Raw genomic sequence first — 72,089 nt, forward strand, 5'->3', positions numbered from 1 at the left:
AATGAGCCAAATTCTTTTATCATCACAACTTTTTTTATCCTGGTTAACTATCATGGAAACATAAAAATTTTCTTAACCAAATAGGAAAACCCCTAATAGATTAGAAAATTATTATTATCTTAAATCGATTAGGTTCAATGAACGATCACTAAAAGGATAAGTAGATTAGCTAGCGATTATCTCTTATAAGCAAGTTTGCTTAAAATATTTAAGGAAAAGTACATCCATTGATTTTTTTTTTGTCAAATATATATACTCAGTCATCAAAAAAATAGATCTCTATAAAAATAAGTAGGTGTACAAATTAAAAGAGGAACTTGATGAATCTAAGAGATACAAAATTAGATTTGTCTTGAAATGCTACCAATAGAAGACAAGTATTAATATCACCAAAATTATCTATTGTCATGACTTTGCTTTGTTAGTAGTGGATATTGCTTTGATGTGGGTCCCACATCAAGTGAGATTTATTTGAGAAATCTATGTACATATTATTTGTTAGTTGAATAATATTTCTGCTTTGTAGACTTGCATATTTGTAGATTTAAGTCTCTAGATTGTTAGATTTTTGTAATTGATATGCTCAAGTTTTGTAGACTTTTGTTCCAAGTTTTGTTTGACGTTTTTGGTTGAGATGCTTAACATTTTGGTTTTGATAACGTGATATAAAGGCACTGAACGTTTTTTCACTTCTAAATTATACATTTAGGAGACACTGAAAGTTTCAACATATATAAAGACTATATAACTTATACATTTAGTAGTTTAATAGTTTTACTACTTTTATGGGATGCTTAAAATTTTCATTACTTAGAACTGGAGACACTAAAAATTTCAACATATATAAGAGTGAAATGGAGGGAGAGATATCTAAAAGTGTAAATAGTTTGCAACTATTATTAAATATATAAGATATATATATTTATTGAAATAAATTAGAAAAAAGTTATAGATTGACGCCTAAACGTTAAAATACTAATTCCATATATCATAATAATTAAAGCCAATTAAGAATTTTATTATACCACCCCATTTCTGATATCTTATGGCCCCTAAGTAAAGTTAGTTTGTATAATAATCACAAGTGCAAGAAGTCAAAACACAACTATGAATAATAACTATATTATAATAATATTTTCTTTTTCCAGCCTTAGAGTCTACTCCTTACGTCACGACTGGAAGAATCAAATAACAAAAAAAGGCCTTTTTCATCATACATCACTCATGATGTCACTAGAGTAAGCAAGATTAAGTGAATGTGACCAAATTCTTTATTTGCATAGGAGATTTTCTTTGACTAAACTAATCCTGTCTCAAATTACTTTTGCCGAGCGGACTTCTCATCAGACTTGATACTAAAATGATCTATTTTACAATAGCTATCACTAATTAACCAATCGATAGTAGAATCAGAGACCTGTACAATCTGGCTATTTTTTTAGTGAACAAGCAATGCCAACTATTTTTGCAAGTCACCTAACTATTCTTAATTTTTAATTATTTTATTCTTTATTCTAAGAGTATATTAGTCCTAAAATTTTAAAAAGATTTAGTCAATAACATATTTATTTTTTAAAATTAGTTTTGGGGCATATATCTTTAAAAATCCTTATATTTATAAGGTACCTCTTAGAGTAAACTACAAAAATTTGAACAATTTTAATATAAAATGATAGAAATATGCTTATTTTAATTTTTAAGTATTTTTCTTAGTTCGCATATTTTTATCTTTTTCTATTGAATGTTTAACAAATAATATCTGTTTTCAAATGAGTACATACAATTAAAATATTTTTATATATTTTTTTCACAATTATTTTAGAACTATCTATATATATTTAATTTTTTTAAAAAATTAGCTATCCAACTCACCGGCTTAAATCAATAACCCAATCTCTGACCGTGTCAACATTTGTTACCCATTTCTAATTTTTTTTTAAATAATTATATTTTTGAAAGGAACTAAATATATTAATCAAGAATTGGAGACTAAAAATTGCATAAGTTCTGAAGAAAAACTTCTCATCCTAAATACACCTAAAACTAAGACTCCTTTCATTTTTTGCAAGCTAATTAGTAGCAAGATTAGCTTGATAACTTTAGGATTGTTAAAATTACTAATTAACTTTTTAATATCATCGATGCTATATTTTAAAATGGCGGTCATAATAGTTGAGTTAGACTCAGAGCCGACATTTATGGAGAGTATTTTATTAGGTGTGTGAGTTTTTGTTTTTAAAACTAATGAAATATTATCTTTAAAATTAATTACATGGTAGGGTTTAAATTATAAATTTCCTAAAGACAAGCTCTTGACTGACTGTGCAAATAGCTGACCACTGGTGTCTCATCCTTGGATTATTGTGATACTTTCTCAGCCTCTCCTGTAGACTTGAATAATCGTTTAATCTATTTTAGGCTACAAAAGCAAGACAAAAGCTTATTCCCTCTGATTCGGACGTCCAGGTTCAATGCACCCACACAAAAACGAATATAATATATTACCCACTGGGCCCCACCTAGCACTTGGGGGATTGATACTACCACTTCCCCCATCCTCTCATCCGCCATCCATTTGGACATTTGGTCTTTTTCGACCATCCAAAAAGAAAAGAGAGACGTGTGGTATAGACACTCCGATGTAAAAATATCACCTTCTAAGTCCCACTCCGGTAAAAGTTCCTCCTATACTTTTTACCTGGAGAACCCTCTAAAGTTCCTTATTCATATAAAGACGCTTTTTATACGATAAAAATAGAGGGTCTTTACACTAATAAAGGAGTTGAAAGGGGGTAATATAAAAAACAAATTTATCCCCGGCCCTAACGACTCCTGTCGCCGCCTCCGGGCTCCTCAAACGCAACTCCTTCCCTTTAAATTTGCTTCGATCACCGCTTCGCTATCTTCGAGCCTCTCTTTCTACTTCTGATCCACGGAAAATGGCTGCGGCGGCTGCGAATGGTGCCATACTGGGAGATCGAAAGATTTGCTTGAGTGGATTCGATGGGCTTAGATCTTATGGAAGGGACCTATTTGGAAGATCGCTGCGAACTCGGGTAGTAGTGCCTTCGGGGAGCTCGAGTCACGTTATTCGCGCTGTTTCGACGGTAAGTTTTGTTATCTCCTCGTTTTTGGGCAGTTGTGATTCTTTTAGTCCGTGGATTATGTTGCTGGTTTAGTTCATGGGTAGAGTTTCCAATTTCGATTTACTTAGTTGCTCAAATATTGTATAAAATGGAAAATATTGGTCGAAAAGATATGGTGCCTTTTATTGAGTAGCATTTTAATGTTTCATAAGGTTCCTCAGAAACTAGAATGGATTATCCTTTTGTTGTTAGAGCTTTGATCTGTGGAAAGTTTCCATTTTGGATTGATTCAATTTGTCTTTCCGTTGGGCGGAACCCAAAAAGGGGACGGGGAAAGCTTTACATGTTCTCTTTTTTTTTTTGGGGAGGGGGGGGGGGTATTACTGGTGGAGCTATGTCAGAGTGGTGTTAGGTTAAGCAGCCAGTTAGAATTTTAACTACCGTTATAGGATTATAACTTCTGAATTAGAAATTTGAAAACGTTTCTGTTCATATTTGGCTAGAAATTATGGAGAACCTAGTTTTTTTTTTTTTTTTTTTTTTTGACAAAAAGGAGAACCTAGTTATTTTATCTAAAGTTGTGACATATATTAATCACTCTGTGGTTTGAGAATGAAGAACTTGGGTAGGTGGGCATGTATGTTAATCCTTTCTACATGTGCCATTTACCCCATTATTTTGTACTAATGAGTGGCTGACCTTTGATTTCCTTTACATGCACATATCATATCTCTCTTGAATTCCTTGTCAATTTCTTTAATAAGTTTGATCTACTCCTTTTCCTTCCTTTTGAAGTTCAACTTAGTGTGGATTAACTTTTGTAGATAAATATTCTGTTTCTCAAGAGGCCATTTATCATCATTTGATAATCCTTTAATCCTTGCAGATTTTTTCCTAGAGTTGCCATATCTTTGTCCTTAGTTACTCAAGAATAATATAATTGTTATAGACAATTTGTATTATTTAGATATGATAATTTCTTGATTCCCCTTATGTTGCGATGTCTTAGTAATGCTTCTAGTGATGATATTATGTTGTTATCTAATGAAATAAAAGATGCATTATTAATTGTTAGCATTATTTTGATCACTTGGAAATTTCCAGCTACCAGTTCATAATAGTAGATGAACGTTTCTATAAGAACTCATTCTGGTTTCTTTAATCATGTTGGTCGGCATGAACTAATTAGATCATATTACACTAATTTTCTCTTTCCATATTGACTTCCAACAAATGCCATGCATTTGTTCTGACTGGTGTCAGAGGATTTTCTCCTTTTTCCCTATATTTATGTTGGTTTTGCCTTATCCAGAGAGTTGATAGGTCTTCCATGCATTCACTTATTTGTGTTCATATGTAAAGTTCTCTTTTGAGTATACATATGCAAATTTTATTTGTATGCAATTTTGGATATATTTTGTGCAGTTATATATTATATACTTGAATCTTACTCTTCATAATTTCTTTTTCCATACATCTGTTAATCATAATCTTGCACACTGAGTAGTTAATAATTTGGTTTCTGAAAATATAAAATTTATGTGCAGCCTTCAAAGACGGATGCTTCTGAAGTTAAACGAAGCAAGGTTGAAATATTTAAGGAGAAAAGTGATTTTCTTAGATATCCTCTAAATGAGGAATTGCTAACTGAGGCTCCAAATATAAATGAGGCAGCAACACAACTTATTAAGTTTCATGGGAGCTATCAACAGACCAACAGGGAAGAACGGGGTAAAAAGTCTTACCAGTTTATGCTTCGAACAAAGAATCCTTGCGGAAAAGTACCAAATAAGCTCTACCTAGCGATGGATAGTCTTGCTGATGAGTTTGGGATCGGTACTCTGCGGTTGACAACCAGGCAGACATTTCAGCTGCATGGCATACTGAAGAAGAACCTAAAAACTGTTCTTAGTACTATAATAAAAAACATGGGCTCGACTCTTGGTGCATGTGGTGACTTGAACAGAAATGTGCTCGCACCTGCAGCACCATACACCAAAAAGGAATACATTTTTGCCCAGGAGACTGCAGAGAACATTGCGGCACTTCTTACACCTCAGTCTGGTGCTTATTATGATTTGTGGGTGGATGGAGAAAAAATCATGTCCGCAGAGCCCCCAGAAGTAGTAAAAGCCCGCAATGACAATTCACATGGAACAAACTTTCCTGATTCACCAGAGCCTATATATGGCACGCAATATCTGCCTCGGAAGTTCAAGATTGTTGTCACTGTGCCTACAGATAACTCTGTTGATATTCTGACAAATGACATCGGTGTTGTTGTAGTTTCAGATAGTCAGGGAGAACCTCAGGGGTTTAATCTTTATGTAGGATAACATATTCTTCTTACTTGTGCTTTCTTACATGTCTAACCAGACTTTTATACATATTGATGAGTTTCTTTGTTTGTAGGTTGGAGGTGGCATGGGAAGAACGCACCGAGTGGATGCTACATTCCCTCGTTTGGCTGAGCCTCTGGGTTATGTGCCAAAGGAGGATATATTATATGCTATTAAAGCAATAGTTGTTACACAAAGAGAAAATGGAAGAAGGGATGACCGGAAGTATAGTAGGATGAAGTATTTGATCAATGAATGGGGAATTGATAAGTTTCGGGGTGTTGTTGAGCAGTATTATGGAAAGAAGTTTGAGCCCTTCCGCGAGTTGCCAGAGTGGAAGTTCATGGATTATCTGGGCTGGCACGAACAGGTATCATTTTGAAATCCAACATATAAACATCTCACATCCAGCCAAATGATTCATCTTGAATTTTTATGAAGTGTGCAGGTTAACATGTTAAAAATTAATTATCTCGCTTCTGTAAAGGGCAATTGATCTTGTACACAGACTGAAGATAGAAACATTTAAAATAAATTTTGATTCTAAATAGACGGAGTCAAGTTTTTCTAACTGGCTTTGCTCTCAAATCTTCACTCACCATTATAAATCATTAAATTTTCTACTAAGTTTCTTAACTATTTTACTCACTATAACCTATAGGACCTCATGAGGAGGACACCCTTCTTCAGTATACTCTATATTCTTTGTTGTTATACTTTAAAGTTATATAAACTCCTTCACACTTATTCTTGCAGGGTGATGGTGCTATGTTTTGCGGACTGCATGTTGACAGTGGTCGTATTGGAGGGAAAATGAAGAAAATTTTAAGGGAGATAATTGAAAAGTACAACATTGATGTTCGTCTTACACCAAACCAGAACATTATCTTGTGCGACATTGACAAATCATGGATACCGGCCATTGATGCAGCTCTTGCCCAAGCTGGTATACAGGTAAAATGTACTTGCTCTTCTGAGCTTTCTGGACATGATAATATATTAATATTCTAATTAAACTGAGATCAAGAATTCAAGATATACTGATTAATTCTTAAGAGTTCTTGTCAAAGCCCGTCTCCTTTCGACTGTCATGCATAAGTTTATTAGTGTTACACTGTCTATTACTACAACAAATGGAAATATCCCAATCACTAGGTTATGTAACAACTAGTAAGATAGCGAGTATTGAATTTTTTTGGATATTTCTATTTAGTATCAATTTACTCTTAATCATTGTCACTTTAATAGTTTAATGGAAAAAAATATTACTTCTTTATATCAAAGTTAGAACTTATGATGAATATTAACTTGAAGTAGGTCTTAAGAGAAGAATGCCAAATTATCAATTTGCTTGGGTTTCATTTTTAAGTGATTGTGAGATGGAAAATATTTGATCTTATAATGACTCTCTATGTCTACAGCATCCTGAGTATGTGGATCCTCTCAACATAACCGCAATGGCATGTCCTGCTCTACCACTCTGCCCTCTAGCAATAACAGAAGCTGAAAGAGGGATCCCTGGAATTCTAAAGCGGGTCAGAGCTGTTTTTGATAAGGTACCTCATGATCATTTTCTCTCTTTTTATTCTGTTATGTTTGGTATGATAGAAAACTAATTATAGATGCAAATCAGGGTTTTTGAAGTGTAGCTATTATCCTATTTCAGGTTGGTATCAAGAATAGTGAGTCAGTAGTAGTAAGAATAACTGGCTGTCCTAATGGCTGTGCAAGACCATATATGGCTGAGCTGGGCTTTGTAGGAGATGGCCCAAACTGTTACCAGGTATGAGGAAAAAATGTTTTATTGAAGTAATATAGAAGACATATTCTCGAAAAAACTTGTTTAGACTTTAGAGGTCAGAGAGATGTCAATATTCAATCTTGTTTTGTACATAGTTACTCTAGCAGGCTTAATAGTTGTATCTAATGACACCAAATGTCTTGCAACCTATATTTGCAGCTTCAAGCTTTGGTCATTCAATGGAAATTAATTTGATTAGAATATTTATTTGTATTGTTGCAACAGATTTGGCTTGGGGGAACACCAAACCAGACTAGTCTGGCGAAATGCTTTATGAATAAAGTGAAAATACAAGATCTAGAGAAGGTCTTGGAACCATTATTTTACAATTGGAAACGAGAATGCCTGGAAGGTGAATCATTTGGTGATTTCTCCATCAGGATGGTGAGTATAAGATACATATTTGCTTGCTTATATTGTCCAAATTTGTGCTTTAACTACCAATTTCAGCAAAATAATCTTCTAACCAGTCAACACTACTGAGCTTTAGGATTGAGAATATATTTTAGTCTGTATATATGAATCATACTATGTTTGGTCTGAGTGTCGACAACTAGACAACTATCAATAACAATATAGACTGATTCATTTTTTTTAGGTTGAACCAATATTTCATTGGATTACACTGTGTACCTTAGGTGCCCTAGTGTTTTAGATGACTAACTTTCATCCAATTTGAATGGTCATGAACAACTAAGACCTGGTCCTACTGATTGGTTGAACTTGTCTTATTTCAACTAAGGGCCTACCTGACTTGTGTTTGACTATGCTTATATCAGATCTCTATGACGTCTATCTTGAATCTTAGAGCATTCTGGTTTAGCTTGAGTACACCAGAATTTCCCCTTGCCATTGATATTAATTTTCTAAATTTCTTTTTGCTATATGGCATAATCCATGGCCTGATATCTTGGCAGGGCTTTGACAAATTGCAAGAGGTGGTAAACAAATGGGAAGGTGTTTTGGAGTCGCCATCAGTTTAATTCCAAACTTCTGCAGTCAGTCAATCGTGAATCCATGGATGAGCTTGTATGTCTACCCAATAGGAACATGCAACAGTTGACTGAAGCGGTTTCTAGTTACATTGCCTTAAAGCAGAATTAGAGAAGAATAATTTGTACTGTCTTCTTTTTCTTGTTTTGGCAGTAAAAATGGGACTATTTTTTGGCTTTTGATTTCCTTCATGCTGGCTGTCTAGGAGTACGAGAGTTCGAAGCTAGTTATCTTGTGTCATGTTGATTTCAATTATTTTGTGAGTTGCTCTCTTCAATGGATGACATGTTATGGGAACAAGTCGGATCTTGGAGAGATTTAAGAGCACAATCTTTCTGAGTCTCTTAGTTCAGTGCTCTTTTCGACTGCTCCTGTGACAATATTTTAGACTCCTATATATTGTTTTACGCCAACAATTTTGGTTGATAACTAATTTGACCTGTCTTTTTTCTTCTTTTAAAATGATGTGCTGCTTGGTGGTGTGTTTTTTATGCTTCTGTTTGGTATACTCTTTATTTTTCTTGGAGTTATGATTGATTTTTCTCGAGTTTGATTGGAGCTGTTAGATATGTGCAATTTTTTCTCATTGGAGATGATAGATAAGTGCAATTTTTTTGTGTATTAATGAGATGGACCCAAACATTAGAACCATCCGTTCTAGTTAATGGTAGTAAATCTATGATAAAAGGTTAAGATACAATCAATCACAATCCAATTTTCTCATCTAGTTTGAATATACCACAATTGGATTATTAATTTTTACACGCTTGTAGACCTACCTTTCCATACACGCTGAAGTTGACGTGGAAATTAATCACATCAAGGATTCTTTGATGATCTTAATCGAGATACCACAATTAAGTAAGGGAAACAAAGAAAATTCTTTCTATATCCAACATCAACACTTACGTCCGAACCGAATCGACTTAGACTTCGTTCTTTCCCTCATTGGCCTTCCCTTACACCTATAAATCTCTCTCTATCTACTCAAGAAATCAGCGAGAATAAGAGGGCTTACTCAAAGTTCGTCTCATGGGTTTCATAGAGGAGCTTGCTAAGAGCCCGGAGAATTCTACTGCTGTTTCTAATGTCGTTTCTAGTACTACTACAAGTTCATCCTCACTATTTGTGCCGCCGGTTGACTGGGCCACCCAAGCGTACGCCGACGTGCCACGTGGTTTGTATTCATTGGCCCCTGCGGCTCTGCAACCCTATTTATGTCCCAACGAGGTATCAATCTGCATGCTAGCTACCATGAAAAATATTCATGCTTTTAAGTTAACTAGTTATCTCGCACGGAATAAAAGCCAATTTTCTAGTAATCATTAATTCATATACAGTGGCTTTAATAACAAAAAACATAGATATTTATAAAATCTATTATTTGTATGTATACTTACTCATCCAGAGTTAGATACTAAGATGCATGTTTACTTTTCAAGACATTTTGTTTTTACGTAGATATTACTTCATCTCGCTTATGATGCAATAAACCCACTAATCATCACATGATTAGCATTTCAAATAGTATTGTTTGGTTTTTGATAATTTGACGGCGGTGATTAAATTTGACGTGGATGTTCTCCAGCATATGATGATTTCGTACTCGCCGATGTATCATCATCACTCCTCAATGGCTTTCGTAGGTGTCTCAAAACCTTCTAATTAACTGCACTTATTTTTACGTGATTTAGTTTAATTAATTTGGTGATGTATAATCACTGTTTACTAATTAGGGCATGGCGAATCTAACTGCTGAGGTTGGAGGGTGGCAGTCATCAGACGGTGGGGGTGGGAGCAATGGCTTCAGGAGGTGATAATAGCTAGCTAATTGTTTTTAGATTCGGGTTGTTGTTTAATTGAATCTCCTTTTTTTTTCTAATTAATAAATATTTGTTACAATTTGTTTTAATTTGTTTGGATTATAAGCAGTGATGGTAGCAGGAACGAGGGTTCGTCTGATTTAAGAGATGATGACAACAAGCAAAAGGTAACTAGATAGAACAAAATAAATAATCCTACAGATTCAAAAATTATTTTAGTTTTTTGTGCAAAATTGATCAAGATATATGCAGATGGTAGAGAAAAATAACTTCGAAGTTCCAAATTAATATACTCATTTTTTTTTTCTTAAACCCTTTACCATCATTTACAGTACAACCTTTAAAATCACAAGGCTCTTAAATTTGCAACTTATATATCTTTTGAATTCATATAGCATTTACGCTACAATTTAATTTCTTTTCCTTTTTCTCTCCAGGATCCATCTGAAACTAGAAAGAGAAAGTTTGGTGACATATTAGCAGAGAGTAAAATAATTCACATATGCAACTTGTTTACTACCTCAATTAACTTTTTATATCTTCTCATTGATGTGAGTTTCTTCTTGTTCTTGATCAGGGAAGGCCACCCAGGATGCTGCTACTGCTCCATGTAATAGAGCTACTGCTGAATCAAATGCAACTGATCTGAAGATAGGTCTGAATGATTGGAATTCTTCAAATGCTGCATCTCAGTCCATGAATGCAGCATTGGTAGAAAGGAATGAGGTCATAAATGAAGAGCAAATGGTAACTTTCCTGGTAGTGCATTAGTTTCTTAAACTTAGCACTTTGCCTTTAACCTCTTTACATGACTAGATTATGAATCATTGGAAAGATACTTCTATTCTATGCACTTGATGTTCAGAAAAATATATATATATATATAGATGTATATTGCTACAAATTATCACTGACTTAATAGGATGAGGAAATGAGGAGGGAGAGAAGAAAACAATGTAACAGAGAGTCCGCGAGGAGGTCAAGGATACGGAAGCAGGTATTTTGAAGTTTTTTTTATCTCCCCTTTTGTAGATAATAAACAAGCTATATGTTCTTCCTTTGCATGGGAAGGCCAACAGAGAATATCAAAGCTTTCAGCATTTCTTTTCTTCTCAAACATAATGGTTATAGGAAATAACTTAGGCTTAGTATAGAATAACTGATGGCAGAGAGTTTCTGACTTGTGACTGAACAAACTGGTGCACTTGCATCTGTAGACATGGCTTCATTAAATTTTTTTTAGAAGTTTACTTATGAATTTTTTTCTAATTTCAAGAAAAATTGGTATTTGAGATCATTCTATTTCAATGAGTATTGCATTTAACCAGTGGACTTCTTCCCTTTCAATCTCCCCCTTTCCATCTCTTTAAGTAAATTTTTAGCTTCTCTTTACAACATTTGTACGTAAAATTATGTTTTTCCGACGTAAATGCAATACTTTGATCTTTCTAACATACTTTCTCTGTCTTCTTTTTTTGCTTGTTTTGGGGGCCAGAAAGCACTTGAGGAAATGGAAAGAAAGGTGGCTCAGCTGAACTCCCACATTAGTGTACTCAATGTAGAGATAGAGAGGCTTAAGTTGAAACATTCGCAACTTCTGGTGAGCTACCTCACTTTTGATCTTCTTTATCATCTTCTATCGACATTTTTAGAGTACAAAGAACTTTACGTCGTTATATCTACCTAACAAAAATTGAGTTATTGTAATTGCAAGTCCTCTTTAAGGGATTACTCATAGCCTATTCTACTCAATTTTGCAATTTCTTGGCCATTTCTTATGCTTATGGAATAACTTGACCTTTTACTTAAACAGGAAGAAAAAAATGTGCAGTAATCCTGGGATTATTACCTTCATCAGACATCAACAGGGAGATGAATTAATGTAGTTTATTTTAGCTGTTTAGGTTTATTAGTTTTTCCAGAGACTTTGTGAGAATATTTAGATGTTGACAGTGTGATTTCTAACACCTGGATATTTAGATGAATTTGTTATATGGAACTTGATGTTAGAAAAGAAGTTCCTTTTGTATTCACATCTTTCTCAAGATTCTATTATATTTTCCTCCTATTTAGTTCTTTATTGTAAACTCAATATTGCATCACTAGAGAAGGAATTGCAGATGATAATGCCAATGTATTTATTATCTTATTGAATCAGCCAATGTGGACTGTCCAATAAGAACTTGACAAATGATTAATACTAACCACTAAATTCTCTCCTAATTTAATTGTTAAAATTGTATAAGTTTTTTAAAAAATTAATGGGAAGCACCTGTTAATATGTCCTAAAGTACAGGTCACCTAAACTAGTCCTTTTCTATCTTTCTCTATGAGATGACTAATTTTTTGGTTAAACACAGGCTTAATTTTTAAATATTGAAACAAATCAAATCAGAAAAGAAACTCTTCATATATTTAAGGTATAAAATAGAATCCTAAAGTACAAAAGCTGGTAGAGTGTGGATTGGTATATTTCTTTTTTTTATAAAAAATGAAGGACTTTATTTATAGATAATAAAAGAAAGGAATTTATTTATAATATACTCAAAATATAAGGTGTTATTTATATTCTTCTCTTAAATATATTATAAATGGATGGAGATGTGAATCCACATCCCCACATATCGAATTATCTGTTATACCTTTTAATTTATCAATATTTATATTTCTATAAAACACTCTCTTTACAATATAGTGTCAACTAACTCTATAATTGGAATATCCATGAACTAACTCTACAATTGGAATATCCATGAACTAACTCTACAATAGGCGTATTCTACTAGTTGCTATTCTCATACCTTTAGGAAAATCTTCTCAACTCTAGAGAAATCTTAATGATGATAGCATTACCTTTTAAACTCACAAAATAATCTTTTCAACATCCTAACTTATAAATTACTTGCAAACAAACACAAAAGCATATCTACAGTAGAGTGTGTCTTCAGTTCGTCACCTTTTTATCATTTTCTTCTTATATTCTTTTTCTTAAGAGTTAATGAGCAAAGCGTAGTTATGAATTAAGAGAAGAATTTTGTAAAGTTAAAAATTACAAAGAGAGGAGAAGGAGAAGGACATGCTACGAGAAGATGGACAAAATGGCTCCCATTTCCTCTAAAGACTTGCTAACTTTAGGAGGAAACTATCTTAGATAAGAGCTTTAAAGTTGAAGATTTTGTTGTTGCGCTTATGCTAGATTTTCACCAAATAATAGAAATTAAAGGATCACAAGTCTTGCAAAACAAATGAGGGAAAAGAAAGATCTCACCTATCTAACCAATAGTCGTATCCCCAGTGGTAATGCTAAGTGAATCCAAGCTTCATGCTGAAGTCGTTGATTATCCTCATAGAGTAGGGGCATTGGAAGTAAATATGTTTCCCTATGTAACTTTCTTTAGCAAGGTTAGATCTAGTAGGGGAGGAGAGCGTCATATCCTAATGTGATGTAGTAGCAAATATCAAAATCTGAGAAGTTAAGAAAATGGTAGTAAAATTTTACTAAGAATGTCCTATTGATATTAAATCTCCAGACAATCTAATAAGAAGATTGCACACAAAATAACTCTCTAGATTAATTTTTAATTACTAGCATCTCTTGAGATATAAGATCTTCGGGTACAACTGTCACTCTCTTATCTTGCTTATATGACATTCTTAAGTATCCTTAACATTACTAACATTACACAAAGTTATAAACTTTCTCTATTCATTCATATAGAATATTTTCATTACATTCTATTTTTATTAAAAAAAACTAAAAGTAATGTCTAAAATATGTTCCCCTCACTCCTTTTAATAATAGTATGTAATATAGTCTTAACATTCTCTATTAAAACTATATTACATACTATTATTAATATTCTCTATTAAGACTATATTATATACTATTATTAACATTCTCTATTCATTCATACAGAATATTTTCATTACATTCTATTTTTGTTAAAAAAAACTAAAAGTAATGTTTTTAAAATATGTTCCCCTTACTCCTTTTAATAATAGTATATAATCTAGTCTTATGTTCCCCTTACTCCTTTTAATAATAGTATATAATCTAGTCTTAACATTCTCTATTAAGAGATATGATATAAATATCCATACAATGTTAATTAGAATTAGGAATGACTCATGCGATCCACTTAGTAGAGAACTAACTCCACGTCGGCATACGTCGCTGTGAAGCCTAGCTATTGGGCATTCGTCGACGATGAAAATAACTTTCTACCTAGAAATATATTAACTGAAATAGCTCGCTCAGCAAAACCCAATTCGCAAGATCCTTCGTCTTAGTAACCCTTAACCCCTCCACTCCTCTTGATCTCATCCGACACATCTCTCTTATCCTCTATCAATGTGTAATAGTTCACCTCCTCCAAAGAGGTTGACGATGGCAGCAACCCAAATTTCAAGGCGAGAGCTGACAACACCTCCTTCCACGTGAAAGAGGTGGTATTGATAGTGTTGAAAGTCACCACAACCCCAAAAAAACATTGTGACGACACCCACCATACGTGTGGCAAGCGATATAGAGATCCTTTTAGTAGTGTTGAGTGCCTCAAAAGAGAAAGTTGGGAGGTAGAAGAATTAGAATTTTATAGATTTGAGTTTTTTTATTAATTGGTTTAAATTTGGGTTTAAAAAATTTAGGTTAAACAAAATTGATCTTGATATATATATTCTCAACTGATATTCTTAAGTGACTTATTATTTTCTAATGAGGTTAGGCAGCCAAGTGTAGGCCTTATTAATTTTTTGGTACTTTAATATTAATTTTATGTCACATCAATTATGATTATTATATACTATACTAGTATACAATTAAAAGCTAGAATAGCTTATATCAGTATAAGTTTTCTTTTTCTAGTATAAGAAATTAAAATAACTATTCTAATATTGACTTTATCTCACGAGTGAATGGAACCTTATGTTGTATAAGAGAATTGTGATTTTTATATTTTTCATATTATGACAAATAACAATATTCTAATTAGAATTCTAGGGCTACATAAGCACCTTCTAACATATAATGATGAAAAGGTGGGACATCTCAAGATGGGAGAGAAATACGTAGGATGTCGTATTTTATTGCCTCAGTCAAAATAGAAAGCTACAATATAATGGTGGAGAAGGTTTAAGAAAAACTTGCACTTATCATATATTCACATGCTGACTTGCACTAATTAAGTCTATTCTGAGCTCTATTCTCATTTATTTGCATAATTGTCTATTATCTTTTAAAAAATATACTAAGAAAACTTAAACTAACATAAAATTAGAATTCTAGCTCTTCTAAAATGGTATCTCACTAATGGCTCCCCCACCTCCACTCCTTACCACTACTGCGCAAAAAGAGCTCTATGAGAGATTTCTGGTGGGGGATAAAATTAGGCTCCCATCACTTATATCTTCGTATTTGGGGTCTTTTATGTAAATCAATGCATCGTGATAAGCTCAGTATTCGTAACCCTAAGATTGTCAATAAAAGTTTAGTTTTTAAAACTAGCATAGTACTTAATTTTAGACCCAGATAGTATATGGACCAACATTCTAAAGGCGAAGTATTATTTACACTAAAAAACTTAAGGCAACTTGGACCTAGTCTTCTATCTTGAATGTAAAGAAGACGTTAATGATAAACTATACTTGGTGTGTAGGCAACGGTGCAAATACAAAACTTCACAAAGACCATTGGCGTCCAATTTATTATATAAAAGACGTTTCCTTGCAGGGTATTCACATAGTTAAAGAACTTATGTTAGGGGTTGAATGGCCAAGCTCACCTTTTTAAAACCCACATAAGCTCGACTTCTATCGAGGCCGAACAATGACTCTCAACTAGAAACTTGCTCCCTTTTGGAAATTCTCTTCAAAATATTCTTAATGCACCTTCTCCAACGGTAGTTGGCTGAATGACGACTCTTTGGAAGCAAGTAAACACCTTTAAAGCATGATTGAGGTCTTGATAATATGCCTACCTCTTTTAAAGATTCGCTTGAATCTGACCAGATAGCTTAAGTTTTTGCAGTTCATTGGAACATTTGAAAAATTTACAATGAGCTGGCCTTCCGAGGTATTAAGTTCTCATCTAAAATTGTTATCAAGTTTGTGGATCATATGTCTAGTCTCAAACTGGGTTAGCCCACAAAGTGTGATACTGAGGTTCTAATATCTCTTTAAATAAGGCCTTTTGATTAGTCACTCCCTATGCATGGCGATTACGTGAGGTGGACCAACATGGCTTGGAAAGGTGAATGCATGGGTAAAAGTTGGCTTAGTTTTATGCAAATATTCAAACCAAAATTTCTTATTTAAAGCTGAGTTTCTTGAAACTATGCTAACTATTTTCACAGTGAAACCCAAGCATTACTCACTAGATTGAAGATTTTAGTAAACATGCTTTAAAGTCGGTCAAGATTATTAATGAAAAAACATACGATTTTGATTAGATAGCTTTCTCCATTAATTCTTCGAGATTGTAACCAATGGGTTGCTACTCACCTCCGCATTAGAATTTGTTTTACTAGGAGTAACAACACGACTGCGAACAACTTAACAAGGTTTGCCTTGCTTGGGAAGGTCAATATAGAGTGGACTATACCATCCTACAAAAATTGATTGTAACTTTCTCCTTTCTTCTGAAATGAATCAAATGCAATGGCTTAGCACGACATATTGATTGGCTTTGTGAAGTTTTCTCCTTGATTTAACAATTGTATATATTAATTATTGTTAGAATATAAATAATAAAAAAACCATATTTTTTTACCTACTTAAGATTTTAGAGTAGCCGATGAATTATTAATTATGTCGTATAATATCGATTACCTAGACGGGCATGCATTGCATTGCGACATATGTCCAACCTACTACCTTGGTGGGGGCATCCCCCATTCTGCAACCCAAGGGGTTCAAAAGGTCTATGGACATTACGTTTTAGGAAGCTCGGCTAGAGGGCCAAAAAATGAGCCCATGGGTTAGTCTTTTTCTGCACAGAACTCACGTTCACATGATAGGCGCTCACTACAATGTAGTATAAGACGCTCGGCCAAGGGATCAAATACTGCCCTAGATTTTCCAGCATAGACCCCATGCCAAAGCCATTGTATTATGAGCGATCATTCCATCTTCGAATGATCGTCGTCGCTATATTGTAATATATTGGGGAGCTTGGCCATGGGGCGAAAAAATGAGCCTATAGGCTAGTTTTTTCTTTTCCACACAAACCCATGTTATGTCCCGCACAACACACGCCACTGCAATGCAGTCACTGGATGCTTGACCAAGGGGTCAAAATACTACCCCTGGCATGGTATTTTACCCTTATAGGCCTATGCCAAAGCCTTTATACTCTAAGCATTTATAGTCATTGGACAATAGTTGACACTTCATTGCAATTTTTTTGGGAGGCTTAGAGATTTGGCAAGGGGTCAAAAAAGAGACCAATACTTTGTATTTTTCTCGCAGAGGCTCATGTGAGCTTAAATCTCCATCCAAACAGTGAAAGAAAAATATGCAAACGCACTATCACTGTCATGCAACTTGCGGAGGTGATTTTAAGAGACCAATCAATTTGTTTTCTTAATTAGCTACTCTCTTAAATTAAGACGGCTTTCTTAATTTCTTTTTTTTTTTGGGATTTCTTAAATTATTTTACTACATCTTTTAATCTCTTATGAAGTGTTTGCCGTAACTCCGGTACTATGTTAAAAGCATGATAGAAAATCATGATTTCTGATACTATGTTAAAAGCATTATAGAGAATGGTGATTTCTAGTACTATTGTTAAAATCATGATAGAAAACGGTGATTCTATTTTGCTATACCCTATCGAAGCCGACCTTGTCTGATTTGGTTAAGATTACGAAGTATTTGGAGATAGTTAATTTAAGTATTTCTCAAACTCATTGGGCATATGTGGGCATAAATTGGTTTATAGATTTGAACTTATAATCTTCTGTCGTGAATCATATGTTTGGCTACAATGCATACATGATAAACTTTACGTTTTAGAGCATCAATTTTTCTTAGATTTATGCGTTTGTTGATCTTTTTATAAACTGCTACTTGTGTTGAAAAGTTGCAGTAGCAAGTAAGGTATTATCTGATTGCATCAGCCAATGTGTCCTATCAACTCCCCGCTTAAAATAGTACATATATAAATGACTGAGGAACATAAAAAGAAAAGAAAAAGAAAAACTTTGGGCAAATATATATGATTCTATTTCAACAAGACTTTTACGATAGGCTGCAAAACAACTCCACAATTGGAAGATGTACACAAGGAATAACCCTGTTCTACTAGTTGGTATTCTGATACCTTGAAAAATCTTCTCAGCTCTGGAGATACTTTGATGATGATAGCATTATCTTTTAGCACACAAGATAATCTTTCCATACATCCTAATTTGTAAGTTGGTTACAAACAAACGCAAGCACATCGATTGCGGAATGTATCTGCCTTCCCTTAAGGATCCATAATTTTGAAAATGCAAGGAGGCTTACACCACAATTATTTTCAATCAAGCAGAATTTATGAAACCCCATCTAAGAAGGCTCTTTAGTACCAAGGCTTTCCAGCAACTTCGGATAAAGTGCTTCAAGACATCCCTAGATTCATCGCTGCACTGCATGAAATTTAATTGGTTTGACAACAGAAACTGCAGAAAAGGAACAGCATTGTGCATATCAAGCATTTGAGTTGGCAGTGATATAAGACACCACCACAGTAATGTCATCAAGTTTGCCGCCATAATATCGATATCCAGCATCTTGAGCAGCAGTTGAGAAAGGTGTCTGCCGATTCCTGTCCACAGCTCTTTGCCGAGCAAGTGCTGCAATCTTCTGTGCTGTAACTTGAGGCCCCAGACCAGCTCTGATGGCATGGACGACGACGGCTGTAACTTCATTACTATAAAGATTATCAAAGAGTCCATCTGTGCCAGCAATGATGACATCACCAGATGCAACAGGAAAGTTAAACACCTGTTCAGAAGGAAATGTAGGATGTGAATCAATCTCAGACAGCAAGATTAGTAGATTACTAATTAATATCAAACTGCTCCAAGATTATTCAGATGACTAAGACCCAACAAGTTAGAACATGGAAGTACTCCTTCATTCAAGTTTGGTTTACAATGTGCCGAACCATGCTTGTTCATATTGTGCTGATGATCACCTAATTAGATGCTTACAAGCTATTCTCTTTCTTGATGGGTTAGATATTACAAGATTAGGCCCTTGTCCAACACAATTTATAGAAAGCCCAGAATGGTTCTTACATCCTAGAAAAGCATTCTTTAGGTTGGGATATCCTGATCCAATCTGGCTAGACTATACTGCATCTAACACCTACAGATTTGGACCAGCTCCCGTCCATCCTAATTTTTATCTCCCTTTAGTATTTCATTTGTTTCTCCATAAGACCAAACCTACACTTCATTCAGACCAACTTGGATCAATACCCACAAACAGGAGAATATTAACAGTTTAAGAAATGTCCTTATCACTAACCATTTAGAACTTTTCGGCTACATTCAAGAAAGGCAAACCAACCAAGATGTAAAAATTTAATCTTAAAAAAGTAAATGAATTTCAAACTGAAAAACTTCATATTTAAAGGTTTACTAAAGCCAAGAAACAGGCATACATGTAGGACTCTATTTGGCTTAGATTTATCTTTCACCTAGTGATACACTTAGTTAAGATCTTTTCTTATTATATTAGTTGTTTATTTTTATTTAAATAAATTTCATGTATGTCGCGTTCAAACACGAAAGGGGTCGCGTTCGAACGGCTTTACGAATGCCTGCATCAGGTTCACAAATACAGAGAACGCGAAATACGCATTCAAACGCCTGCATCATGTTCGCATTGACAGAAAACATATTTTGTGCGTTCGAACGCGATCGAAGAGAATCTTCTAAAATTATGGTTAATAATTATATTTTAGGTTATTGGCTAGCTTTTATAAAGGTGTAGATGGCAGCCAAAATCATTATGCTATTAGATTATTGGTTTCTTGCCTCCTATCTTCTCTCTATTCTCTCTATCATAATCTCTCTTTTCCCTTTTTACCAATCTACCACCTCTATTGTTGGCAAAGTCTCTCCTACCTTCTAATCTCCCTCGTCTGTCAAGTCCTCCCTCTTCCTTAGAATCTTGACCACTTCTTCCCTTTCGTCTTTATCCTTTTAGCAACATCCACCATCCACCCTCATCTCCATTTTCATCTATAACCTTAACATCCACTCCATCCGTCATCACCACTGTCATCCGTACTAAATCGTAATTTTGTCTCTATTGCAGTTCGAATCTGCGAAGGGTGTAAATACGAAAATCGTAGATTAGGGAGCTATGGATCGATTTCACTTGGTTTTGTATTTTTCTGACTACGGGAAAATATTTGGGAAAATATTTAGTAAATATTTTTCCTCGGTTGCACGGATTGCTTCCTACGATAAATCCAGATCTTAAAAGAATCGTTTCGTAGCCTATCACCTAGCCCAACCAGCCAAAGTTTCCAGTCAAACATGATAAGAAATTGTCTTCTTCAGCTCTTCAAAGCAATCTCATCATTCCGCCATATTATCATAGCCTAGAGTTATTGGATCTGTACTCTATTTGTATGTAGTAATAAGAGGCAATGAGCATGATGACCAATATGGTGTACTACAGCCAAGAAGTACTCAAGTTTGGCAATCACCTGTGGCGATGGCCAGCAGACATCATTATAGTATTACTGGAAAGTTGACAGATACATCACCCTATTTATTAGTTATTACAAAATAAGCACCAGAAGACAACATATACTATGTACCTTCGAGGTGAACTTTTCTTTCCCAGTACCATGCACACAAATAATAACATGGTTTAGTAACTAACTCATTAGACAATGAAAAGTCACTATGTGATTTTATAAAGCAACAAATGCAATAACTAAGATTAGTAGAATAAGGAAGCAAAAGTAACAAGAAGTGTCATAAAATAAATGCTGACCTGGGCAGAGCTAGGGAGATCACTTCCATTGCCACTCTCAAGCTGATAAGTGAAATTGAAATCATGTTGCTGTACAGGTGATCTAAAAATGGTGCAGCCTTCTCTAACAACTATGAAACCACTGTCCCCTAGGTTGACAGCATGAATGCCCTGCAAATAAAAAGAAAGCAAATTAAATGGGGCAGCAAGATTAAGCATCATGTCCATTAGCCACCAGCAAATTTAGATCAGAAAATTAATTCAATCTAAAAAAGGAATGTATCAATGTAGCATGAACAATAATATTTTACAGATGCAAGAAGAGATCAAGAGAAACATCTAAAGATACATAATCTTTTTGCTCCCATTTTTGAATTGATCTTGCTGCTAATTCTAAGAAATAAATACACAAGGGATACAAAAAATGGTTTGAGGCCGAAGAAAATGCGTTTAGAATAAGGTTCGAAAAATCACGATCAGCCTCTCGAAAAAATGATACGTATTAGCTACATCGGCCGCTCGGACCAGATTGGGCTATTTTTAATTACATAAAATTCTAAATATTATTTAAAACTATAAAAAAATTTCTAACTTTTAAAAAAAATAAGAAAAATAATAAAATAATAATTACTCACATATGAAGCCTAAAAATTAAAAGAATATATTAACTTACTTAAAACTACTGCAAGAATGAGAGAGAGAGAGTGGAAGAAACAAAAAGAAAAAAAAAAGAACTCTGCCATAGTAAAGGAGAAGAAAAAAACTATAGTGAAGTAAAGAGTGAAGAGAGAGAGAAAGAAATAAAATTAAAAAAATCACATAATTGAGGTCGTCAAAGTTGGATCTGCATCGGTCGAGTTTGCCCGAGTTAGATTTCTACGTCAGACAAGCAATAGATATGGTAGGAGAGAGAAATAGTGAAAGAGAACGAGAGAGAGAGAGAGAAATGGCAAAATAGTGAGAGAGAGAGAGAGAGAGGATCAATCGACCCTTCAAACCATGGTTTAGGTTTAGAATCAAAGTTCACACTCATACAGTAAGAATGTAAGATTAAATCCTATTATAATTATTTGCCATATCCAAAGTATATGCATGACATAACTAAAAAATTGAAGGCAAGAGAAGGCAAGTTAGGATAAAAAATGTAATCATGCACTTTAAGCCCACTTATTCAGGGAAAAGATCCAAATATCCACCTAGAGTTACAAACTAATCTTCACAAAAGTGAGGATGATATGTTTAAATCTCTTATGTAAGGAATTTATTAGGTGAGGACAAATTATAGGTGGAAGAGGTAGACTAAGAGCAACAAACTTACATAGCTTCCATGTCTAAAATATATATGTGCACATATGTATCTAAGGACTACAATAAAAGCCTAAGTTATTAGATAACAGTAATTTTTATCTTTCATATCCTAGCACTCCTCATGTCTCAGCTTGAGACATCTTGATAGGCCCAAGAAGTAGACTTCACATAAATGGGTAGAAGTTTTTTTTATTTAATTGATAAGGTAGGCCTAACAGGAGAGAGACTAGAAACTCTATCTTAAAATCTCAAAGAAAGGAAGTTCCATTAATTTTTCTACCCATCGAGTGCACCTTGCGATTCCCAAATCCTCATGCCAAGGTGAGCAAAGATGATAGTACCTTATTAACCTTGAAAATGCATTGTATGAACAAAAGTTTGAACAATTCCCTGCAACACCAAATAACTTAAGAGTACAGTACTGTGAGTGCACGCTGTTGGTACATTACTGACAACTACATTGATACCGTCAGTGATTCAATGGACTTGTCATATAAGCAATAAAAAGAAAAAAAAAAGGATATCTAATACAAATAATACAAACATAATTATAGATGCATCCAAAAGATGAGTTACTTATCAAGAAAATTCTGAAGCATAACAATTATAAGATCACGAAACCTGATCTGTGAGGGCAATGATGCATGCTGTTGAAGATCCCCTAGCCTTGGTGCTTGAGTAAGCCTTTTCTAACACCCTTGCAGGATCAACAAACCCCTTTGGTTCCTTTTGTATCGCAGACACTGAATTGGACATTAGTTCTCTAGCATATTGTCCCGCATCAACACCAAGGTCTGCCCAGCCACCAACACCATCTGCTACACCAATAGCTTGCTCTTCAACACATATGAAATGAGCATCCTCCCCTCCAGTCTCCTCCTTATCTGGGTGTGGCAGGTAACAGGATCCAGATAGCAGCTTCAAGGATTTAGTATCCAGTGGCTTTCTGTAAGAGTTAGAACATAAATTTCAGAAGCAACAGAATCAAAGTAACATAGAATGACCAGTACCAGTTCAAATTTACTGAAACTGTTATAAACTACAAAAATAGAAAACAAAAATTTCATTCTGCAGATATCCAAAATTGCATGATGAAAAAGCCATCATAGTATGATAACTTTGCTCCAACTTAATTATACTTTGAGAACCTTCCAATCAACTGTGTGGAACTGAATCTCAAGCAGATAACAAATACACATGAATAGGCACCTTTCTCCAATCCTTCTTCCAGATATATCAGTGAAGAGGAAAAACAATAATCAGGCAAAAAGCACAATATTTGACAATTAATACTACTTTTAAAACATAAAAATGAACATAGATGTAGGATATGGGTATGACATGATACAAATATACCCATACAACCTATGATATGTTGAAATACAAACATGCCTCAAAAAATAAAATATAATTTTGTCTACCTGTATTTCATTTCATTAAGAACTTGCTATTATAATACGTGATAGTACATAACCAAGCACATTTCAAACTCATTCATCAGCAAAGCAACCATTTATAAGAAACAGAGTTCATTTTTTTTTTCAGGAACAGTCCATAGACAATTTATAAGAAACAGTTAGTCACTAGTATCAAGAGTGACTGTAACATTCTGATTTGTGTTCCTGCAAGTTCATCTATCATATCTGTAAGATAACATCCAGAGTTGATGTTTATTATGTATAGAACCCTTCGACCCAACAGGAAATCTTCAACTTGATTTTTCTTCGGACTCTTGAAAGTATCCACTTGTATTTTTATATCAAACTATAAAATGCATCAAGGAAGTATCTAAGACAAATCATGAAGAATCCAACAAGTATAAAGTATCTAAAATTTAGACCATTTGAGTATCTATGTGATTTGTAAATAACAAAGAGCTAGTAAAGAAGCAAACAAAATAGTAGATGAGGTAATATTGTAATAGATTTGTAAAGCATGTGATAAAAGATGACCAATTCAAAATTTCCAAAAAGATTTGAATATTTCTCGATTTAGGCCTTTTATCAAGCAGAGGAACTCCTTTCAAGTATCTCAAAACAAATGGTTCCAATAAGAAATGAACCATCTCATATGCCTGCAATGGTTGTAGTTAACAACATAACTTGCAGCAAACAAATGGCCTTGGAAATCTCATTTTCCAGTGGGTTTGTTTCATATATTTAGTGTATCCTGGAGAATAATTATCACGACTATAGATAACTTCCTTTGCATGGTTCAAGAAATTACACAGAAAACAACACTATTAGTCCTTGATTTCATGGTTCCTAGTTTCGGTTGATATTGAGTGGGATCGGCCATATAGCCGATTACAACCAATCCTGATCCCAGGTGATTGGTTTCGGCTGGGTATCGACTGAGAGGTCAAGACAGGTACAGGTAAGAGAGAAAGAGGGGGGAAAGAGAGAGAAGAAAGAGAGAAAGAGAGGGAGCAAGAGAGAGAGGAAAAGAGAGGGAGGAAGAGAGACAGAAAGAGAAAGAAGAGAGGGAGGAAGAGAGGGAGTTTGTAGGTTGTGGTAGTAAGAGGGAGAGGGAAGAAGGGAGATATGTGGAGAAAAAAATAAAAAACTATGTTGGATAAGGAGAGAGATGATAGTCGGTGAAGATGAGAGAGAGGAAGAGGATAAGATAAAGTTTTTTTTAAGGGAGAGAGTTAGTGGGAAAGAATGGTAGTGGGAGAGAAAGTTACTAGGGAGAAAAGTTTGATAAGAGAGAGTATATAAGAGATAATTTGTGGAAGAGAAGAAAAGAAATTTTTTTTATTTATGTTGGGGAGAGAGTGAGCGGTAGAAAGGGGAAAGATGGAGATTGAGAAAATAGTATTTATTTTTAGTTTTTAAGGAATGAAGTAGAAAAATGCAACCAGATCGGGTTCAGTATCTATTCATCTATCATATACAGATATAGACATTTATACACTATTAACAGCCCATCTTTGTGTTCAATTAGGACTCTTATAAGTTATAAGAAGATAACGATACTAGTACTCAACTGATTAAAACTCCATCTTAACTAATTAATACCGATGGATTCCAAAAGACTCCATCTTAACTAATTAATACAGAATTCTGAAATATTTAAGCTCTTGAAATATGAGAAATGACAGAGCCCAGTAGTTTCTCAGGCACAGCAATAGTGTCAAGAAGAGTTCATGAATTTACTTCCTCTATTGTAGCCTAAAAGGAATCTGAAACATAAATATGAACAAACTTATACCAACATGCCAATATCTATGTTGAATGTCAGCAATAATTATTCATCATTTGCATGCCATAAAGTAGAGAATGAAAGAATTTACTTTTCTCTTCCACAAAGCTACCAGTTTCAAACATTCAACCTCCATTTATTGACCTTGCACTTTTTCCTTCTCTTAACCTCGTCTCCACCTTTGATAGTAATGTATTCCAACCTCACTATAGATAATAATGGTACTGTGGCAGTTGAAGTTTCTTTATCCTAAGATAATCTGGCAGGACTAATCTATGGAATCTTGAGTATCTTAGAGGGACTCTGCTGAAATATCTTAGATTCAACAGTCTACAAATGTTGAAAGTAATAATTTCTTACACTATTTCTGAAAAAATGGAACTTGATATTGAAGATGAACTTTTACTGACGGAAGATGAAGAAGAACCACGATATAGTCCAAAAATAAAAAAGATCACAGATAATCGCTTTTTGATGGTCTTTCTACATCCAATGAAAAGTAAGTTTCAGAACATTAATGGTTGCCTTTTACAATAGTTTGATTTGATCCGATAACTCAAAACATTATAACAAGTTATAGACAGTGAAACTTCTTCAATGGCTATTACGAGATCCTTAACATATTAAATTAACTGCATCTTACTCAAAATGTAATTCCTGAAAGAGCAAGAATGTAATCCCTGTCTTGTTTGTGGGCAGGCAAAACCCACTCAGCAAGAAAAATCAATTGATATCATCCTAACTTCTGTACCTGTAATATTGTAGTATGCTTTACGTGGACCACAAACAAATTCTAGATAATAGGCGGCATTCCTTAGTGCGACTCAAGACTCTCTTAAGAAGTAACCAACGTTTGTAACACCTGCAAAGAGAGGATCAAAGATATTCCATTGAAGGAAGTCTTTAAGACCTAAGCAACAACTGGTACTTGGGATTTGGTACTTGGTAGGGACCACTATAGGCTGAAGGACAAATTACTAGGCCTCATTTGAACTATTTGGGGTCAGTTATATGGATCCATTTCTTCCGTTCAGGCTTATTTGATGTATCTTTAAATTAAGAGTCATTGCCTTCCCTTATTTTGGTACACTAGGTCAGAAGTAGTAGACTAGCCTAGCTGACAAGCACCTCTACCAAGGATGGCATGTCTACCATCAATACAATTAAAGATAGTTATATTTTGTAGAACTACCAAGAAGAGGAACAAAAAGAAATCCAAAGCACCAATACCTGAATCATCATATACTGTGCAGAAATCCTTTTATATCATTCCTTTGTCATCGTAGGCATCAAATTACAGGTCAATCATGCTTCCTGTTACTATCACATCTACTGCACTTAAAAGTACATTTACAGACATGTATACAGATGTATAGAGAAGCACAGAGTTGAGCTAGACACCATGAGACAATATACTTTTACCCTCTTTCTGAGAAGAGGCACCAGAGCAAAAACTATATTTCAGTAAGAATTTTTGCCTCCAACCAATAAGCAGTAAGAATTTTCAGACAACATATTAGAGCAGAACAACTTACTATTCATTGACCAACATAAGGTTGACTTTTACCGCAAGTGCGCAAAAGAATACATACGAGCATTAGGCCATTAAGCACAAGATCTTTAACTAAAATTTTTAATTAAGCCTAATACTATCTTAGATAATAAGGTCCGATTTTCAAATATAAGCTCATTTCAGGAGTAGTTGTCAGTCAACATAAGAGAGAATAAGTTACTAAGTATAAGATCAATTATTATAATGAATACCAATAAATTTATGAGGGACCACTATCTTGCTTGTTGCTATATGATATCACAATAACTGTCTATGCCAATTGGAAAATTTATAGAGTGATAGCAAACTCTTTATGTTAAAATAATTGCACACTAAATTGCACTTCTGTTCTAAAGGAAATGGTTTGCTTTCCAGGTTCCTACAAATGAACATTTAGATATGAAAATTCCAATCTAGCTATTGGTTTACCATTTAAAAAGATTAAGAATGATTTGTGCAACAAAGGACCTTTCAAGAACCTTAAGTTGCTAGTCATATTGCTAAGGTAGCTTGTGATTCTTCTCAATATGGGGCCTACTAGGACACAGGGCAAAGATGAGAAAGCTTCAAAGCAATTGACAGATTTTGATGATCAATTGTGAACCAGTTACAACCAAATGGTTCCAATTTCCCAACCAAAACAAAACCAAACAAACAGGGGGCTTGTCGCAAAAGTTACAAGACTAGTTGGCTGGTAGAGTGATCTAGTTAAGTGGTTCCAACCCATGCAACCTGTGAGCTATCCTTCAAAAAAAATATCTAGACATCAAAAGAGTCTAATAGAGGGTGAAATATGGCAAATGCTGTTTTTGAGGTTTGTCTTCCGTTTCTAAGATGCAGTTAGACCAAAGAGCTAAAAGTATTTCAAATATATTCTCTAACCACATGTAGAGAAAATTCCACTTCAGAAAAACCAATTAGATAAGCATCTTCAGTCGTGAGAACGTCAATCAAGTTCAGTGATTAAATCAAGTGCATTAGAAACGTGAACCATGAATATCTATGTCATAAACTACTAGAAAGCAACTAATAACAAGGCAAAGAGCATGAAATGAAACGTATACATACTGCTCGCAAGAAACTTCAGAGTTCTCTAGGTGCTCTTCCAAAGGGGCGCCATCAAAAGACACACCACTAGCTGCCCCAGCAGAAAACCGTTTGGCGCTCGATGACAGAAAATCCTGGAACCCTGTCTCTTGAGAAATATTGAAATTCCAAGTATTTCCAGAGGCATTAGACCAGAAACATTTGTATACCATATTATTACCCCACGGTTCTCGACTTTTCAAGCTCCCACTGACTCTCCTACCGTAATTCAATCCTTTATAACTATAACACACATCTGCTCGCATCCCAAAGCTATTAGTACTCGAATTCTCATAGTGCCTAACACAAAATTCAGATTTTCCCACCAAATTATTGCAGACAGACATTATGCTCCGCGCAAAGAAGCTACAAGGAGATCTTTTGTTATAAGAACTGCTCACAGAATGCTCCGAAAGGGTGGGGGCGAGTGTCCAAGGAGAAGAACTCGAATGGAAATCCTTTGTGACACTAAAAGAACACTTTGGGAAGAGATGGATATTGCTGTGGCCAAGAGGCGACGAGGGCCCGGAGAGGAAGAACCAGGTGTTACCAAACAAGAAGCTGCGGCCTCGACCCAGTAGGAACTCCTTCTGATTCGAGAAGTAGCTCGATGGCATCTTATTCCTGCAAGAAAAGAAGGCTCCTTTTGCAGCTAATGCTCCAGGAGAGGGGCCGACATCCAAATGGAAATGTCATCACTTCCCGCGCATTCACCAATTGGGTAATCCAATGCCTGATTTTGGAAAGAATCACAACAATTAAGACATTAAAAAGTGATCAAATCAAAAAAAATAAAAAAATAAAAGAAACTTTGCATCTATACCAAAGATGGATATTTATCTCTCTCTCCTTCTCTCTACCGGTCAAAGGAAATTATGCGAATAAAAGGAAGAGAAGATTAGGTATATAGAGAAAGAGAGGGAGAGAAAGAGCGGGAGAGAAAGAAGCAGGAGGAAGACACCGCGCGCCTTTCCCTTCTCCTCCCTTTCTTCTATATACTCTATACGAGAGGTTGAGAGAGAAGGGCTGAGAGAGAAGGGCCGAGAGAGAAGATAATATCTAACCCTAATCGAAGGCAATAAAGGAAGAAGCACGTGATCTTTTTCTCGTTTAGTTGCAGCTTTTTGGGCGTTCTGGCAATAATAATTTAATGGGCCATTGATACGGAGAACTTGAAATAATATAGCTTTTGTCCCAACTAATGTGGAATAGGTCAAAATTTCGAGTATCGTTGGAATGGTCCGTTGTTAGTTGCCCCTCGGCGTGGAAGATTAGATACACACAGGTGCATTGCAATGCCCATTGAACGTTACTTGGAATCGGATTTCACAGTGTTAGGTAGCAGTGTGTAAGAGCCCTGGGCTCATTTATAGTTTTTCCTCTTTATATATATATGCATGATGGTGATTAGTTGTGATGATGAAAACGAACTTTTCGACTGATGTCTTTAGTCTGCAACCAACAAATTATTAGTGTCATTTATCAGGAGGAAAGTATACAGTGTTTGGAGGTGTATTTTATAATAAGAGAGCAATGTAAAATATAAAATTATGATGATCATTATACTTTTTAAAGTTCTGAATGCAAACAATGCGTTGTGCCTATGATACATAATAACACTCGAGGTAGGTTTTTTCTTGCTCAGTTTTAAGTTCAATTCGTGGTTATTTTATGTTTTTAGTTATGGATCAAAAGTTGGTGTAATATTTTACAAGACACGTGCATGATAATTAATATCAACAATATATTGATCTTAAAATCTTGCTTCTTAATAAAAGACTGCATGTCGCATGAGTGATTTTCTCAAAAAAAAGAAAAGAAAATGGAGACACTCCCTTACATAAGAAAAACTATGCCTATTCTCAAAATCTCGCAGTATAAGGCTAGATACACTAACTTGTAGAACTGAAATATCAGTCACTAAATAAATATACCTCTCATATGAATAGAATCCGCTTAGTTTCAACATAACTTATTGGTTAATATTTTCACAAAAAAATTGAGTAAAATTAAGCATATTAAAATACTACATGCCGCGACAAACCTCTAACAAAATACACACTACAACAATACTACTATATTGGGGCAATTTTTATTGTGGCATTTGCTAAATTTGCTGCAATAAGTCTTTTGCCACGCTTTCTATACTGATATTTGATAGAACTGCCATAAGTTATTTGTATGGGCGGTTTTTATTCCAGCGTGTGATAATCTCCAAATAAAGTTAACTTGTAGTGATGTTTTCATAGAAAACACCGTAAAAAATAGTAATATGTTACACACCCTCCATATTTTACTAATTGCACCACAAGTCAGCTAAAAAGTATGTACAATATAATATTTGAGAGGGTATAAATAGCATAATAACTTAATACCTAGGGTTATTATAATATTTAGGTAATTAACATGGGTGACCTCTTCATCTTCTCAATGTGGGTGGCCTTTCATCTTCCTCAAGATATTCTCTACCATCACTCACGACAGCGTCGTTGTACGCCACTTACAATATCCCTCAACCCTTCTTCAACTATATCGTCTTGGCCGCCCGCTCTTGACTCATTGTCCTCTTCGACCAAAGACTAAGTCCAAACCGTAAAGAGCAACTGTAGTTCTCCTTTAACTTCCTATCGAGGCCAGTCGACACTCCGACGAAACTCACAGAATTTATCTTTTAAGTGGATCACTACTTTGTTCAACTAAAACCTATGAGATTCCGCATAACTCTCTTTTTTTCTTTCTTTTTTCCTATCTTTAGTGCTCCATCAAAATTTGACCTATCTACCGGTTCTAAAACAAAGGGCTCAATAAAGACATGATTGTATATATATTAATAGAAGACATCACAAATTTTAATTACAACGACTTTAAATTTTTCTGCTTTCTCTTTAATTAGATAATGAGGCTTTCTACAATGTTATTGTAAATATTTCAGTTTATTCTTTTTCTCAACAAACTGTATGATCTACTTCACAGAAAATTCTTACCATGTTTTATTTTTTTTATTTAAATATATTTTACTTGTAGGACTGGACTGGCATTGAATTTAGAAGAGGAGACGGAGTTGATTGCATTGCTGTCCCACTTGTGAAAGATGATAAAGATATCAAGCATCTGAAGAGCTATCTTTCCAGAAGATCATTAGAGTAAGCAAAGAACTAGTTTAAAATCATTTTCTACTTTTTTTTATATTAGGAAAGGTTGATTTTCTTTCAAGGCAATTTTTTTTATAGAAGTTCATACAATACATAATCCTCATATTTGAGTGATCAAGCCTCTTCTTCTCTTCTCTTCTCTCATAAAGTTCTCTACTCTTGTTTAGCTTTGTTACGATCCGACCATATGGGTTAAGTCGAGTCAAATTAGTTACCTAGTTTTATCTTTCTATTTTGAATTTCAAATAAATCGGATAATCCGCTTGTAGATTCGATCCGCTAGAGATTAGTTACTTAGCTTTATCTTTCTATTTTAAATTTTAAATAAATCGGATAATCCGCATGTGGATCCGATTTGTTAGGGATTTTACTCCTATAAATAGGGGTGAGCATGAGTTGATAATGATCATCATTGAGAGAAATCTGAGTTTAGCCAATTATTATTCTTATCCTTATCTTTTTACATTAACCGTTAGATTGTCTTTATCTTCATAGGAATAAATCATAACCGTAGATCCCCTTCAAGCTTCCAAACCCTAGCCACCTCCTACCTCCAATAGGCACTCTACTACACGGCCATCCACCACCCTTCAACGACTGCCACAATGTCGAAAATTACCGTTCTGCTTTTCCTGACCTATTTTCACTATTTTATTTTTATCTTTTCATCCCGACCTCTAATTTAGGTGAAACTAAAGCCATTAGAACCCTAACTTACGAGGCTACCTCCACCTAAATTTTCATAATCATCCTACGGGCGGATCATTCCAAATCTGGTCCGTAACATTGGTATCAAAGCCGACGTTCCTCGGAAGATGGTTAACACGCGTTCCAAGGCTAACGAGGAGGCATTGACCATGGAGGACCATGATCTCATCTCCATTCCTGTGGGAGTTGATCTAGCACCCCCTCCAATCCCAGCAATTATCGACGACGAGCCACCGGCGTGGGCAAAAGCTTTTTTTAAAGCATTTTCGATCCAGTTGAAGGAGAACGTGAAGGAGAACGTAAAGATCCAAACCGCCCTCAAAGACTCGATCTAGGCCTTGACGAAGGCCGTATTAGCCGCCTTCCACCGACCTGCGCTGCCAACGCCGCCGGCCATGATGGGACAAAGCCAAACGCAACCACTATTATCAACCCGTGAGGGAGGGAATGAGCCGGCCCAAATCGTGACCTCAACCCCTCTTCCGACCGTGGTGGGGACCCCTTCGGCCCTACAGACCTTCTCAATGCTGCTGCCATGCCGGAACCGCTCGTAACAACGTCCGCGAGATCATTTTCCCCAACCGCGGTGGGAGCTAGGGCTGAAAACCCTAGCTTCCCACCGGCGGCTGTCCAGACGCTCAAGGTCCGTACCGCCATGACCGATCTCTTCCATGAGGACCCCGCACCCGAGCCCAGGCTGCCTTTCGCGTCGGCACCGACTGGAAGACCGCCAGTCGTGGCGGTTCATGCTGCAGCAAATCCGCGGCTAGTGATCGTAGGTCCGATGCTCCCATTGCCACCAGCAGCCATGGCTGGCTTCCTAGGGCCGACTACCGGCCAGTGGTGGCTGCCGCAGCCGTCGACGACTATCGGGTGGCCGAACCCAATAGCCACAGCCGCGAGAAGCTACCTCTACGTCGGGTAGCTCCGCCGTAGTTTTTCACCGCCATTGCTCCATTGCAGTGGGGCCACTAGTCCCTTCTACAGCTGTCGGGGGTCGGTGGACCGGCCGGCGACACACTAGGACCGTTGATGCAACAGCTCGAGCTCGAGTTTGGCCCTTCACCGTCGCTCACCGCCGTTCCACCGTCACAAGGACTAGCCAGGGGTCGGCTACCGGTGATCCCCGACCGAGCCCAGCCGCAGCCGCCACCCATGCACCCTATGGCAGCACCCCTAGGCCGAATTCCAAATTCAGCCCTAGGGTTAGGTTATTGGAATGAAGGAGATGAAGCGCATAATTTTTTAGGCAGGCCAAATTTTTGCGAACCGGTTCGACCACTTCGTGCGAACCAGTTTGGAACCCATAAACAAAACCCCTAGCACGAGTACGAGCCTGAGGATGAATAGTGGAATGAACCGGTGGGCCCGCGTCGTCAAACTGAGCCGAACCCGCGTGTAGCTCGGGGGGCGACATGAGCCAAACCCATGGGCGTATGACCCACGAGACCAGCCTCGACCCCAAGGTCACTTCGCCTGTGATGACAAACCATATTTTGGGATCCAAGCTCGGGCCGTCAAGCTTGATTTTCTAAAATTTTATAGAGGAGACCTGCTAGATTGGGACCTATCTAGCGGAGCAGTTTTTCACGTATCATGGCACGCCTGACCACTAGAAGGTCCAGCTAGCCTCATTTCACTTGGAGGGCGTGGCGATTAGGTGGTACTAGTCGACTGAGCAGACTTGACCATTTGAGTATTGGCAGGACTTTGTGGATGCGATTTGTGATCGATTTGGTCTAACCCAGTACAAGGACTTTTAGGCCATGTTGACTAAGCTAACTCAGTCAACAACAGTGCGAGCTTACCGGGAGGAGTTCGAGCGGATATGCAACCGAGTCACTAATTGGTTTGACTCGGCCCTGAATAGTACCTTCATTAGTGGGCTTAGGCCTGACATTCAGGTTGAGGTCAAGGCTTTGAGGCCCACTACTTCTGAAGAGGCCTTCTCCTTCGCTATTCTGATGGAGTCCAAGTTGAATCAACTGAACTAGATCAGCAAGGAGGAGAGAAGAAAAGCGACCCAAGCCCACGGCCCACTAGAGACGGCATCTGCCCCGACTCAAACTGCACCAATAGCTCAGCTTAACCGATAGATGATCACGCACCGCTTTGTACCCAACAACTTGAAAGAGCGTCGAAGAAAAGGCTTGTGTTTTTACTATGATGATTGATTTACCCCCGGTCATAAATGCAAGTGCCAGCCAGCCCACGTCATGTTCCTAGGCGGATTCGTAGAAGACGAACCCAAATCTACTGATTGGCACAACAAGTTATATGAGTACAAGGGCGCGAGAGACTAGTCACCTTGAGGACAAGGTGTCAAAAGCGTGGTGGATTATTACGATCCGACCACATGGGTTAAGTTGAGTCAAGTCGAGTCGAGTCAAATTAGTTACTTAGCTTTACCTTTCTATTTTGAATTTCAAATAAATCGGATAATCCACTTGTAGATCCGATCCGCTAAAGAGTAGTTACTTAGCTTTATCTTTCTATTTTAAATTTTAAATAAATTAGATAATCCACATGTGGATCCGATCTGTTAGGGATTTTACTCTTATAAATAGGGGTGAACATGAGTTGATAATGATTATCATTAAGAGAAATCTGAGTTTAGTCAGTTATTATTCTTGTCCTTATCTTTTTACATTAACCGTTGAATTGTCTTTATCTTCATAGGAGTAGATCATAACCGTAGATCCCCTTCAAGCTTCCAAACCCTAGCCACCTCCTACCTCTAGGACCCACCCTACTACACGGTAGTCCACCACCCTCCGACGACCGCCACAACGTCAGAAATACAGTTCGGCCTTCCCTAACATATCTCCACTACTTTATTTTTATCTTTTCATCCCGACCTCCGATTTAGGTGAAACTAGAGTCATTAGAATCCTAACTCAAGAAGCTACCTCTACCTAAATTTTCATAATCATCCTACAAGCGGATCATTCCAGATTTGGTCCGTAACAAACTTCTATGTCCATATTTGTCTTACATAATCCTCTTACTTATAGGATTCTATATGTGATATAGATTGAGAGAATCTTAAGAAGCACTAGACAAGAGTCAATATCACTTATATCTTTGATGGCTCTTTTTTGTTTGTTTCTTCAATATGGATAAGAGTTGGGTTAAAAAAATCAAGGCATCATAACTTGTTAATTTGAAAGTACACTTAAATACTATATTTTGATTCTTATGATAGTCCTAACTAATCTTTTATTATGAAATAATATAGGATCGATGATGAATATATTGAAGAAACAAACTAGTTTCTTAATTTTGTATATAACACCCTACCTTTTAGCTAAATTTGCATTTACACCTTACGTTTTCACTATTTATAAATCGAGCCCTATGATTTAATTAGTATTTGCATAAAACACCATGTGTTAGATTTTAACTAACACCGTTTGGGCAAATGAGAATATTCCATCAAATTTACAATTAATTTTCTTAAATAACGAAAATACTCTTATACTACTTCTTCTTCCTCCCTATTTCTACTTCTTCTCTCTTCCTCTCTTTTAGGGCAGAACCCTATAGCTTCTTTCGATCAAGAAAATGTAGGATTTTCTCTTCTAACAACTCTCTCTTCTCCTCCTCTATCTTGGGTTTGATATTTTTTTTAGATTTAGCTTTAGATTTAGGAAATGGCATAGCTTCGATTTTTGGAAATGGCACAGCTTGGGTTTTACTTTTTGCAACAATTTCACTGATCAAATCCTAAACCTACATCCTATTTGAAATATTAAAGTATGGATTTCAGAAATGGCATAGCTATTAGCTAATTAATGAGCTCAAATTTACTTTTTATGTAGCTCCCAAGATGATTAATGTCATCATCAAAGAGGTCAAATTTGAGTTGCAATGATGTGGGCAAAAAATTTAGTTGCCCTTGTGGTAGGGGTGTTTGCAAAATTCAAGTTTCTAATACGAAGAAGAACAAAAATAGAAGATTTTATTCTTACCCTAGACATAAGGTATGATTTGCAATTTAATTGATATTCTATTGATGTTTGATTGAAGTATTAACAGTCTCAATGCAGTATGATCGTTGCGATTATTTCGCATGGTGCGACGATGTCAATTTTCGCCTAACTAGAATTGAGTTGAAGATGGATATGCTAGAGAAGAAGATAGGATGGCTTTTTATGTGTATTTGCCTTGGTGTAATAGTATTAAGTGTATATACGGCAATTTTAGTGTAAATAATTGATGAGTGATGTATCAATGACAATCTTAGTGAAATCAACTAATGATTGTGTTAAATATCAATTTGAAAACTTTTGTGTTCTGAATAAAATTTGTAAATTGATAGTAATTGTTGCTGTTGTAAAACTAAGTATTGATAGTAGTTGTTGTTGTTGTAAAGCTAACTATTGATAGTAGTTGCCGGCAAAAACCTGAACTAAACATCTAATATCAAAACTAAACTAAACATACAAAACTAAACTGAACTTTACAAAACTAAACATACAAAACTAAATTTGAACTTTACAACAACTATACAAAGCTAAGTTTATAACAACTAAATATACAACAACTAAACATACAACAATCTGGATTTACAGATTATCCACATTTACAATGATAAACATACAAAACTAAACTAAACTTTACACAATTATATAAAGCTAAGTTTATAACAACTTGGATTTACAGATTATCCACATTTACAATAACTAAACATACAAAACTAAACTAAACTTTACAAAAACTTTATAACAACTATACAAAGCTAAGTTTATAACAACCTGAATTTACAGATTATCCACATTTACAACTAAACATATAAAATTGGTAACCAACCAAGCTTCTGATATTATAAAAATTACACAACTTGTTATGCTAAAAGCTATTATAATCTGGTACAAAGCAATTGAATTAACAAATCTTCTGATACAATTACACCATAAGATCCAAAATATTAACACCAAGTTTTAATACAATTACATAGTGGCTGAACTAAATAGTAACTCTAAGTTCAAATTACAAAAATGATTGAATAGGAACTCCAAGTTTAAATTACAAAATGAGTCAATAGTAACTCCAAAAATCTAACAGCTGAGGACCACAACAATACTAGTGACCTGCATAAAAAAGAGACAAGATAAGTATAATTCATACTTTGTGAGACATGAGTAATTATTGAGACATGTGCATTATAAAATAAGCAATATTTAATAGTACTTATTGGGTACTACGTGCAAAATCATGCATAGCTCTAGTGATTGAATTACTCTTTATTCTCATAGCTATAGATGACTTCAACTTAATAGTTGAAGTTTCCCTTGTACCTCTCCTTCTACTCTATCTAATATTGATATTTATAGAATTTTCAGCTACTTGCCCTTGTTCTTGCCCTTGTCCTATTGGCTTCTTACAACTTCGCTTGTTGTGGCCTTTTCCACCACAACGCCCACAAGTTTTGACTGGCTTCATCACCCCGTTTGGCATCCGCTCCTCATTAACACCTCTTATCCTCTTTTTTCTTGGTTTTTCCTTAGGTCGACCTCTCTTAGGAGTATTGACAATTAAATCATTTGTGGGTCTTTTCCAATGCTTTTTATCTAGCAATGCTGCTATTTTTCCTACATAAGTTAGCATATATATTTCAATAGTGAAATAGTCATTGACATAGTCAGCCACTTTTCGACGAAAAGATAGAATGACTACAGTAGCATGAATACAAGGAAACCCACATAATTGCCACATTCTACAAGAGTATATTTGTTCATCCAATTTAATAGTGCATCTCTCATTTTCCTCTTGCACTTCTGCTTCCTCATTTCCAGATCGAAAGATGCTACTAACACCACCAGCCTCTTTACTCACCCATTGAACATATTTAGCTAATACTGGTGTTAGTTTGCCCTGCCACATCTCAGCATGCCTTCTGCGGTGGTCCATCTTAACCATTAGTTTCTGTCTGATATTGTCTATAAGATCAATATATGATTTCGCTCGATCTTCTAAAATAAACTTATTGAATGACTCCGCACCACAGTTAGTATAGTAGTGGACTTTGGCACCCTCTTAATACTCTCTCCTTGTCCAAGTCTACATTAAAATGAAGAGGTTAGATACATTATAATAGTGACTGAAGTAAACTTTTGAAAAGATTAATACATTATAATAGTAATAAAATAATGTTAATACATCACTAAACTTTGGCTTCACATGCAACATACCTTCTCATTTTGAGCTTTCACCCAATCGCTAGCTGGTTGGGATAAATCTTCTAATGATTTCATGCAATCCTCCCAAACTAGAGAGACATAGGCTTTAGCAGCCTTACACATAGACTTCTTGTATACCTTACCAGTAAACTTTCGCCTAAAGTTCTCATAAAAATGTTTAAAACACACTCTATACTTCACTCTTGGAAACACCCCACTGACAGCAACATCTAATCCTTTTTGACGATCCAACATGAATGTGAGATTCTCTATATTTCCAATACCTTCTTTTAAGCATTCTAAAAACCACATCCATGTATACTTACTTTCAACATTTACTACTACAAATGCCACTGGAAATATCCCATGTTTGCTTCCCATACTGTTGTAACCAATAAATCACCAAAATACTTTCCCTTTAAGTGGCAACCATCAAGTCCAAGATATGGCTTGCAACCTGCCTTAAACCCAGATGAACATGCCTTGAAACACACAAAAAATTTGACAAATGATCCGTCTAAATTATCAACATCAAGTTTGATTACACTGCTCGGGTTTCTCTCATTTAACTCTTTTTATAGTGCAGAAAAAAACTAAAATAATTTTTCTATATTTTCATATATTTTCTCCATAGCTATCTCTCTTCCCGTCCATACTTTTCAATACCCGAGCTCAACTTGATATGCATCCTTTAAACGAGCCTTGATAACTTTAATAGAAATGTCTGGCTCAACCCTAATCCAATCAATTATCTTGTTGCATATCCAACTAGCTTTGGCCATCTTATTTCCACAAATATTGACAGCCTCACATATGCAACCTTTTCACTATTTTCACTTGGATTAGTGTGCCACCATGTACAGTTGAAGCATGCGATCTCCAAGAACACTCTTCTTTGACACATTTAACAGTTACCATATGCTTCTCATTATAAAGATAGATCGTCTGAAAATGGTTTTTGATTGCATAGTCTCTAAGGGCATCTCTAAACATGTAAACATTGTCAAACATGCTCCCTACTACAAGTGATGAATCCTCCGCCTCTCGCTCATATGTGTGGATTCTAAATTGTTTAATATCATCTTCAAAAAATAAAATATTATCAATTTTCTCCTCATTTATAGCAGCATCTTCATCACTATCACTACTAGTAGAGCATTCTGAAGCACTTATGAAAAATTCAGCATCATCTCCGAAAATACTTGCAATATATGTTTCTCCAACATTATCTTTAACATTATCTCTAATATCATCTCCAACATCATTTAGAGATATATTTGGATTGTCTGCCACTGACTTTGAAGATCCTTCTCCCAAGGCTTTTGATGAATTTGTGCCACGGATCTCAGTATCAACTACAAACATATCAATATGATCTTCAGATTTACATAAATCAATCATTCTAAGAACACCATGATCTGAAAATACAGCATTATATACTTCCCTTGGACTCAGTCTTCTATAACATGTATATAAGGCAACTTGCCTATTCATCTTTGTTTGATCAAAAATATAATCCAACAGATCTATGAAATTTATGTAGTCTTGCTCTATAGTGAATGTCATTTGTCTCCCATTAACATATTTAGATTGTAAAGTATTTCGATTTGTCTTCCATGATCCATCATAGTGGAGCCGTATTGTCGAAACATCATCTTCCATTTGAAATGAAACTCATGACCAAGAATAAACAAACTGTTTAATAGTAAGAAAATAATTTATTGTGTTGTGTTGGGACCACACATGAAATACAATTAATAAACTACTTTACTTTATAGGGACCACAAAGAAATATTTAACAGAAACAAATTTTAATTGCTCTATGGGGATCAAACAAGAAATACAATTAACAAACTTCTGTAAAAAGACCACATATGAAATACAATTAACAAACTATTTACTGTATATAGACTACATAGAACAGAAACAAATATTTAATTACTCTATGGGGATCATACAAGAAATACAATTAATAAAATGATCATATAAGACCAAATGCTCTACAACTTGACAGTAGGAAACATGTCATCCTTAAATGTAGTATGTAGGGACCATATAAGAAATATGACAGTAGGAAAGATACTTTACAACATTACTTTTCCCTATTTGCGCAGTATAAGACTAAATGCTTTACAATATTATTTTTCCTAAATCTAATAGAAGATCTAACGAGGTTGACAATAAACCCTCCCATTACTAACCTTCACCTCTATGAAAAGATACGACTAGCCAGAGACTTAGCTAGGAGAGAGAGCGTCACCAACTTTAGTGGAGAGTGGCCAACTAGACAACCGATAAGAAGATAGCACAACCTACTATGACTGAGAAGAGCATCCGGAGATCCACCATTAATAATGATCGCATTGAGGGTTTTCTGAAATCTGAGATAGATTTGAGTATTTGTTAGGTTAAGTTTGGTTAGGTTAAGTTATGTTAGGTTAGGTTAGGCTGGGTTAGGTTGGGTTGGGTTTAGGTTAAATTGTGTATATGTTGGGTAACTTAGACAAAGGTATTTTGATAATCATATTAGTATACTTAACCTAACCGTGGGGTTTGGTTAAGTTATGCTAACAGAACTAACAGTAGGATGTTTTCTATAAATATTAATTGAATTATAAGGCTCGATCTGCAAATAGTGAAAACATAAGGTATAAATGCAAATTTAGCTAAAAGGTAGGGTGTTATATACAAATTTTCCAAAAATCAAGGTACCATAACTTGTTAATTTGAAAGTACACTTAAATACTATATTTTGATTCTTATGATAGTCCTAACTAATCTTTTATTATGAAATAATATAGGATCGATGATGAATATATTGAAGGAACAAACTAGTTTCTTAATTTTGCATTTGCAAGTATAGCTTGAGATGGAAAAAGTCTATGTTCTTGTAAGAAATGCAAGAATCAATTTTGGCACAATCGCAAAATAATAGTTGAGCATATAATTTGTGATGGGTTTTCTACGGGATTACACTAATTGGATTAAAATCCAAGGTGAAGATATACAATCATCACTACATGTAGGAAATTCTCTTCAATAGCAAGAATAAAATCAGCGAGACGACATGCACAATTTAATAAATGATGCATGCGGAATTTATTCAAATGGTGGACCAAGCTGTAAAGAAACCAATGATATTAGAAAGGGCCTAAATATAAAAATAGAGAAATTCTATAAGTTGATAGAAGATTCAGAGCAAGAGTTATATTCAGTTTTCAAAGCTATCATTTATCGTGAAACTTCTACTTATAAAAAGTCAAAATGAGTGGAGCAATAAATCAGTTGACATGCTTCTTGACTAATTAGTAGAAGCTTTTTCAAAGGGAGTAATATTGCCAAGGACATTTTACGAGGCTAACAAAATTATTTCAGATTTGAGTCTATCGTATAATAAGATTGATGCATGTTTTATTGATTATATCTTATATACGAAATGAATTTGCTAATGCATTATCATGCAATATTTGTAGTGCTTCAAGATGGAAGACAGAACAAAAGCATTTGTCAAAGAAGAAGCGCAAAATCTCAGCTAAGGTTCTTCGTCATTTCCCTCTTAAACCAAGATCTACAAAGACTTTATATGTCATCAAAAACTACTTTCTTTATGAGATGGCATGAGGAAAATTGAACAAAAGATAACGCTTTTAGACATCCAGTTGACCTTTTAGTTTGGAAAGATTTTGATTTTTAGTACCAAGATATTTCTCCGACTCTTATAATTTTAGACTGAGTTTAGCAAGCGATTACTTCAATCCATTTAGGACAATAAATATTTCCCACAGCACTTGGCTAGTTATTTAAATTCTTTATAGTTTACCGCCATGGATATGTACGAAGTAATCGTACTTTATGTTGTCCTTGGTCATTGAAGGTCCATCAGCACCGGGTAATAATATTGATGCATATCTTCAACCTCTGATTGAAGAGTTGAGAGAACTATGGTTTGATGGTATTGATACTTATGATGCATTGATCAATCAAACATTTCGAATGCGTGCAGCACTACTATGGACAATTAATGATTTTCTAGGTTATACATACTTATCAGGCTGGAGTAAAGGAAAATTAGTTTGTTCTACATATAATATGGAGATTGACTCTATGTACTTAAGACATGGTAAAAAGTTTTGCTACATGGGGCATCGTAGATTTCTAGAGCAAGGCCACAAATTTCATAATGATCAAGCATCTTTTAATGGAAAGACTAAATACAAAAATGCACCAATTAATCTTTCTGGGTTAAAATTATTATAGCAAATGAAAGATGTGAATATTACATCAGAGAAGCAAAATTGTGGCGGGATTTTCAAAAGAAGGAGATCTAATGAAAATAACTCAAATTAGAGAATTAGAAGAAGAAAAGTATATTCTTGGAATTGCTTATTGGAAAAGCCTTCTATTGTGCCATAATTTTGATATAATGCGTATTGAAAAGAATATATGTGATAATATGTTTTACACTTTACTAAACATTGAAGGAAAAATAAAGGACAATATGAAGTCTCGTCTTTATCTGTGTGAGATGAATTTAAAATGATCTCTTCATCCTAGAGCACTTGGATGTAAAACATATCTTTCCGCTGCATGCTTTGTATTGTCAAATAAGGAGAAGAAAATTTTCCTAAAGACCTTAAAGGAAGTAAGAATGCCAGATGGATATGCTGCATATATATCATGATACGTGAACTTTGAAAAGCGAAAATTGTCTAGCCTAAAGAGTTATGATAGTCACGTCATCATGCAATAACTACTCTCTTTGGCAATTAGAAATGTGCTGCCAAAAAAAGTAAGCTCTGCCATAATTGACTTGAGTTATTTCTTTTGGGAGCTATGCACTAAAGTTAGGGGTGAAAACCGGTAGAATTAACTCCGACCCGATCCGCTATCCGATCCGATTCGGATCAGAGTCGGATTAAAAATTTCTATCCGATTTGAATACGGATAGAAATTTTAAAAAAAATTTGGATACGGATTCGGATACAAGTCGGATATATTTTTCGGATTCGGATACGGATATTGGATATCCGTTTACCCGCATATTTTTTAAATGATTTATAATTTTTAGTTTACTTATTTAAATAGTAAATATTAATATTGTTACTAATAATACTTTATATATTATTTATAGAGATTAATTTCTCTAATTTTATATATTTGACATAAAAAAATTATTTGTTGTAAAACTCTTAATAATTTTATGTTAATTATATCTAAATAAAATATTATAATTATTTTAAATTCAATCAATATCCGTTTAAGATCCCATCCTTTATCCGAAAATTAAAATTATCCGTATCCATTTAGTTAGGATATGGTTTTAAATTTTACTATCCGTCCAATATCCGTATCCGAATCCGTATCCAAACTAAAAATATAGATTACGATATGGATTGATTCCGTATCCGATCCGTTTTCACCGCTAACGAAAGTTATTCGAGTAAGTGACTTTCATGGTTTACATTCTAACACTGCAATTATAGTGTGTCAATTGGAAAAAATTATTTCCACCGTCATTTTTTGATATCATGGTACACCTAGTAGTTCATCTTGCTACTAAGGCTAGGATTGCTAAACCAGTGCACTATCGTTGGATTCCCATTGAAAAGTACACTTTGATATTTTTAAAATTTTATCATGTTTTTTAATATATGGTTGGATAAATTAAGACATTTGTTTCATTTTAGATATTTATTTACACTTAAAAGTTATATGCGAAATAAAAGTCACCTAGAATAATATATTGTGGAAGGCTATTTAGCTAAAGAAGCGTTGACATTTTGCTCACTTTCCTTCATGGAGTTGAGACAAAGTTTAATAAGAGTGCTCGAAACTATGATTTGTACAAATGTGCAGCAAGATAGAGCTTCTTATTTAAGGTGTTAGTTACTCTTACAATCTAATTTTTTAGTTTATTTTATTTGTTAACTTAATAGAGAAAACAATACTCTTAATTTATAGGAAGCACTTTGACATTTCAAAGAGACAACATCGACGAAAATAATAAAGAGAAATTGAGCGTATTCACAATGAGACCTTTCATGATTAGTTCAAAAATCATGTATGTAACTTTTATATCATACTATTGATTAAATTTGAATTAGTATTCCAATTCTGTTTCAATGGACTGACCTGCTACCATCTAAATATACTAGGTCAATCAATTTCGACTAGCAGAAACTGTAGATATCCTAGAAGAAATTGCATGGCTCGCTATTGGATCAAATAATGTCTCTAAGCGATTTTCAGGTTATATCATTAATGGCTATCGCTTTCACAAAGAAGAACGTAAAATTGGTAGAGCAACATAGAACAGTAGTGTAGCAGTAACAGCACAAACTATGAGCTTCTCAAGTGCTAAAGACAAAAATCCTATGGAAGAAGATATTACATACTATAAAGTTATAATAAATATCATTACCAAGATTAAATTATTCAGTGTAATTAGGCGGATATTCGATCTCAAGGAAGGGGAGGGGGCTGAAAACATATGAATTTGGATTCACCCTTTTAAATTTCAAACATTTATTAAATTCAGGAGAACATATATCACATGAGCATTTTATACTTGCTTCTCAAGTTGAGCAAGTGTTTTATGTTCGAGATATTACTAGTAAGGACGGGCAAGTCATTGTTAGGACGAAGCTTTATGACTACTTTAATATGAATGAGGATTTGTTTATGACAGAGGATATTGATCTATATTTGCCTACAAATAGGAGCATACAAGATGTTAGGTTTTTTAATTGTTGGCAATTATGTACAAAATATTCTAAGTGTATTTTTACATGTATATGAGCTTCATACAAGTCTAGAATATCTCTGGTTTGAAGAATTGCAAGATTATTGGAGAAAAGCTGTTGAGTTCACACCGTGTTCACAAACGCGTTCGAACGTGGTGCGTTCAGAAACGCGTTCGAATGCGGGTACTGTGTTCACACAGACAGAGAGCCACGTTCACAAACGCGTTCAAACGCGGGTACTGCATTCACACAGACCGAGAGCAACGTTCACAAACGTGTTCAAACGCAACCTGAAGAATTCAAGCTATTGCGTTCGAACGCAGTTGGGCCCATTCGAACGCACCTGAGATTAAGTCATGCCGTTCGAACGCACCCGTGCCGCGTTCGAACGCACTTATGAAGTTTGCAATTTATTGGATTTTCGTGAGTACGGATAAGACTTGGATTTGGCTCTATCTTGGAAATCATATATAAGGATTGTGATGCCCTATCTCTAGGGCGGTTGAAGAAGCATTATTCAAGAAGACTTCTTGAGGCTACATCGGTTCTTCAACGAACAAGGTTCTACTCATCTACAAGAATTTAATCTTTCGTCTTAAGGGCTATCTAGACGAAAGATCAATCTCGAGGGCTACTGAGATTGGACTTCAATCATAAGAAGCAGTGAATCGTGGGTTCTAGCGATCAAGACTGAGAGGAACAAAGTCGTTTGGATCGACGGGTTGTTTTGTGAGTCAGTTTTGTAATTGCTACTATCATAGTGATTGGTTTTGATCCGATGTTACGATCCTTCCTCGGCTATAGGCTCTGATACCAGATTGATACGAACCCTCTTTTGGTGCTATGGCTCTGATACCAGCTTGTTACGAACCTCCCTTTTGGCTATGGCTCTGATTCAAGATTAATACGATCTTGCACGGAACCTTGAGATCAGATCCCGAAATATCCCGCCGTTGGATCGCTGTGAAATTTTGATATGTTGTAGGCCCGGAAAAGAGCTTTCCAACGGATCTAGTTTCAGGCGAATCGGAGTTGGGGATCTCGAGATATCGTTCGTTTAGTGGACGAACGTCAGGATACTCTGTTTTTGGATTCCGTGGATGAAGGCACGAAATCCTGGGTAATGGTGGATTGTGGAGGGCCGGTGTTGATGGGGTGGCACCGGTGTAAAAGTGATGGTGGAAGGGTTATGGATGATGGAAAGGTTAGGGATAGCGATGGATAAATTGGAAGAAGGGGGAGAAGAGGGCCACTCCTAAGGGACTAGGGTGATTGGCCTGTCGAGGGAGATTAGAAGCGGCGTCGCCGGGGAGATTGAGGGAACGGGAGCGAAGAAGATGAAGGAGGCAAGGCAAACTCAATTCTCAATAATCAATAATAATTTTGGTTGCCCTACACATACTTTTATAGGCTAACCAACAACTCAATCTTATCCTAAAACACAATCTTATCCTAAAACTCAATCTTATCCTAAAACTCAATCTTATCCTAAAACTCAATCTTATCCTAAAACTCAATCTTATCCTAAGGTAAATCCAAACTTGAGACGATGTCGGTGAAGTCCGAATCGTATCAATCCACCACGCTTCCGCAACCTTGTCCTCAAGGTTTGAAATTTGGGAAGCGATCCATGATGTCTGCCTCTAGCTCCCATGTAGACTCGTCAGTAGGTTTGCCCAGCCACTCAATCAGCACTTCAGTCTCTAATCTGGATCCTTGGCGTCTTCTCCTACGACTTAGGACTCGAACCGGCTCATTGGAGCCATCTTCCTCTATTGGTTCGGGTAAGGTCGAACCCACTACATGGTTAGGCCCGATCTGGGCCTTCAATGCCGAGACATGGAAGACGGGATGTATCCTGGTTCCTTCAGGTAGGTCCAATCGGTAAGCTACTGGACCGATTCGTTGTAGCACTCGGTACGGACCATAGTACTTGTATCCCAACTTTTGGTTCAAAATTGGCCTCAATGTGGATTGTCGATACGGTTGAGCTCGAACGAACACCAATTGATCCACCTCAAATTCTCGCTCACGTCTGCCTTTGTCATGCGTTTGCTTCATGCGGTTTTGTGCTGTGGCTAGGTGAGTCTTGAGCCATCTCAATGTTTCATCTCGATCAGCAAGCTCCAAGTCAAGCTCAGTCCTATCCGTCGCCGCGAGTCTATCGTAGGCACGCAAGACAGGGGGAGTGCGCCCATAAACCGCCTCAAATGGGGTCATGCCAATGCTTGAGTGATGAGCGGTATTCTATGACCACTCAGCCCAGGGAAGAAATTTGACCCAATCCTTTGGTCGATCCGCCACAAAGCATCGCAAGTATTGCTCTAGTCCACGATTCACCACCTCGGTTTGGCCATCCGTCTCGGGGTGATAAGCTGAACTAAGATTGATTTGAGTCCCTTGCAATCTGAAGAACTCGGACCAAAACTCACTTATGAAGATGCGATCCCGGTCTGACACGATCGTCCTAGGCATCCCATGCAAGCGTGCCACTTCCCGAACAAAAATTTCAGCAACCCTTTTTGCTGAAAACGGGTGAGACAATGTTATGAAATGTGCGTACTTGCTCAGTCTATCCACCACAACAAACACCACCGATTGTCCTCGAACTTCCGGCAGCCCCTCGATGAAGTCCATGGAGATATCCTCCCAAATACGCTCTGGTATCGGTAGTGGTTGCAGTAGCCCGCTAGGCTTGAGTGCCTCTGATTTGGTTCGTTGGCAGATTTGACATTCACGCACATACTTCTTCACGTCCGTCTTCATCCCAGTCCAAGTACAGTTTTGGGCCAGCCGCTTGTAAGTACGTAATACCCCTTCATGACCTGCTATAGGAGTATCATGGAAGTGTGCCATCAATAGCCTCCGTAGCTCTTCGTTTCGGGGTACCTTGATTCGCCCGTGCTCTAGTACTAACCCATTGCGCTCCTCGTGCTCGGGGTTGCTTGAGGGGTTCGCTCTCAACTCCTCCATGAGTCGGACCAGATCACTATCCTCTGCACTGGCTCTTCGTAGATCTGAAAAGAAAGGAAAAGTGGGTGCCGAGAAAGAAGCGAGCTCCCTTTCTTTTGAAAGTTCAAGCAGCGGTTTACTTCCATCCAACAACACTCTCTGATCATCTCTCCAAAAGGTCAATGTGAGGCTTATAAAATCAAAGGTCACGGGCCCCAAGCTCCGAAGCCATTGGGTCCCCAAAACAATATCGGCACCTTGCAAGGCCAACGGATAAAGATCCAATGTGAAAGTTTGGCCTTGCACCTTCAATTCTGCACCTCCACAAATAGAATCTGCTCGCAAAGTGGTGCCATCTCCAATAGTCACATCGAACCCCTCCGTGGGTTCCGACTCGAGCCCAATCTTCCTAGGGAGCCTCTTGTCAATGAAGTTGTGGGTGGACCCAGTGTCAATCAAGATTCTTACTGTGGTCTTCTTGACTACTCCGTTCACCCGCAATGTCTTTGGTGCCGCCGTCCCCGAATAGGGGTGGAGGGAGATTTTGGCCATCGTGTCCTCCGCGTGATGTTGCTCCTCAACTTCTTCTCCTCGATGTCCAGCCACATCTGCACTTTCAGCTGCCATGGGTGGAAGATCGTGGCCTTCTCCTTTGAGTGGTAGCTTGGCAGGGAGCTGCAACGTCATCGCTGGTGATGAAGCTGTCGTGGTCGACTGTCGATTGACCGAGGAGAATGGTAGAAGATCGCTGGAGGCCATATGCGATTTCTTCTTAGTTGCCGACTCACTATGGTTGCAAAGGGAGCTAGTGAAAGGCGGCCCAAGTGTCGAAATTCGCGATTTCGGATCATCTCCTTCACCACTGATGAGGATTCCTGATGAGGGATATCCAGCGACCAGGTGTGGGGTAGCCAGCACTTCGCGGTTTATCGACGAGGTCTCCGGTGCATGGGAAGATGTGGAGGTTCCGAGGGCTGCTACAATGGTTGAGGATCTCATTGTAGCCGGTGGCAGTTCGTTGCGGCTGACCATGGGTCGAGGTGTAGAATCTCGATCTTGCCGGATAGCCGAACTTTCCCCTATTTTTGTGATGAACGGGGAGGCCGTGGAGGATGTTGGGTATGTTGTGGAGGGTTCCCAATGCTGTCTTGTGATTGCCTTGCTTGTTGAAAAAGGTTTCGTCCATGCCCGTATTTCCTGCATCATCTCCATCATTATTTGCTTGTTGATGGCAATCTGTTTGGAAATAGACCCCAACATGGATAGAACGCTAGGTTCTTCCGTATTCCTATTAGATCGAGTGATCGTCATTGGAAGCGCTTGTCCGAGGAACGGTGGCTCTGATACCAGCTTGTTACGATCCTTCCTCGGCTATAGGCTCTGATACCAGATTGATACGAACCCTCTTTTGGTGCTATGGCTCTGATACCAGCTTGTTACGAACCTCCCTTTTGGCTATGGCTCTGATTCAAGATTAATACGATCTTGCACGGAACCTTGAGATCAGATCCCGAAATATCCCGCCGTTGGATCGCTGTGAAATTTTGATATGTTGTAGGCCCGGAAAAGAGCTTTCCAACGGATCTAGTTTCAGGCGAATCGGAGTTGGGGATCTCGAGATATCGTTCGTTTAGTGGACGAACGTCAGGATACTCTGTTTTTGGATTCCGTGGATGAAGGCACGAAATCCTGGGTAATGGTGGATTGTGGAGGGCCGGTGTTGATGGGGTGGCACCGGTGTAAAAGTGATGGTGGAAGGGTTATGGATGATGGAAAGGTTAGGGATAGCGATGGATAAATTGGAAGAAGGGGGAGAAGAGGGCCACTCCTAAGGGACTAGGGTGATTGGCCTGTCGAGGGAGATTAGAAGCGGCGTCGCCGGGGAGATTGAGGGAACGGGAGCGAAGAAGATGAAGGAGGCAAGGCAAACTCAATTCTCAATAATCAATAATAATTTTGGTTGCCCTACACATACTTTTATAGGCTAACCAACAACTCAATCTTATCCTAAAACACAATCTTATCCTAAAACTCAATCTTATCCTAAAACTCAATCTTATCCTAAAACTCAATCTTATCCTAAAACTCAATCTTATCCTAAGGTAAATCCAAACTTGAGACGATGTCGGTGAAGTCCGAATCGTATCATCCGAGTTTGGATCCGTGGTTTTTTTTCCCGTTTTGGGTTTTTTCACGTTAAAATCTTGGTGTTCATCTCTGCCTTTTTTCTTAATATTTCTTCGGACTTTTACTTAAGCGAACGAACGATATCATTGCCTAAAGGTTAGATATATACGTGTGTTTAGGAGGGTTTTTTCACAAGAAGTTGGAGAGACTAGTACGATTAACAATAATGAGCATGATTATTGGACGCGAATGGATGTTAGTTGGAACAACCATTAATGTACTTTTGAATCCCTCTAATGAACCCGATGTTGATAGAAGTGCTAATTCTAATTTATATATTGGGGATGCAAGTCTTGATACTAGTAGGCTTATGTGTTAGATATCTTGCATTTTCTTATGAAAAATGAACTTATGTTTAATAACACTATAATTTTTTAGTTAATTTCCATTATCATATGATTTTGTTATCACTTTTGTTGCTAGAATACATGGTAGATATGCTATAGTTTGTTGCTTTCCTTTTAATTTCCAATTATCATATGATCTGGTTATTATTTTTGTTACTAGAATACATGGTAGATATGCTACAGTTTTTGTCGCTTTCTTTCTAATTTCCAATTATCATATGATTTGGTTATTATTTCCAATTATCATATGCTATTATTTTTGCTGCTAGAATACATGGTATGATATATCATACATATTGGTTTGTTTTGGTGATAATACATGGGTTCCAATAAATGTCGAATTAGATGCCCTTCAGATCTTTTGCCTGTTAGTGAAGATCATATTCAAGTTCAACCAATTGATACGATTCGGACGTCACCGATGTCATCTCGAGCATGAATATATTTTAAGGATGTCTTTTATTATTATTTTAGTGTTTATTTCTAAAAAAAAGTTTTCTGTATATCGTGTTCCAACGCAGGTAGAGTGCGTTCGAACGTGTTTGTGAATGCCTACATCAGGTTCGTAAATATAGAGAACGCCAAATGTGCGTTCGAGCGCGTTTGAATGAGATCAATGAAAGTCCATTGTTTCTAGGGTTAATAATTACCATTTTTGAATTGTTTGGTTAGCCTCTAAAGGTGTGGATGGCAACTAAGGAGTTCTTATTGAATGAATTGAGTTTTGCTATAGTCTCCTTCATCTTCTTCTCTTTCGTTCTCTTGTTCCCTAGTGTCGCCGCTTCTAGCCTCGCTCGACCGGCCACTCACCCTAGTCCCTTAAAAGCAGCCCACTCCTCCCCCTTCTTCTAATCTATCTATCACCCTAACCCCTTTCATCACCCATAACCCTTCCACCACTACTTACTCACCGGTGACAACCCATTACCGTCGGTCTACCACCACCCATCATCACCTAGGATCTCGTGCCTCCATCCATGGATCCATAGACGAACTCCCTAATGTTCGTCTACTTCTCGGACGATATCTCGAGATTTCACTATCCAATTTCTCTAGAATTAAATTTGTTGGAAAGATCATTTCCAAGGCTACAACATATCAAAGTTTCATTTCGATCCGACGGTTGCATCTTTCAAGATCCTTTTTAGTTCCATGCTAGATCTTATCTAGATATGAAAAATGGGATAGACCTAACCTTAGCCCAAGGGGAGATTGTATCAAGAGTGGTATTAGAGCCATCGTTTCTCGGACACGCGCTTCCGATGACAACCACCAGAGCTATGGCTGCACGGTGAAACGAGAAGAAAGAGATCTCCCTAATAGAGGAGGCAGAGATGGCTGAGGGAACTTCCACTCATGGAACCGCCCGACCAAATCTAGATACCGAAGAGCCTAGCGTTCAAGCCATTATTGGGTCTCTTTATGGCCATCAATAATCAGATGATGATAGAGATGATGTAGGAAATACGGGCGACAAGAGAAGCCATGGTGAACGAAAATGCACCAACGACGCGAGTCCACCCCCATGAACCCGCCGCCATCGGTTTAGAATTTGCACCAGCAAGAACCTCTGCTGCCACCACCCTATGGGCAAAGACAAGCAAGGATGGTTCCACCAGGCCAAGTTGTGGGTGAACCCATCCAACGAGCGAACCAAAATGGAGATCATCTTGGAGATCTAGACCCTTGGGCGGGGCAATACGAACCGGAACAACGTTGAGTTAACCAAAACCGAAGGAGGGATCATCAACCATTCATGGTGCATCCTCCTCCGGTTAGATAAGGACTTGGATTTGATCTGGATCGTGACAACGGTATTCGTGGGCAAATCGTACGTCTAGAATTTCCCAAAGTTCAAAGGTGGTGACTCGATCGATTGATTGTATAGGGCGGAACAATTCTTCACATACCAGAGTACAGCGGAAGAATATAAGGTGATGCTTGCAAGCTTCCAACTTGAAGATGTGGCACTTTATTAGTTTTGAGTAGCCAATGCCCATGAGACAATTGAAAGTTGGGCCGATTTCTGCACCGATATCACACGGCGATTTGGAGCGTCGAGGTATGAATACTTCGATGCTCTCCTCTCAAAGACGGTGCAAAGGACCACAGTTGGAAGAATTTGAGAGGATAAGTAGTTGATGCTAATCTCTATGGACGGATCAACAACTTCGCATCACCTTTATCTCCGGGCTGTGGGGAGACATACAAGTCGACGTGAGGGCTTTAAGGCCTAGAACCTTAAAGGAGTCCTTCAAAGATGCAGTACTCATGGAAGACAAATATCGAGCCATAAAGTTACATCTCAAATAGAATTGGACGAGCCAACAAAGCCGCAATCTGATTCGTCCTACCATAGTAGTCGAAAATGTTATTAGTGTACCAAAAGCCGCTGCTACAATAGTGCCTCCTCGAGCACCCCTGAACCCCTCCCAGGATGTGAAGTATGCACTGAGACGTCCCACTCACATCTCCTCAAGTGGAGAAAAGAAGAGGCAAAGGCCTATGCTTTCACTGTGATGAGAAGTTTGTACCTGGACATCGCTACGCTAAATTGATGGGAGCGTGATGCTAATAGACGGATTGGAGGAGATTGAGGATGAGGTTGCAGCTGAAGATGAGGGTGTGGTTGGACAGCAAGGAGGAGTAGCTGAGAAGCAACCCATGGAGGACATGATGGCCGAAATCTCCCTCCAGGCCTATTCTAGGACAATCGCACCAAAGACTTTGTAGGTGAACGGTATAGTCAAAAAAAACCATAGTGAGAATCTTGATCGACACCGGGTTCACCTACAACTTCATTGACAAGAGGCTTCTTAGGAAGATTGGGCTCGAGTCAGAATCCACAAATGGGTTCGATGTGACGATTGGAGATAGCACCACCTTGCGGGTAGATTTTATTTGTAGAGGTGTGGAGTTGAAGGTGCAAGGCTAAATTTTCACATTGGATCTTTATCCGTTAGCCTTGCGAGGTGCCGATATTGTCTTGGGGACTTAATGGCTTCGAAGCTTAGGACCCGTGACATTTGACTTTGAAAACCTCGCACTGACATTTTGGAGGAATGACCAGAGAGTGATGCTGGATGGAAATCAACCGCGACAAGAACTAGCATTGCAACCATTGTTTGAACTTCCAAGCATAGGGGACGCAAGTGAGCTCACTTCTTTCTCAATACTCACTTTTCTTTTTTTTCTCAGATCTGCGGAGAGCCAGCGTAAAGGATAGTGATCTGGTTTAACTCATGGAGGAGCTGAGAGAGAACCCATCGAGCCACCCCAAGCATGAGGAGTGCAACGAGTTGGTACTTGAGCGTGGGCGGATCAAGGTACCCGCGGACGAAGAGCTACGGAGACTATTGATGGCACACTTTCATGATACTCCTATAGCAGGCCATGAAAGGGTCTTATGTACCTACAAGTGACTGGCCCAAAGCTATACATGGACAGCTATGAAGTCGGACATGAAGAAATATGTGCGTGAATGCCAAATCTACCAATGAGTCAAATCAGAGATGCTCAAACTAAGTGGGCTGTTGCAACCACTACCTATACCGGAGTATATTTGGGAGGACATCTCCATGGACTTCATTGAGGGGCTGCCAAAGGTTTGAGGCCAATCAGTGGTGTTCGTTGTGGTGGATAGGCTGAATAAATATGCTCATTTTATAGCATTAAGACACCCGTTTTCAGCAAAGATGGTTGCTGCAATTTTTGTTCGGGAAATGGCGTGCTTGCATGGGATGCCTGGGACGATTGTGTTAGACCAGGATCGCATCTTCATCAATGAGTTTTGGTCTGAGTTCTTCAGATTGCAAGGGACTTGAGTCAACCTTAGTTCAACTTATTACCCTGAGACAAATGGCCAAACCGAGGTGGTGAATCGTGGACTAGAGCAATACTTGCATTGCTTTGTGGCGGACCGACCAAAGGATTGGGTCAAATTTCATCCATGGGCTGAGTGGTCTTACAATATAGCCTTCAACTATCTATCACTTCTGCAAACCACCACCACCACCATTTATTGCCGAGTCACCTCCATCAAATACTCAGCCCCCACTCCATCGTCACCTACATCCTATACCTAGGAATTCGTGCCTCCACTCACGAATCCCAAATCCCATGCAGAACTGCTACGAATCGGATCAAGCCGGTTCGTAACAAAGGTGGTTGTCGGTGAATGTCATCACCAATAGTTAGGTGACACACCCACTAGTCCCCTTCTTCTGCAAGGGGAAAAGGCACACAAGGTCCCAAACGAAGACAAAGCCCGATCAACTTAGAGAGAGAAAGTTCGATGACGACAAAGGAAGTGAATCGACGAGCGACAAGGGAGACCGATGTGTAAACAAAGCTAGAAGGAAGAGGAGGCTAAGGGGAGAGTGCATGACTCACGGGTGAATGACCAGGGTGGCTGGCGACGAGAGGAAAGGTTCCTCCATGGCTGATAGCCATGGAGTTGGCCCACACCATCGCTCGGTCTATGATAGCCTCGAAGCAATGTGCCATCCGCTTCCCTTTGTGGAGGTGAAGCTTCTTGAATGGCCAAAGAGAGGGGAAATTGGCGACGATGGCTGAAAAAATCACTTGAAGCCGACGAGGGGAGGCTACCGCATGTAGCCCCCACCCGGGGAAGAAATGGCCCACCAAGGGCATCACCAACAAAAGAGCGGCGAGAGGGAAAATTTTGGACCGACGCGAGGAGGCACGATGCCATTAACCAATCAGATTTCCCATGAAACCAAGAACACAAGAGGAAAGGAATAAAACATAAAATACTTTGTTAAACCCAAATTACTCATACCTAGTTGTACAGTATGCTTTGATGAGTCGTTCCACGGGGCTGGCGTCCTCCTACGAGGCAATAGAGCCAAGCATAACAGCAACGAAGCCGATGGTTACGGGAGAGAAAAGAAAGAAGAAGAGAGAAGAGATGGAGGGGGATGACGTGGAGGTAATGGGCATGTGCCGGTCACATGCATATAATAGAAACTTTTTTTAATTTCTTTATATTTTTTTAATGGGTATGGGATGTTACACTTTGCATAGATTATGGGTTTTTTTTTTTATTTCCATGGTTTTTCGTTGCATGCCTTTCCAATCTTTAGATTTCTATGACACTTTGTTCATATTTTTTCAAATTCATCTTGTTCGAATTTTGTATTGGCAACTCGTTTACACAAAAACTAATTAGATGTATTTAGAATATTTTGTGCGAACATGATTATAAAAGGCTTGATTTTATGTTTAACACACACTTTACAAGAGTTAAAATAAGTTAAAAATATCCTCTAAATTATTGATGTGTCTTGGGAACATTTTACAATATTTCACGTAATATAAAGGTCATCTTTGAAATGCTCAAACGATGTCTTGGCATTTGGAGTAGTAGAAAAAAAAAAACAAAAAGGCAAAGAAACAACCACTTTGCATTCAACTGTCCACTCTGCTATTTGAATACATAGTGATTGTAACAACCCAACCTTAAAAAGACATCGCATGGCACAACATCACCATGTTTTGTTGGTGTGTGCTAGGGGTGCCACGCATTGCCAGTTGCCGGCCTAGCCAACTAGGCTGGGCCATGTAACAACCTATCTAAAAAATAAAAAAAAATTAATTGGTGCATGGCACGACATGGCCGGCCTTGTGCCATGTAGCTGCGGGCGGGCTAAGGGCACTATGCGCTGCCATATGCCGGCCAGGCCAGCTGGCGTGGTGGGCTCCAGCGCTATCGTTCTGATAGGTCTACGGAACGATTCCTTCAAAATCCGGATTTATTATAGGAAGTAGTCTGCGCAATCGAGAAAAAATATTCACCAAATATTCTTCCATAGTCAGAAAATTACGAAACTAAGTGGAATCGATCCATAACTCCCTAATATACGTTTTTTATATTTATGCCTTTCACAAATTTGAACTACAATAGGGAAAAACTTATGATTTAGTGCGGATGAAAGTGGTGGTGATAAGTGGAGTGGATGTTAGGGTTATGGATGATAATGGAGATGAGGGTGGATGGGTTATGTCATTTAAGTCATTAAGACGAAGGGGAAGAAGTGGTCGAGATTCCAAAGAAGAGGGAGGACCCGACAGATGAGGGAGATTAGAAGTTTGAAGAGATATTGCCAACGGTTGAGGTGGTAGGTTGGTGAAAAGGGAGGAGAGAGATTAGGGTAGAGAGAATAGAGAGAAGATAACAGGCAAGAAATTAATAATCCAATAGCATAATGAATTTGGCTATCATCCACACCTTTATAGAGGCTAGCCAATAAGCCCTGATACAATAACTAACCCTGGCCTAGTGCAATCCCGCCGATCGCGTTCGAACGCACAAAAGATGTTTTCTGTATGTGCGAACGCAATGCAGGGGTTCAAACACGATGTTCAAACTCAGCGTTTGAATGTGGCCGAATATGCTTGAACATGTTTTTTGCGTTCTCTATATTTGTAAACCTGATGCATGCGTTCGTAAGGGCGTTCGAACGTGACCCCTCCTGCATTCGAACGCGACCTATATGATACGATTCGGACTTCACCGACATCGTCTCGAGTTTGGATTTACCTTAGGATAAGATTGAGTTTTAGGATAAGATTGAGTTTTAGGATAAGATTGAGTTTTAGGATAAGATTGAGTTGTTGGTTAGCCTATAAAAGTATGTGTAGGGCAACCAAAATTATTATTGATTATTGAGAATTGAGTTTGCCTTGCCTCCTTCATCTTCTTCACTCCCGTTCCCTCAATCTCCCCGGCGACGCCGCTTCTAATCTCCCTCGACAGGCCAATCACCCTAGTCCCTTAGGAGTGGCCCTCTTCTCCCCCTTCTTCCAATTTATCCATCGCTATCCCTAACCTTTCCATCATCCATAACCCTTCCACCATCACTTTTACACCGGTGCCACCCCATCAACACCGGCCCTCCACAATCCACCATTACCTAGGATTTCGTGCCTTCATCCACGGAATCCAAAACAGAGTATCCTGACGTTCGTCCACTAAACGAACGATATTTCGAGATCCCCATCTCCGATTCGCCTGAAACTAGATCCGTTGGAAAGCTCTTTTCCGGGCCTACAACATATCAAAATTTCACAGCGATCCAACGGCGGGATATTTCGGGATCTGATCTCAAAGTTCCGTGCAAGATCGTATAAATCTTGAATCAAAGCCATAGCACCAAAAGAGGGTTCGTATCAATCTGGTATCAGAGCCTATAGCCGAGGAAGGATCGTAACAAGCTGGTATCAGAGCCATAGCACCAAAAGAGGGTTCGTACCAAGCTGGTATCAGAGCCACCGTTCCTCGGACAAGCGCTTCCAATGACGATCACTCGATCTAATAGGAATACGGAAGAACCTAGCGTTCTATCCATGTTGGGGTCTATTTCCAAACAGATTGCCATCAACAAGCAAATAATGATGGAGATGATGCAGGAAATACGGGCATGGACGAAACCTTTTTCAACAAGCAAGGCAATCACAAGACAGCATTGGGAACCCTCCACAACATACCCAACATCCTCCACGGCCTCCCCGTTCATCACAAAAATAGGGGAAAGTTCGGCTATCCATCAAGATCGAGATTCTACACCTCGACCCATGGTCAGCCGCAACGAACTGCCACCGGCTACAATGAGATCCTCAACCATTGTAGCAGCCCTCGGAACCTCCACATCTTCCCATGCACTGGAGACCTTGTCGACAAATCGCGAAGTGCTGGCTACGCCACACCTGGTCGCTGGATATCCCTCATCAGGAATCCTCATCGGTGGTGAAGGAGATGATCCGAAACCGCGAATTTCGACACTTGGGCTGCCTTTCACCAGCTCCCTTTGCAACCACCGTGAGTCGGCAACTAAGAAGAAATCGCATATGGCCTCCAGCGATCTTCTACCATTCTCCTCGGTCAATCGACAGTCGACCACGACAGCTTCATCACCAGCGATGACGTTGCAGCTCCCTGCCAAGCTACCACTCAAAGGAGAAGGCCACGATCTTCCACCCATGGCAGCTGAAAGTGCAGATGTGGCTGGACATCGAGGAGAAGAAGTTGAGGAGCAACATCACGCGGAGGACACGATGGCCAAAATCTCCCTCCACGCCTATTCGGGGACAGCTGCGCCAAAGACATTGCGGGTGAACGGAGTAGTCAAGAAGACCACAGTGAGAATCTTGATTGACACCGGGTCCACCCACAACTTCATTGACAAGAGGCTCCTTAGGAAGATTGGGCTCGAGTCGGAACCCACGGAAGGGTTCGATGTGACTATTGGAGATGGCACCACTTTGCGAGCAGATTCTATTTGTGGAGGTGCAGAATTGAAGGTGCAAGGCCAAACTTTCACATTGGATCTTTATCCGTTGGCCTTGCAAGGTGCCGATATTGTTTTGGGGACCCAATGGTGTTACGAACCCTCTTTTGGTGCTATGGCTCTGATACCAGCTTGTTACGATCCTTCCTCGGCTATAGGCTCTGATTCAAGATTAATACGATCTTGCACGGAACTTTGAGATCAGATCCCAAAATATCCCGCCGTTGGATCGCTGTGAAATTTTGATATGTTGTAGGCCCGGAAAAGAGCTTTCCAACGGATCTAGTTTCAGGCGAATCGGAGATGGGGATCTCGAAATATCGTTCGTTTAGTGGACGAACGTCAAGATACTCTGTTTTGGATTCCGTGGATGAAGGCACGAAATCCTAGGTAATGGTGGATTGTGGAGGGCCGGTGTTGATGGGGTGGCACCGGTGTAAAAGTGATGGTGGAAGGGTTATGGATGATGGAAAGGTTAGGGATAGCGATGGATAAATTGGAAGAAGGGGGAGAAGAGGGCCACTCCTAAGGGACTAGGGTGATTGGCCTGTCGAGGGAGATTAGAAGCGGCGTTGCCGGGGAGATTGAGGGAACGGGAGCGAAGAAGATGAAGGAGGCAAGGCAAACTCAATTCTCAATAATCAATAATAATTTTGGTTGCCCTACACATACTTTTATAGGCTAACCAACAACTCAATCTTATCCTAAAACACAATCTTATCCTAAAACACAATCTTATCCTAAAACTCAATCTTATCCTAAAACTCAATCTTATCCTAAAACTCAATCTTATCCTAAAACTCAATCTTATCCTAAGGTAAATCCAAACTTGAGACGATGTCGGTGAAGTCCGAATCGTATCAATTGGCTTCGGAGCTTGGGGCCTGTGACCTTTGATTTTATAAGCCTCACATTGACCTTTTGGAGAGATGATCAGAGAGTGTTGTTGGATGGAAGTAAACCGCTGCTTGAACTTTCAAAAGAAAGGGAGCTCGCTTCTTTCTCGGCACCCACTTTTCCTTTCTTTTCAGATCTACGAAGAGCCAGTGTAGAGAATAGTGATCTGGTCCGACTCATGGAGGAGTTGAGAGCGAACCCCTCAAGCAACCCCGAGCACGAGGAGCGCAATGGGTTAGTACTAGAGCACGGGCGAATCAAGGTACCCCGAAACGAAGAGCTACGGAGGCTATTGATGGCACACTTCCATGATACTCCTATAGCAGGTCATGAAGGGGTATTACGTACTTACAAGCGGCTGGCCCAAAACTGTACTTGGACTGGGATGAAGACGGACGTGAAGAAGTATGTGCGTGAATGTCAAATCTGCCAACGAGCCAAATCGGAGGCACTCAAGCCTAGCGGGCTACTGCAACCACTACCGATACCAGAGCGTATTTGGGAGGATATCTCCATGGACTTCATCGAGGGGCTGCCGGAAGTTCGAGGACAATCGGTGGTGTTTGTTGTGGTGGATAGACTGAGCAAGTATGCACATTTCATAACATTGTCTCACCCGTTTTCAGCAAAAAGGGTTGCTGAAATTTTTGTTCGGGAAGTGGCACGCTTGCATGGGATGCCTAGGACGATCGTGTCAGACCGGGATCGCATCTTCATAAGTGAGTTTTGGTCCGAGTTCTTCAGATTGCAAGGGACTCAAATCAATCTTAGTTCAGCTTATCACCCCGAGACGGATGGCCAAACCGAGGTGGTGAATCGTGGACTAGAGCAATACTTGCGATGCTTTGTGGCGGATCGACCAAAGGATTGGGTCAAATTTCTTCCCTGGGCTGAGTGGTCATACAATACCGCTCATCACTCAAGCATTGGCATGACCCCATTTGAGGCGGTTTATGGGCGCACTCCCCCTGTCTTGCGTGCCTACGATAGACTCGCGGCGACGGATAGGACTGAGCTTGACTTGGAGCTTGCTGATCGAGATGAAACATTGAGACGGCTCAAGACTCACCTAGCCACAGCACAAAACCGCATGAAGCAAACGCATGACAAAGGCAGACGTGAGCGAGAATTTGAGGTGGATCAATTGGTGTTCGTTCGAGCTCAACCGTATCGACAATCCACATTGAGGCCAATTTTGAACCAAAAGTTGGGATACAAGTACTATGGTCCGTACCGAGTGCTACAACAAATCGGTCCAGTAGCTTACCGATTGGACCTACCTGAAGGAACCAGGATACATCCCGTCTTCCATGTCTCGGCATTGAAGGCCCAGATCGGGCCTAACCATGTAGTGGGTTCGACCTTACCCGAACCAATGGAGGAAGATGGCTCCAATGAGCCGGTTCGAGTCCTAAGTCGTAGGAGAAGACGCCAAGGATCCAGATTAGAGACTGAAGTGCTGATTGAGTGGCTGGGCAAACCTACTGACGAGTCTACATGGGAGCTAGAGACAGACATCATGGATCGCTTCCCAAATTTCAAACCTTGAGGACAAGGTTGCGGAAGCGTGGTGGATTGATACGATTCGGACTTCACCGACATCGTCTCGAGTTTGGATTTACCTTAGGATAAGATTGAGTTTTAGGATAAGATTGAGTTTTAGGATAAGATTGAGTTTTAGGATAAGATTGAGTTGTTGGTTAGCTTATAAAAGTATTTGTAGGGCAACCAAAATTATTATTGATTATTGAGAATTGAGTTTGCCTTGCCTCCTTCATCTTCTTCACTCCCGTTCCCTCAATCTCCCCGGCGACGCCGCTTCTAATCTCCCTCGACAGGCCAATCACCCTAGTCCCTTAGGAGTGGCCCTCTTCTCCCCCTTCTTCCAATTTATCCATCGCTATCCCTAACCTTTCCATCATCCATAACCCTTCCACCATCACTTTTACACCGGTGCCACCCCATCAACACCGGCCCTCCACAATCCACCATTACCTAGGATTTCGTGCCTTCATCCACGGAATCCAAAACAGAGTATCCTGACGTTCGTCCACTAAACGAACGATATTTCGAGATCCCCATCTCCGATTCGCCTGAAACTAGATCCGTTGGAAAGCTCTTTTCCGGGCCTACAACATATCAAAATTTCACAGCGATCCAACGGCGGGATATTTCGGGATCTGATCTCAAAGTTCCGTGCAAGATCGTATAAATCTTGAATCAAAGCCATAGCACCAAAAGAGGGTTCGTATCAATCTGGTATCAGAGCCTATAGCCGAGGAAGGATCGTAACAAGCTGGTATCAGAGCCATAGCACCAAAAGAGGGTTCGTACCACTATAGGAATTTTATTTTAATGAAAATAAACAACTAATGTAGTAAGAAAAAATCCTAACTAAATGTATCAGCCACCACACTTCCCCCACCTTGCCCTCAAGGTGTAAAGTCGAGGAAACACTCCAAAATGTCAGTCTCCAACTCCAATGTTGCCTCATCGGATGACTTGCTAAGCCACTCGACTAGAATCTTCAACTCTAATCTGGTACTATGTCATCGTCGGTGTCTAGCAAGTACACGAACTGGGTCAGATGTACATGCATACCTCAGCTCGTCAAGTAAATAAAAAGTGGGAGAATAGGTGGCGGTATCGGGTTGGTGTGATAATACATTCGCCGTTATATTTTCCATTCCTTTCTTGTATTGAATTTCATAGTCATACCCTAGTAATTTTGTGACCCATCTCTACTGTACCAGAGTGTGTATACGCTGTCCCATAAAGTATGGAAGGCTCCTTTGATCGATTCGGACAATGAATCGCCTACCGATGAAATGAGGCCTCCACTTTGTCACCACATTCAGAATTGCTAACATATCTTTCTCATAAGTCAATAATTGCTGAGATTTTTGTGATAAACCTTTACTAAGAAAGGCAATGGGACGTCCTCTTTATATTAGTACAGCTCCTATGCCAACACCCGACGCATCATTCAACAATGAATTCTTTGGTAAAGTCCGGTAGCGGTAATACAAGTGCTATCGTCATGGCTGTTTTCAGTTTTTCAAAGGCTGTAGTGGCTTTATTCGTCCAGCTAATAGAGTCCTTCAACAAAGAAGTGAGAGGAGCAGTGATCTTGCCATACCCTGCGATGAAGTGGCGATAATATCTGGTCAGCCTCAAAAATCCTCTAAATCCGGTGATGGTAGTAAGAATAGCCCAAGCGGTCATGCATGCTACCTTTTGAGGATCCGCCACTACACCTTCCGCTGAGATGATGTGGCCTAAATACTCTACTTGTGGTACTCCCCATAGGCACTTGGACTTCTTAATCTTCAATTGATTTTGCTTCAATAAATTCAGCACATTCTCCAAATGTCGCCAATGCTCCAATTTAGTCCTACTATACACCAAAATATCGTTAAAAAATACCAAGACATACTGATACGATCTCCCCTTAGGCTAAGGTTCGATCTCTTCAAATTCTCTAATCTGGACTAGATCTGGCATAGAAATTTGAAATACGATCTTGAAAGATGTCGCCGTCGGATCGATGTGGAATTTGGATATGTTGTAATCCTAGAAAAGAGCTTTCCAAAAAATTAAGTTGCAGGCAAATCGGATGTGAGGATCTCGAGATATCATCTGATTAGTGGATGAACATCAGGGTGGTCTACATAGGATTTGTGGATGGAAGCACGAGATCCTAGGTGATGGTGGTTGGAGGCGAACCAACCTTTATGGGGTGGCACCGGTGAAAAGTGGTGGTAGAAGAGTTATGGTTGATGGAAGGGTTAGGGCAAGTGTTGGATAGATTGGAAGAAGGGGGAGGAGAGGGCTACCCCTAAGAGTCTAAGGTGATTGGTCGGTCGAGGGAGGTTAGAAGCAGCGTCGCCGGGGTTTGAGAGAATGAGAGCGAAGAAGACAAAGAAAGCAAGGCAAAACTTAATTCTTCAATAATCACCTTTGGCTGCCATCCACATCCCTTTTAGAGGCTAACCAAACAACTCAAAATTAACCCTAAATAATACAATTTTATCGACCACGTTCGAACGCACCTGACCGCGTTTGTGCGCACCGAGTTCGCTCTTCTCTATATTTGCGAACGCGATGTAGGCGATCGAACGCGCCTGTTTTCCACTTCTCTGGATTTACAAACTCAATGCAGACGTTCACAGTGCGTTCGAACGCACAATGCATACTCTCACAACTATGTTCACAACCGCGTTTATAATCGTGTTCGAATGCACTGCACTCGCGTTTGAACGCGACTTATAAAAAACTTATTTTCTTAGGAATTAAACACTAAAACAAGAATAAAAGACAACTCTAAAGTGTATCCATGCTCGAGACGACATTGGTGAAGTCCGAATCGTATCAATCCACCACGCTTCCACACACCTTGTCCTCAAGGTGACTCGAGTCAAACTTGCTATGTTCAGTGGGTCATCCTCAGTCGAGCTTGGGTAGTTGTACTCCTACTAGCCCAAGGGGGAATTTAGGTCCGACTACATTGAGTCCACTTGGCCTTGGGTGGTCGAACTAATTGACTCAATATCAATTCAGCAATAGAAATCTGGTGCATCCGATTGCGCTCGGAAGGTCGAGTTAGATGTAGTTGGTGGATCCAGATTAGTTCCTCCCAGTGACTCGAGTTAAGTTCAACCAGCCGAACTGACTGTGGGTTGTGCTCATAATCATTCTGCTCACTCCTTGGATTAGGATCCAAGTGAAATGTATCCTGGTATAAGCAAACTCGTCTTAAGTCAAGTAGAGGGTTTTTGATCATGTCTCTTATTTGACTTAACTAAGTCCCCAAGTCTAGAGATGACTCATACTTGACTTGACCCCTTTGGCTCTTAGGTCCAACCCAGCTCATATCTAGCAATTCAACCCGATCAAGCCCAACAATGTAGCCTTCTTGGAATTCTAACCACTTAGGGTCTTCAAAAAAATTTGAAATCCCTAATATTTCTTCCATAATTCCATCTCCATCAGCCATTGCCATAGGAGTTGTCTTAGCACGTGGCAGCTATGGCTGAGTAGTGACCACCTCCGGTAATTGCTCTGGCAGGGTTCCCGGCGGTGTGGTGGTGGTCGACGGCGAAGGAAGGCCGAAGTTGGCCCAAAAAATGAAATCTTCAGGTCCTTCTTCTCTGTCCTATCACAGCCACGACAAGGAGCTTTCGGCCGTCCGGAATATGAAAATAGCTGCCGGTGAGGTCCCGCTTAGGGTGGTGGCAGTTGACTGCTGTGGAAGGCTAAGGTTGACAAAAATAAAATCTTCATCTCCTTCTTCTTCACTTAGTCGCAGCCATGGTAGAAAGCTTTCGATCATTGGGGTGAGAAAAGCAGCAGCCCGCGAGGTCTTTACGGGGCTGTCAGCGGTCGGTGCTGCCATGGGTGGAAGATCGTGGCCTTCTCCTTTGAGTTGTAGCTTGGCGAGGAGCTGCAACGTCATCGTCGATGACGATGCTGTCGCGGTCAACTATTGATTGACCGAGGAGAATAGCGGAAGGTCCCTAGAGGCCATATGCGATTTCTTCCTAGTTGCCGACTCGCCGTGGTCTTCCTCCATTCAATAGTGGTTCTCACAGTTGTCGACTCATCGAAGAACTTCGTTATGACGTCAAAAGAACATTCCCAACCGTTGAGCTCGCCGGAGGAAACTACATTCCCAACCGTTCGAACGCACAATGCACACTCACAATCACGTTCACAACCGTGTTCACAATCGCGTTCACAACTGTGTTCACAACCGTGTTCGAATGCGCTCCACCCGCGTTCGAACGCGACTTATAGAAAACTTATTTTCTTAGGAATTAAACATTAAAACAAGAATAAAAGACAACTCTAAAGTGTATCCATGCTCGAAACGACATTGGTGAAGTCCGAGTCGTATCACATACCTTTGCAATAGAGGCCAAAATATATCATTCATGAGACCATGAAACGTAGCTGGAGCATTGTTGAGACCAAAATGCATCACTCGGAACTCGTAATACCTGTCCGTAGTTCGAAATATAGTTTTGTACACATTCGGCGTGTGAACTCTAATTTGATGATACCCGACCCTCAAGTCAAGCTTGCTGAATGTAGTTGCCCCTACAAGCTCATCCAGCAACTCCTCTATAACCGGAATGGGATACTGATTCTTGAGGATAATGGCGTTTAGTGCCTAATAGTCGACACAAAATCGTCATGTCCTATCATTTTTTAGTACCAATGGCACGGGCGATGAGTATGAGCTATGACTTAGTTGTATACGGCCTTGCTCTAACATCTCGGCTACCATCTTGGAGATAACTTTCTTTTGCACATGTGAATAGCGATATGGCCTCAGATTCGTCGGTGTAGCCTCGGGCACAATCTTCATGTAGTGGTCTGCCGTACTCCTTGGTGGCAACTCCTTTAGTTCCTCAAACAATCCAGCAAATTTGTCTAATAAATTTGATAAGCTCTGATACCAAATTAATATGCCCTAATACTAATTTGATGAGCTCTGATACCAAATTGATGGGTTCTTGTACCAAAAGATCAGCTACGGAACAATTCCTTAAGATCTGAATTTTTTATAGGAAGCAGTTCGTGCAATCATAGGAAAGTAGTTGTCAAATATTCTCTGGTAGTCAGAAAATTACGAAACAAATTTGATTGGATCGATAACTTCATGATCTACAACTTCTGTATTTACGCCCTTCATAGATTCGAACTATAATTGGGACGAAAACACAGAATAACATGGGTGATGGTGGTGGTGACAGGTGGAGTGGATGTTAGGGTTATGGATGTGTATGGAGATGAGGGTGGATTGTGGATGTGATTAAGGGAAATAGACGTAGGGAATGAAGTGGTCAAGATCCCAAAGATTAGGGGTGACTCGATAGATGAGGGAGATTAGAAGCGAGGAGAAACCTTGCCAACAGTAGATGTGGAAGGATGGTGAAGAGGGAGGAGGGAGAAGTCTAGAGAGAAGATAGGAGGTAAGAAATCAATATTCCAATAGCATAATAAAGTTGGCTGCCATCCACATATTTATAGAGGCTAGCCAATAAGTCCTAAAATAATATGAAATCTTAACAAACCAATATGGTTGTCCTCTGGACCATCATGCTTAATGTGGCAGCAAAATATTCGTATGCCGCTGTCCCAAATATTTGTGTAATCCTGCTACAAAATTCATCCTATTCGGTAAATCCACCACTACGAATAATCGGTCTATACCAATGCAATGCCGTTCCTTGGAGGTGAAAACTTGCCATCTGGATCTTTGGATCTTTCACTATAACTTGACAATTAAAATATTGTTCAACTTAAAACACCCAATCCGTTGGATCACCACCTTCGAATTTTGGAAAGTCCAAGCGTGCGGTTCTCCCCCGAATTGCACTGCCTGGTTCGCGAAAGATCCTTAGTTCAGGTCTAAACCTTTGTGCAGGTTGATCATCCTCCCTAAATCCTTGAGAACGTCCATCACCATCTCTATAGGTATCAATCTCATCCTCATAGTGCTAATCCTCCTCATCGACGAAGCGCACTGGTGCCGCATGCCTCTCGGGTTCCACCACCACCAGTCTTGGGTTTTGTAATGGAGGTGGAGAATGATGTGTAGACATAGGTGGGAGGGGATCATTGACACTCATATGATGCACCTAGACCTGTGGGGTATCGGTTCGATGAGGTCCCACCACTGGTCCTTCTTGAAACTCCGATCATCGTTGAGGAGATGACGAACACAATCGATTCACAACATATTCCTTTAATTCATTGTGATCCTTTTGCATGTTGTTAACTCTATGCAGTAATGTTTGGAATATGCCCCTAAGTTCATCCATATTCGAACCCATGGATGTTGGATGACTCAGTCCTGCCATGGTCACTCCAAAGGAATCGACCTCACGAATAGGATCATCGTACATTGAGTCCTTCCTTGTCGGTGTGCTCTCCATCGGTCTTCTTGTTGATGTCATCTTCCTTGTTTCAACCATTAATGGAGGTCTGAGGTTCGCCTGCTCTAATACCAATGATAGGCTCTGATACCAAATTGATATGCTCTAATACCAATTTGATGAGCTCTGATATCAAATTACCATTATTGAAACATATATGTGCAATGATGGCTTTCACACATGAGTAGGTAACCCTTTTCTTGTAGTACAAATCAAACGATGTGCAAGAAGAAATTCACATTATATCATTTTTTTCAAATTTGCAAATAATGTACTGAGTCAAACTGGACTCGAAACAAGACGGCTTTCACACTAACTCATTGTAGCCCTTTTCATTGATCTTTTATAAAAATATATTTGATAACTAAGCATGAGGTCAAACTGTGCAAATCAAAGTTAATAGAGAGCTATTTAAAAAAAATATTCATGATATCATGCTCACATAAGAATACACATACGTTATGAGGCATTAAAATTTTATTATTATACAAGTCGAGGGAGTGACAAAATCAAAATTGAAACAATATATTACAAGATGACAAAATTGACTATAATAACTCATAATCAAGAGAAAAATCATATTTTTATGTCAAGAGTATATTATTGAATCTAGGAGTGCATCAATTTTTTTTTATGGCAAAAACTCTCGATAAATCTGAAATTAAAACCAAAGAAAATTTTAGAGTAAATGAAAACTTAAAAAAAACGAAACAAAAAAAACTCGCAAACTAAAAAGAACACAAATCCCAATAAAATCAGTCCAAAGCACAAATCCCTAAAGAAGTACGAAGATACTCAAATCTCTGTAAATCCAAAGGTTTAGTGAATAAGTCACCCAACTGTTTCTCCATCTCGACATGTTCTAGTGCTATTGTTTTGTCTTTAACTAACTCGCGTATAAAATGATGTCAGATATCAATATGTTTTGTACGCGAGTGTTGAACATGATTTTTTGATATATTAATAGCACTCATGTTGTCACAATAAAGCACCATAGTATCTTGTTCAATGCCATAATCCTTGACCATCTGTTTCATCCATAGTAACTGAGAACAACAACTTCCTGCTGCAATGTACTCGGCTTTCGCAGTAGATAAAGATATTGAGTTTTGTTTCTTACTGTGCCAAGCAACCAGATTGTTTCCAACATAAAAACATCCACCTGAAGTACTTTTTCTATCATCACATGAACCTGCCCAATCAGAATCCGTGTATGCCGATATGATAGCACCCGAGTCATAAGTAAACCAAATACCTAAATCAACTGTGCCACTGACATATTTTATGATACGTTTCACACCAAACAAATGTGACTCCTTAGGTTCAGACTGAAACCTAGCACACACACCGACACTAAATGCAATGTCAGGTCTACTAGTCGTTAAGTACAAAAGGCTACCGATCATGCTCCTATACACTGTCTGATCAACACTTTTTCCTGACATGTCCTTATCTAGTTTGGTAGTTGTACTCATAGGAGTTCTAGCATGTTTTACATTTTCTAAACCAAATTTAGTCACAAGATCCTTAGCATACTTGGTTTGAGCGATAAAAATCCCTCTCTCCAATTGAGTAATTTGAAGCCCTAAAAAGAACTTCAACTCACCCATCATACTCATCTCAAAATGACTGTGCATGAGATCAGCAAACTCCTTAGCTAATAATTGACTCGTCGCCCCGAAGACAATGTCATCCACATATATTTATGCCACAACTAAACTCTTGTTTTCATGTCTAATGAATAATGTCTTGTCCACTCCCCCTCGAGTGAACCTCGCATCCACTAAAAAGGTAGTCAACTTCTCATACCAAGCTCTTGGAGCTTGTTTTAGCCCATAAAGAGCCTTTTTCAATTTAAAAACATGAGAAGGAAATTGTTGATCTTCGAAACCCTTAGGTTGTTCCACATAAACATCTTCATTCAGGATACCATTTAAGAAAGCACTTTTAACATCCATTTGAAACAATTTAAATTTTAAATGACAAGCAATGGCAAGCAGTATATGAATAGACTCTAATCTAGCAACAGGAGCAAATGTCTCATCAAAATCTATACCCTCAACCTGAGTGTATCCCTGTGCTACTAGTCTGGCTTTATTTCGAACTATATTGCCATGTTCATCACTTTTATTTTTGTAAATCCATTTTGTTCCAATAACGTTCACATTATTAGGTCTAGGAACTAAATACCAAACATCATTCCTAGAAAATTGCTCTAATTCCTCATGCATAGCATTAACCCAAGAATCGTCTAACAATGCTTCCTTCACATTTTTAGGTTCAAAAGAAGATGTATAACAAGTAAATGATACCTCACTTTGGATTTGTCGTCTTGTCTTAATTGGTCCATTCACGTCTCCGATCACTTGTGACAGTGGATGATTTGATTTCACTCTAGCAGATGGTTCCGATATGTTGCAGTCATTTTTGTTCATTTCAACTTTGTCCTCGTCCTGATTCTCAATTTCCAGATCAAGCTCCTTTCCTATTTCTTCATATTATGTATCTGCAGAAACAGAAATAGAAATAACTTTAGTTAAGTCAGTCGAGGATTCATCTATCATAACATTAGCAGATTCCATAACAGTAGAAGTTTCAAGGTTAAATACTCTGTAGGCTCTACTATTATTCGAGTACCCCAAGAAGATGCCTTCGCTACTTCTAGTGTCAAATTTAGTCAAATATTCTCGATCACGTAAGATATAACATTTACTACCAAAAACTCGAAAATATTTAACACTAGGTTTCTTACCTTTTCAGATTTCATAAGCAGTCATATTTGTACCTGGTCTTAGATAAACACGATTTATTACATGTACCGCTGTATTGACCGCCTCTGCCCAAAACCTTTGAGTAACCTTTTTAGCATGAAGCATAACCCTAGCCATTTCCTACACAACTCGATTTTTTCTTTCAACAATCCCGTTCTGTTGTGGAGTTATAGGAGCTGAAAACTCATGTTGAATACCAAGAGAATCGCAAAATATAGAAAAATTTTCATTTTCAAATTCTCTACCATGATCAGAACGAATTCTAACTAGGGTTGTAGATTTTTCATTCTGCAATTTTAAGCATAGTGATTTAAAAACTTCAAAGGTTTCAGACTTCTCACGTAGAAAGGCAACCCAGGTATATCTGGAGTAATCATCGACCATTAAGAATATATAGCGTTTACCTCCAAGACTTTCGGTTTTTGTTGGACCCATCAAGTCCATGTGAACTAATTATAGCACACGGTCAGTGGTAGCTGTATTTACCTTCTTGTGTGAGATACGAATTTGTTTTCCAATTTGACACGAACCGCACTCTTTTTGACATTTCTTTTATCTTAGGTATTCCTCTTACCACTTCATGTTTGGACAGAGTAAATAATTCCTTGTGATTCACATGTCCAAGACGTTGATACCAAAGATCTGCAATGTCGAAAGACGCACTGTTACATTTCAGTTTATGTGAAGTTCCAACGACATAGCAATTATCAGATGTTCTAGATCCATAACATATAACATTACCATCATGATCTAGAACAGTATGAAAAAGCCCTAGACACACGTATATATCTAACCTCTAGGCAATGATATTTCTCGTTCGCTTAAGTAAAAGTCGGAAGAAATATTAAAAACGAAAGTAGAGATGAACGCCAAGATTTTAACGTGGAAAACCCAAACGGGAAAAAACCACGGATCCAAACTCGGATCAAAACCAATCACTATGATAGTAGCAGTTACAAGACTGACTCACAAAACAACCCGTCGATCCAAACGACTTTGTTCCTCTCAGTCTTGATCGCTAGAACCCACGATTCACTACTTCTTGTGATTGAAGTCCAATCTCAATAGCCCTCGAGATTGATCTTTCGTCTAGATAGCCCTTAAAACGAAAGATTAAGATTTGTAGATGCGAAGGGCCTTGTTTGTTGAAGAACCGATGTAGCCTCCAAAAAGTCTCCTTGAATAATCTTCTTCAACTGCCCTAGGTTAGGGCAACACTATCCTTATATATGATCTCCAAGATAGAGCCAAATCCAAGTCATAATCGTACTCACGAAAATCCAATAAATTGCAAACTTCATAGGTGCGTTCGAACGCGGCCCGAGTGCGTTCGAACGGCCTAACTTAATCTTAGGTGCGTTCGAACGGGTCCAAGTGCGTTCGAACGTGACAGCTTGAATTCTTCAGGTTGTGTTCGAACGCGTTTGTGAACGCTGCTCTCGGTCTGTGTGAACGTAGTACCCGCGTTCGAATGCGTTTTTGAACACGGCTCTCTGTCTGTGTGAACGCAGTGTCCGCATTCGAACGCGCTTGTGAACGCGGCTCTCTGTCTGTGTGAACGCAGTGCCCGCGTTCGAATGCGTTTGTGAACGCGGCTCTCTGTCTGTGTGAACGCAGATTTCGCGTTCGAACGCGTTTGTGAACGCAGTGAGAACGCGATGGTTTTCTCCAATGATCTTGCAATTTTTCACACCAGTGATATTCTAGACTTGTGTAAAGCTCATATACATGA

General features: G+C 38.5%; 4 protein-coding genes across 4 annotated transcripts; 2 read left to right on the forward strand and 2 right to left on the reverse strand.

Moving 5' to 3' along the window:
- Nucleotides 1-2,826: 2,826 nt before the first annotated feature.
- LOC140759202 (sulfite reductase [ferredoxin], chloroplastic) lies at nt 2,827-8,652 on the forward strand. Its single transcript, XM_073095699.1, is given in 9 exon segments — nt 2,827-3,107; nt 4,634-5,413; nt 5,499-5,795; nt 6,182-6,379; nt 6,847-6,981; nt 7,092-7,208; nt 7,452-7,610; nt 8,144-8,202; nt 8,204-8,652. Coding segments are annotated over 9 exon segments (2,040 nt in total). The 5' UTR covers nt 2,827-2,939; the 3' UTR covers nt 8,331-8,652.
- A 599-nt stretch (nt 8,653-9,251) lies between these two features.
- On the forward strand, nt 9,252-11,876 carry LOC140759151 (uncharacterized). Its single transcript, XM_073095635.1, has 8 exons — nt 9,252-9,449; nt 9,956-10,032; nt 10,152-10,209; nt 10,480-10,528; nt 10,620-10,789; nt 10,965-11,039; nt 11,538-11,642; nt 11,856-11,876. The coding sequence occupies exons 1-8, from the start codon at nt 9,252-9,254 to the stop codon at nt 11,874-11,876; spliced, it is 753 nt and encodes a 250-aa protein (XP_072951736.1).
- Nucleotides 11,877-18,378: 6,502 nt separating this feature from the next.
- LOC140758776 (probable protein phosphatase 2C 55) lies at nt 18,379-29,250 on the reverse strand. Its single transcript, XM_073095067.1, has 5 exons — nt 28,990-29,250; nt 28,149-28,899; nt 22,946-23,270; nt 21,038-21,187; nt 18,379-19,024 (listed from the first exon to the last, which is right to left on the reverse strand). Exons 2-5 carry the CDS (start codon nt 28,781-28,783, stop codon nt 18,728-18,730), a joined length of 1,407 nt encoding a protein of 468 aa, XP_072951168.1. The 5' UTR covers nt 28,784-28,899; nt 28,990-29,250; the 3' UTR covers nt 18,379-18,727.
- An 8,089-nt stretch (nt 29,251-37,339) lies between these two features.
- LOC140759153 (uncharacterized) lies at nt 37,340-37,939 on the reverse strand. The gene has a single exon (XM_073095637.1). The coding sequence runs from the start codon at nt 37,937-37,939 to the stop codon at nt 37,340-37,342; it is 600 nt and encodes a 199-aa protein (XP_072951738.1).
- Between the last annotated feature and the right edge of the window lie 34,150 nt (nt 37,940-72,089).

Source organism: Typha angustifolia, chromosome 4 (assembly GCF_048772165.1).
Source record: "Typha angustifolia cultivar Huaian chromosome 4, ASM4877216v1, whole genome shotgun sequence".
NCBI lineage: Eukaryota > Viridiplantae > Streptophyta > Magnoliopsida > Poales > Typhaceae > Typha > Typha angustifolia.

Coding starts and splice junctions, on each gene's coding strand:
- LOC140759151 (XM_073095635.1), top strand. CDS start 9,252: ATGGGTTTCATAGAGGAGCTTGCTAAGAGCCCGGAGAATTCTACTGCT. Junction 10,529..10,619: donor TGGTGACATATTAGCAGAGA/GTAAAATAATTC, acceptor GTTCTTGATCAG/GGAAGGCCACCCAGGATGCT. Junction 11,643..11,855: donor TGAAACATTCGCAACTTCTG/GTGAGCTACCTC, acceptor TTACTTAAACAG/GAAGAAAAAAATGTGCAGTA.
- LOC140758776 (XM_073095067.1), bottom strand. CDS start 28,783: ATGCCATCGAGCTACTTCTCGAATCAGAAGGAGTTCCTACTGGGTCGA. Junction 21,188..22,945: donor TCATTGCCCTCACAGATCAG/GTTTCGTGATCT, acceptor TTTTATTTGCAG/GGCATTCATGCTGTCAACCT. Junction 19,025..21,037: donor ATCTCCCTAGCTCTGCCCAG/GTCAGCATTTAT, acceptor CCTTCTGAACAG/GTGTTTAACTTTCCTGTTGC.
- LOC140759153 (XM_073095637.1), bottom strand. CDS start 37,939: ATGGACCACCGCAGAAGGCATGCTGAGATGTGGCAGGGCAAACTAACA.